A 70,588-nucleotide genomic window follows, 5' to 3' on the forward strand; every position below is an offset into this window, starting at 1 on the left:
GTGTATTTATTAGCCTATAGTATGAATCAATGCAATGAAGGAAGGCAGTGTCTGGTAAAAAAAAATATATCAAAATGCTTGGAATTAGCTGACCTAGATTTAAATCTCAATTTCCATATTGAGACCTTTCACTTTAATTATATATATATATATATATATATATATATATATATATATATATTATATATGACTTTGATTGGATCTTTGAAAATAGACTCTGAGACAGATATTTGTATTTAGGAAATTTATTGGAGAGTGTTCCCAGGAACAATACTGATAAAGAAGTAAGGGAAATAGGATTGGGTAGAAGAAACTAAGTTGTGATGAAATTGCAACAGAGTATTCAGCCAGTTCCACTTGGAGATCTGGAGTTGAGATTATCCTTCTCAGAGATGTTTCAAATTTGAACAGGTATTTATACCTCCATAATAACCTGCTTTAGATATGGGTCACCCACTGGAAGCGGTCTAATTTTCAGAATGACAGTGCAGCAGGGATATTCCAAGAGTAGAGCTCAACTATGAGGTGTGAGCTGTCGATGCCCTAGGAAGGAAGTAAATACTTCAATACTGAAAGTCCAATCTGGGTAGTATATCACAGCATCTATTATAAATAGTAACACTCTTCCATTCACATGGATGTCAAGAGTACCAAATACTACAGAAGGAAGTCTTAGCTGTTTAATAATAAGGGTGCCATAGCAATAATGGGGGTATAGTTTAGTGACTTTGTGAATTAACTGAGATATTTGGAGTGTAGTAATCTCAAAGTGTTTTATCTGTAGCCCAGCCGAAGTTTCACATAATTTTCAATAAACATTTATCAAACACAATTATCTATTTATTGCTCATTGTAGTGGGGTTGGGGCTGTCAATGTTGGAACAACAGGAAAAAACTGTCTTTCATGAGGTGATATGTTGAATAAGGACAAAGTAATGATTTGGAATCAGCTAAATGTCTGTTTCCTATGTCTTTCCATCCCACTCTCCTCTACAGACCAGAAAGTGGAATATCAATGTTCCAAATGAGACCACTTCATCCCCAAATGGTTTGTTAGAGACCACAAAGGAGGAGATAACTCATCCTATCCCCTGGAACAGCCCTCCTAACTCCTGTCAATTCCACTTTTAATTATTAACCAACGTTTCTCTCAAAGACATTGGTGGAAAATGCATTCAGCAGGTAATGCATGCTGAAGATATTCCATGTGAGAAAACAAAATTGTTGATTTCATTAAACTTGTTTTGGAGTGAAGAAAACTTTATTGTCAACAGCAAAGTGTGTATGCATGCGTGCACAGGCATTTGTTCCTGTTTGTGTGGGATGCATGTGTGTGACATGGATAAGAGTTGTGCTTTAAAGAAATTAAAGTGAGAGGAAAGGGTTGTATGGAGTAGAGCAACCTGTGAAAATAACAGTTGAGCAAGTCCTACGTAGGAATAACATTGCATGAATATCTGTGGTGAATACAAAGGCCCTGAGGTGAGATCCTTCTTGGTTTGTTAAAAGAATAGTAAGGGAACAAGTATACGTGGAACAGAGTGAGCAAATAAAAAGAGAAAACTGCAATCAGGAAGGTGTTTGGGGAGTGATGGATCAATTGGAGTAGGTTATGGTAACTCATTCCAGTATTCTTGCCTATTAAAATAGATATGAGTATGGATTATATTTTCAGTGGAATTGTGAAAATTTGAGGCAAGACCTAATAAATTTTATATCATTTAATTTAATTCAGTGTTATTCACAATGGAGTCTTAAGACCATAAAAGAGATTTTGTACTTCAAATGCCTAACTTATTCACAAAGGTATAAGTGACTCCTGGGAGAAAATAGTTCAATTATCTCAGTGAAAAATAAGTGGATGTCTTAATTTCGGGTTAGTATATTTCAGGCTTTCATTTTTAGTGTTTTGCAAAGATGATAAATCTCAAGAGCATCATCACAATCTTAATAATCTGACCCTCAGCCTCAAATTCAGAAGTAGCATCTTATACTCTTTGTTGAATTAATTAACCATATCTTAAATCTGTCACAGCTGAGTTCCTTATGCCACTTCCATTTTCATCAAAGCTAGAAATTTCACTGCTGGGGAAAACAAATTGTATTCCTCCAAAGCCAATAAATAAAATTAAACTTATAAACACCACTACTTTCAGTGAGTATGTCTTAAGGACAGCAGATGTTTTAATTTATCTCTAAGTGGTTAGATATAGAAAGCTTCAAAGAGGATTCAAAAAGCATTCAAGGAATTAAGACAAAAACCTCTCAGTGCTCTGTGACAACCAGGAGGGACAGGGTTGACAGAGGGAGGCTCAGCATGGAGGGGACGCACGTGCCTATGCCGATTCATACCGATGTAGGCAAAAACCATCACAATATTGTAAAGTACTTATCCTCCAATTAAGATAAATAAATAAAAATTTAAAAACACTGTACCTCTAAATTGAAATATGTCTGAAACACTGAATTTATGGTTAGCAACTAAACTAACAATTTTTTTAGAAGAAAGGGTTTAGGATAACTAATAAGAGATGAGGATTTTATAGAATATTCCCCCATGCATACATACACATACACACACACATGTACATGCATCTCTGTGTATATCTGTGTGTTTTTGTGGTGCAAGCTGCTGCTGCTAAGTCGCTTCAGTCATGTTCCACTCTGTGCGGCTCCATAGATGGCAGCCTACCAGGCTCCCCATCCCTGGGATTCTCCAGGCAAGAACAGTGGGTTGCCATTTCCTCCTCCAATGCATGAAATTGAAAAGTGAATGAAGCGCAGTGGTGTCTGACTCTTCGCGACCCCATGGACTGCAGCCTACCAGGCTCTTTCATCCATGGGATTTTCCAGGCAAGAGCACTGGAGTGGGGTGCCATTGCCTTCTCATGTATGAAGCAGGAAATTTCATTAATTTTGTGCAGAAAGACAAAGTACTTGGCATATTTAATACACTGTGTAGTACATTAAATAAAATCATTTTCTGCTCTATATACACTTTGAGAAACTACTTCAGTTGTCAGCCTTTATCTATCTATATATACATGAACATATGTAAATACTTACACACAAGATCATATATGTCATATAGAATATAATTCCATTTATATCATATATATATAGATAATGTGTATATATATGTATATATATAAAGTGGGGATCTACAAAATGGCTGTGAATTTTTAAGTGTGTATTTTACAGGGTGGAATTAAACTGATTTTAGAGAAAGAACGGTCAGTTAAAGGACTATTCTAGTAATCAAGTGAAAGATGATGTTGGCTTGAGCCTTAATGGTAGAAATAAAGATGGAAGGAGGTAGTTGTTTTGTTGATTGAGATATTTTGAAAATAGAGATAACATAATTATCTGATAGACTAGTTACATAGTGTGTGAGAAAGCAAAGAGATAAATTTCTTCAATATTTATTTGCTTGTATTTATTTTTATTTGAACACATGGAAGTAGAGAGTTGTCATTGACTTCAGAATGTTATGTTTGGGAAAATTAAAGGAAGACATGAGCAAATTAGCTTTGAGTCAGGTTGAGCCAGTATTTGATACTAATGTGAAAATGTGAGTAACTGATTGCATTATAAGTCTGGGATTTGGGAAAGAGGTCAGGGCTGAAATAATTTCAGGAGCTGTAAATATATAGATAGTATTTATAGTCATGAGACTGAATAAAATCATGAAGGTAGAGTGTAAATAGAAAAAATAGAAGATCACAAAATAATGAGTTCTGAGCTACTCCAATCTTAACAGTCAGAGAAAAGAGGAATAAACAAAGAAGCCTGAGAAGGAGCAACCATATGGTAACAGAAAACTCAGAATGTCGTGTCCTGGAAGACAAGAGATGGTAGTTTTCAAGTGGTAGTCAGCAATTAACTCTGCCAAATATTACTTATAGATCAGGAAGATGAAGACTGAGAACTGGCCACTGAATCCGGCAGCATAAAGGACCTGACAACCTCCACAAGAACAGTTTCTGTGGAGTGATGGGGGAAAGTTTGATTAGAGTGGGCTTAAAAGAAAACAGGGAAAAACTGAACTGAATTCAGGAAGTATTATATATCTATGTCTTGTATTATATATGGAGAAGGCGATGACACCCCACTCCAGGACTCTTGGCTGGAAACTCCCATGGAGGGAGGAACCTGGTAGGCTGCAGTCCACGGGGTCAGAGAGAGTCAGACCCGACTGAACGACTTCACTTTCACTTTTCACTTTCATGCGTTGGAGAAGGAAATGGCAACCCACTCCAGTGTTCTTGCCTGAGAATCCCAGGGACGGGGAGCCTGGTGGGCTGTCCGTCTATGGGTCGGACACGACTGAAGCGACTTAGTAGTAGTAGTGTGTGTCTTTATACACAAAATTGCAAAACTCATCCAAACACATTTTTGTCCTTTCATAGTATTAAAAGTGATGGTGAACTTCTATTTTTGCCAACGATTTCAGCCACATAGTATAAAGCGGGGTACAAAGATGTTGCATAGAGATTTTGGTCTTAAAATTAAAGATCTCAAAGCATGAAATTAAGGTTATGCCCTTGAGGGAACAAAATCTATCTTAATTGGATTATAAGAATTTAAAAATACCCTAGGAATATTCCTAAGAAACACTATAAATCTTCCCACCTTGTTTTTAGAAAATATAGTAAATCAGTTTTACAGGTAAGTCATTTCTACATTTGTTCACTAAAAATATGTTTTTTATTTTGTGTGAAAATTAATATTCTCATTGATATTGAAAAATTATTTCATCATTTATACTTGTTTTTTCTATTCAAATGTTAACATTTCATAGCATCTCTGAAAATCAAGTATTATATACAGGCTCTTCTGATGTATATGTGAAAACTAAATTAAAAAGCCTTAAGGTGAAATTCTTGAGGCATAATGTTTCCAGTCATATCTTACTTTCAAAAAAAAAAAAAACACAGAAATATAATTCCAGCTGGGAGCTAAGTCCACATTTAAGTATTATCCTAATGTGCTTTCCTAAACAAATATATTCAGAGGTGTGCCAGTTTTAAAAAATACAATATTGTAAAGTAATTAACTCTAATTAAAATAAATAAAATATAGAAAAAAATAAAAAGGAGTGGAAACAAATTCCTCTTCAGATATTTAAATTCTTTTTTAAGTTTTATTTTTACTTTATTTTACTTTACAATACTATATTGGTTTTGCCATACATTTACATGGATTCTTTATTTACCATTCAAATTCTACCTTCTCAGGTTTTCTTTGAATGACCATCTAAAAGCATTCCGCCTTTAATTTTCTTCATAGTGTTTTCTTCTAATTGACATACTGCTGTAAACATTTGCCTATGTGCTAATATCTATTACCTCTTTACAATATATGGTTCACCAGGATAGGTAATTTGCTCACTCATGTAACCCCAGAAGCTAGAACAGAAAAAAAAAGCCTCTGTAAATAAGGAGTGGCGAATTTAAAAGCAGAAAGAACAATTCTTCATTCTGTACCTTCTTAGTCATATGTCAAGAAATGCATCTACTAATTAAATGTCTTCTGAATTAATTTAAGCTAGACAAATATGGGTTTCAGGAGAAAATGCTGGACTGAACATGTCTCCTAATGTGTTGAAAACAATAGTGTATCAGAGGTTCGGGACCATAGGAACTGCATCCTTCATTTGTCCATTTGAATGATACTACGGACCTGCTGCTTCCAGACCTGGTTTTCATTCTTTTCACTTTCTTTTCAGATTTAAAAAAAAAAACAACAAACAAATATGGAGTTTTCCAAGAAAACAGGTTTAATTATATACGTCTATACACGATTTACAAATAAGGAGAAAGAATGTGAGTTTGTGAATGTGTGTTTCAGTATATATATATATATTGCAAAGAGATAAGGTGCAAATATTTACACAGACGCTCTGATGCATTGGTTGAGAAGAGTAATTTCCTTATAGAGACATAGATTAAAAGTAAATGACGAAAGAATGGATTAAATGCAGAATCAGGATCAGATAGAATTCTTCACTTTACCACTTTCAGTTTTTAAAGGATGAGACTATGTCTTCCCTAACCACACTGCAGTGACTGAGTTCATCCTCCTGGGACTCACAGATGACCCAGTGCTGCAGAAGGCCCTGTTTGGGGTGTTCCTGGTGATCTACCTAAGCACACTGGCAGGGAATCTGGGCATGATCGTGCTGATCAGGACCAATCCCCACCTGCAGACTCCCATGTACTTCTTCCTCAGCCATCTCTCCTTTGTAGACCTTTGCTATTCCTCCAATGTCACTCCAAATATGCTGCACAATTTCTCTCAGACGGAAGACCATCTCCTACGCGGGATGCTTCACACAGTGTCTCGTCTTCATCGCCCTGGTGATCACGGAGTTTTATCTCCTTGCTTCAATGGCCTTGGACCGCTACGTAGCCATCTGCAGCCCTCTGCTGTACAGCACCAGGATGTCCAAGGACGTTTGCATCTTTCTAGTCACAGTCCCTTATACTTGTGGATTCTTCAATGGTCTCTCAGGCGCTGCTGACTTTCCGCTTGTCCTTTTGTGACTTGCGAAATCAACCATTTCTACTGTGCTGATCCTCCTCTGATAATAATGCTGGCCTGCTCTGACACCTATGTCAAAAAGATGGCGATGTTGCTGGTTTCACGCTGTCAAGCTCCTTGTTCATCATTCTCCTGTCTTATGTTTTCATTGTTGCCTCTATCTTGGCGATCCGTTTGTGGAAGGCAGGCACAAGGCCTTTTCTACCTGGTTCCCACCTGACAATAGTCACTCTATTTTATGGAACCCTCTTCTGTATGTACCTGAGGCCTCCAACTGAGAAGTCTGTAAAGGAGTCCAAAATATTTGCAGTCTTTTATAGTTTTTTGAGCCCGATGTTGAACCCACTGATCTACAGTATGAGGAAAAGGATGTGATCCAAGCCATGCAGCAAATGATAAAGAGAAACCTTTCATAAAATTTCACTTTAAGCATCTGTTCATTTGATATGACTAAGTGTCCATAACAGCCTTGTGTTTTACTTTTATTTTTTTTAAATTTTTATTTTTACTTCATTTTTTTACAATACTGTATTGGTTTTGCCATATATTGACATGAATCCACCACGGGTGTACATGAGTTCTCAAACATGAACCCCTCTCCCCTCCCACCCCATATCATCTCTCTGGATCATCCCGTGCACCAGCCTTGTGTTTCAGAGATTAGAAATGAGTAACACAGAACTCTAACTGTGATAGAATTCCAGGTTCTATTTTTATTTTATTTATTTATTTATTTTTGAGGATCAGGATCGTTTAGTCATTGGGACATGATATATAGCAATCTCTTCTTTTTGTTAAGCAAAGAGATGTGTTTCACTCTTAGCCAACAGAATATTCTGATGTCAAGATTTATATCCAGTTAGAAAAATGTGTTTTAAAATCATTGTAAAGTACTTAACATTTTGCCTAATTTTTATAGTCTTGAAAACCACTGTGGCTTTTAGGAACCAAATTTAAACTCAGTCTTTGCAATTCTTAATCCAATGGTTTTTTTTTAATTTATTTATTTTAATTAGAAGTTAATTACTTTACAATATTGTATTGGTTCTGCCACACATCAACATGAATCCACCATGGGTGTACACGTGTTCCCATCTTGAACCCTCCCACCTCCCTCCCCACCATCCCTCCAGGTCATCCCAGTGCACCAGCCCTAAGCCTATTTGGAGTCTCTCATTTTTCAATATTCAACTTATTGACCTCTATTTGTGATTTATGTTTTTGTACTTTGGGTGAAACTCACCTCAGAAATTCTTGAGAGTATAAATCAACATGTATGAAAATAATCATAAGTAACATAATTACAGTTGAATTCTCACTTCTATGTTATATTATGCGGAAGTGAAGGGAAGTCGCTCAGTTGTGTCTGACTCTTTGAGACCCCATTGACTCTAGCCTACCAGGCTCCTCTGTCCATGGATTTTCCAGGCAATAGTCCTGGAGTGGATTGCCATTTCCTTCTCCAGGGATCTTCCCAACCCAGGGGATCGAACCGGGTCTCCCACATTGTAGACAGACACTTTACTGTCTGAGCCACCAAGGAAGTCTATTATGCATTAAATCCTAACAAATGAACTAGTGCAAAAATGGTCATCTCCATTTATAAGTTTTACTTTGTTAGGCACAGAGAGACTAAATGACTACCCAAAGTCATTCAGCCACTTAGTAGCAGAAAGGCAATTTGATTCAAAATCTCTCTTTTCATATTGAATTGGATAAACTTTGTGTGCATGATAAGTTACTTCAGTTGTGTCTGACTCTTTGTGAGCTTATGGACTATAGCCCACCAGGCTCTTCTGTCCATGGGATTCTCAAGGCAAGAATACTGGAGTGGGTTGCCATGCCCTCCTCCAGAGGACCTTCCTAACCCAGGAATCAGAGCCTCATCTCTTGCCTCTCCTGCTTTGGCAGGTGGGTTCTTTAGCGCTAGCACCACCTGAGAAGCTCAGCTAAACCTCTTATTATACAACAAATACTGGATGGGATGTTGGGGGTAATGAGTTGACCAGGTCATTGCTATAAATGATCATGGTGATTGTAATGAGAGCAAGATAACTAATAACAGCTAATGTGAATTTCTCTACATGTGCTTAGGATAATTTGTGGGTAATATAGTCTTGTTGTTCCATGTAAAGCAGGCAGTTTTGATATGTGGATTTATTTTGACTGTATTTTATGAATATATTTTTCAGATTATAAAACACACATGTTCATTATAAATGACTAGAAAATAAAACCAGATGTGAAGAAATAACTTTTATGAGTTATGTGCTCTAAACCAAGGAATGAATTCTCTTGTGCTTTTAAATATCTCTTCTCAATAATTTTATGTACATATATTATTATAATTGATAAAGCAAAATTGAGTCATGTGCTATATATAAACCTTGAGTTTCATTTGATAGTATAAGGTTTACATTTCAAAGATATTATTTTTGATGAACACCACTTTTAATGCAGTTAATATTAACAATTAAATCACACTAACTTAGTTACAAAAATAATTGAACATATTAATTGTAGAAAACAAATACTGAAAATATATAAAACATGTTTTCCCTGTATATTTTAAAATTTATTTATTTACTTTAATTGGAGGCTAATTAATTTATAATATTGTAGTGGGTTTTGCCATACATTGACATGAATCAGCCATGAGTGTACATGCGTTCCCATCCTGAACTCACCTCCCACCTCCTCCGTCTCATCTCATCCCCTCTGGGTCATCCCAGTTCACCAGCCCCGAGCACCCTGTCTCATGCATTGAACCTGGACTGGCGATCTCTTTCACATATCATAATATACATGTTTCAAAGCTATTCTCTCAGATCATCCCACCTTGTCTTCTCCCACAGAGTTCAAAAGTCTGTTCTTTACATTTGTCTCTGTCTCGCATATAGGGTCATAATTACCATCATTTCTAAATTCCATATATATATATATATGTGTGTGTGTGTGTGTGTGTGTGTGTGTGTGTGTGTGTGCATTAATATACTGTATTGGTGTTTTTTTCTGACTTACTTCACTCTGTATAATAGGCTCCAGTTCATCCAGCTCATTAGAACTGATTCAAATGCATTCTTTTAATAGCTGAGTAATAGTCCATTGTGTATATGTACCACAGCTTTCTTATCCATTCATTTGCCAATGGACATCTAGGTTGCTTCCATGTCCTGGCTATTGTAAACACTGCTGCGATGAACACTGGGGTACACGTGCCTCTTTCAATTCTGGTTTCCTCAGTGTGTATGCCTAGCATTGGGATTGCTGGGTCATATGGCAGTTCTATTTCCAGTTTTTTAAGAAATCTCCACACTGTTCTCCATAGTGGCTGTACTAGTTTGCATTCCCATGAACAGTGTAAGAGGGTTCCATTCACCCTCTCCAGCATTTATTGCTTGTAGACTTTTTGACAGCAGCCATTCTGACCAGCGTGCAGTGGTACCTCATTGGCTTCAGTTTCTTGTTGGTCCCTGAAAGTGTCCATACCCAGTTCATTGTCACAAAGGTATCTTTCTAAGGAAACTCGCTATATAGCAGCTTACCTCAAATCCAGAGAAAGAGATATTACTGGCAAGACAAAAGTCACAGTTTTATATAGCCTAATTATGGAAGTGACATCCATCATCTTTGCCACGTTCTGTGTACCCTCTCCAGCATTTATTGTTTGTAGACTTTTGATAGCAGCCATTCTGACTGGCATGAGATGGTACCTCATAGTGGTTTTGATTTACATTTCTCTGATAATGACTAATGTTGAGCATCTTTTCATGTGTTTATTAGCCATCTGTGTCTTCTTTGAGAAATGTCTGTTTAGTTCTTTGGCCCATTTTTTGACTGGGTCATTTATTTTTCTGGAATTGAGCTGCAGGAGTTGCTTATATATTTTTGAGATTAATGCTTTCTCAGTTGCTTCCTTTGCTATTATTTTCTCTCATTCTGAAGGCTGTCTTTTCACCTTACTTATTGTTTCTTTCTTTGTAACATTTTAAATTTAATTAGGTACAATTTGTTCATTTTTGCTTTTATTTCCACTACTCTGGGAGGTGGGTCATAGAGGATCCTGCTGCGGTTTATGTCAGAGAGTTTTCTGCCTATGTTTTCCTCTAGGAGTTTTATAGTTTCTGGCCTTATATTTAGATCTTTAATCCATTTTAAGTTTATTTTTGTGTATGGTGTTAGAAAGTGTTCTAGTTTGATTCTTTTATGAGTAGTTGACCAGTTTTCCCAGCACCACTTGTTAAATAGATTGTCTTTTCTCCATTGTATACTCTTGCCTCCTTTCTCAAAGATAAAGTGTGGGTTTATCTCTGGGCTTTCTATTTTGTTCCATTGATCTATATTTCTATCTTTGTGCCAGTACTATACAGTCTTGATGACCGTAGCTTGTAATATGATGAATAAGCTTGGTATGTCTTGCTCTGAAACTTGTTGGCTCTTTGGGTGACTTGTTTCAGTGTAATGGAGGCTTTTGGATGAGCTCTTCTCAATTAATGTTCCCTGGAGTCAGGAGTTTTCTAGTTTTCTCAAGTTTTGGATTTAAGCTTCCTGCCTCTGGTTTTCAGTCTTATTCTTACAGTAGGCTCAAGACTTCTTCATCCATACCGCACTGATGATAAAACATCTCCTTTCAAACAGAATAGACTGCCTTTCTGGCTGGTGCCTCCTCTATTCATTGAAGTTGTTTTGTGGAATTTGCTCAGCATTTGAATGATCCTTCAATGAATTTGTTGGGGAGAAAGTGATCCTATTCCTCTGCCATCTTAGGACCTTCATCCTTGTTTAGTGAGAGATTTTTTTTGTAATTCTGCAATGCTTTCAAATTTTCAAGAGATTCACACATGATTTTACATATTCTTATAATAACTCAATTTTCTCCTAACTATATTGCCTTTCCCCACTTCCTCTCCCCACTGGTATCCATAGTTTGGTTTCTATATTTGTGAGTTTGTTTCTTTTGTTTATTAATCAAGTTTGTTTTGTTTTTTATATTCCCCATACATGTCATATCATACAACATTTGTGTGTTTCTCTTTCTGCATTATTCATCAGTTTAATGCCCTCCAAGTGAATCTATGTTCTCACAAACAGCAAAACTGTATTCATATAAAATAATTCCTTTTGAACCTTAATGCTCTGAATTTTCAACGATGTGAACATGTTGTTCACATGTGGAATCACATAAGTTAGTTCTCATGACTGGTGTACATTATGTGTGCAAATCCTCTACAAGTGACTGTGCTTTTGTGTATTCTACTGTACAGTAGTGTACAGTATCTTTATTTCAAAGATATCCAGTTCAGTTCAGTTCAGTTCAGTTGCTCAGCAGTGTCTGACTCTTTGCAACCCCATGAATGCCAGCACGCCAGGCCTCCCTGTCCATCACCAGCTCCTGGAGCTCACTCAGACTCACGTCCATTGAGTCCGTGATACCATCCAGCCATCTCACCTCTGTCGTCCCCTTCTCTTCCTGCCCCCAGCCCCTCCCAGCATCAGTCTTTTCCAATGAGTCAACTTTGCATGAGGTGGCCAGTACTGGAGTTTCAGCTTCAGCATCATTCCCTCCAAAGAAATCCCAGGGTTGATCTCCAGAATGGACTGGTTGGATCTCCTTGCAGTCCAAGGGACTCTCAAGAGTCTTCTCCAATACCACAGTTCAAAAGCATCAATTCTGCAGCGCTCAGCTTTCTTCACAGTCCAACTCTCACATCCATACATGACCACAGGAAAACCATAGCCTTGACCAGATGGACCTTAGTTGGCAAAGTAATGTCTCTGCTTTTCAATATGCTATCTAGGTTGGTCATAACTTTTCTTCCAAGGAGTAAGCGTCTTTTAATTTCATGGCTATAGTCACCATCCAGAGGCAAGTGTAAAAGCAGTGTTGATTTTGAAGGACACTTCAGATCCTCTCTATAGATTCCCACTTAACTACACTGGTTTGATGAAGGGAATATATGACATGATGAAAAAGATCACTACAGGTGCCTCATCATCAATAGAAATGTCATTTTATGCTCTGTGTAGCTGATACCCATGTCCCTCCCAGTCAGAGATGCTGCTCGGTCATGTCAAAGGAAAAGAAAGCAAGAATTATCTCACTATTCTGCTTGCCCAGGTGACTCTAATTCTCAAGAAAGGGGTGGAGAAGTATGTCTAAGCCATATTCTCATATCCAGTTTTATATGCAATAATGCTGTATTTTAGCTGGTAAAGAATCCACCTGCAATGAAGGAGACCCTGGTTCAATTCCTGGGTCAGGAATTTCTGCAGAAGGAGTAGGCTACCCAGTCCAGTGTTCTTGGGCCTCTGGTGACTCAGGCAGTAAAGAATCTGCCCGCAATGCAAAGACCTGGGTACAACCCCTGTACTGTAAAGATCTGCTGAGAAGGCCATGGCAACCCACTCTAGCATTCTTGCCTGGAGAATCCCCATGGACAGAAGTGCCTGGTAGGTGACAATCCATGAAGTCACAAAGAGTCAGACTAGTTGAGTGAATAAGTATAGCACAATGCTAGTAATTTTAATCTCTGACTCCTGTGTGTAGTCTGCAAGTGATCCATGACCCAGAAGGATGATGATTCAATGGCCCTTTCAGTATCCAGCCATGGTGAAGCCAGAAATATCACTTCAATCACAACATTTATTGAGTAATTATTGTGTAACCCTCTGGTCTGAGTCAGGGATGAGACAAACCAAAATCCTACTCAGATGTTTTAACTGAAGAGAATTTAATGGAAAGAATTTAATTTAGTAAGGAGAATACTGGCAGTGTTAAGTAAATCAGTCCAAGAACTTGAAGTGCCTGGAGGCTAAGGTCGTAAGAGAGTTTTCATACCAGTCCTGAAGCAGTCAACACAACGGCCACTGTCAGGATTCTAGTTTCACGAGATCCCGGAAGAGCATGCCAGGCCACCTTTTCAATACACACCTTAGCAGGGATTTTCCTTGAAAAGATGCGTAGCCACTTTAACATTTTCATTGTGAAACTTGGAGAAAATGAAATTTGAATACTTTTCTCTTCCTCTCATTTCTGTTATGCTCCTGGTTTCTCCATTGGCCTAACTCAGATGGAAACTAGACACTCAAGGAGCCTATTGATGGAATTTAAGGTTAAGCTCCAGGTAGACGAAAAAAAAAAAAAGATAAACTGTATAGATGGTCTAGACTGACAAAGGAAGCGTCATTAGAACATTTATTGTATCTGTTTATCCATGGTGTTCTTTGCTAGGTATTTATTATTATAACAATTTAAAATATAAAGAGCAAGGTTCAGAATCAGTAAATAAGTAGTTCAAATGCAGCAAAAGTTGTCTGACTGTCTGATGGTTTGCCTATACCCTTCAGTCTCTATCTGCATGAGAACTTAATAACTCTCCCAAGTCAAGTCTCAAAATATCCAGACATTTAGCCATAAGTTAAAAAAATGAGTCCCATTAGTATATCATTTCAGAAGATTTGATTTATACTGGGGAGAAGCAAGAGTCATGTCCTCAATGGACTTAAGATTTTAAAAGGGTAAATCACTCATAGTGGTTTATATTCTAAATGCTTTTCTGTGAAAATTAATTGAACCCTAGGTGCTGATCCCTCTGTGACAATTCTGGTATAAATTCCTCAGCTTCTTCATATCCAGCTGTCACTGGAAAAAATCTTCTTTCACAGGTTGGACTAGGTATTGAACAGTTTCCTGTGCTGTGTGCTTAGTCACTCAATTGTGTTTGACTCTTTGTGACCCCATGAACTGTAGCCCACCAGACTTCTCTGTCCATGAGGATTCTCCAGGCAGGAATACTGGAGTGTGTTGCAATGGCCTCCTCCATGGGATTTTCCCAATCCAGGGATAAAACCAAGTCTTCTGCATTGCAGGCAGATTCTTTACCATCTGAGCCACCAGGAAGCTCAAGAATACTGGAGTGGGTAGCCTATCTCCTCTCCAGGTGATCTTCTGGACCCTGCAATCAAACGGGGTCTTCCTGCATTGCATATTCTTTACCAGCTAAGCAAAATCCTATTATTTTTCTTTCTTTCTTTCTTTGCATCGTGCACCGTTCAGAAAAATGCTTGAAGAAACATGTGTCAGAGCTACAGTTTTTTTAATAGTATAAATGTTTATAAATGTATCATGGAGTGGTATCACAATGGAAAAAGAATAGATCAAAGGCCACGAGACAGGGCCTCAGGTCAAGAGTGTCTGTCAAGAATACAAAGCTTCATAGTGCCCAGAGCCATTTCTGTCCACTTCTCTAACATTTTTGCCAAGTCAGTTCTTTTGTATCAGGTGGCCAAAGTGGAGCTTCAGCTTCAGCATCAGTCCTTCCAATGAATGTTCAGGACTGATCTCTTTAGGATGGACTGGTTGGATCTCCTTGCAGTCCAAGGGACTCTCAAGAGTCTTCTCCAACACCAGTTCAAAAACACAGTTCTTAGGTGCTCAGCTTTCTTAATGGTCCAACTCTTACATCATATCTGACTACTGGAAAAATCTTACTTTGACTAGACAGACCTTTGTCAGCAAAGTAATGTCTCTGTTTTTAATATGCTGTCTAGGATCATCATAGAGTTTCTTCCAAGGAGATGGTCTCCTTTATCATGTACAAAAGTTGAGAAATGCATTATGATTTCTTACATACTGTCTCAGCTTCATAGATAATATGATTATTATCAGTGCGACCTTTACAGAACTCAAATTGCATCCCTATCATACAGTTTATTCTTACATTCTGAAAGAGTTAAATAATAAAGTTACAACAAAATATTACAATTTGGGGATGGGTGTGTCAATCACTTTTAAAAATTGTCTTCTCCTCAAGGGGACATTTTAATACATAATTTTACCCCAATTATTCCTCCTTTAATATTTAATACCACTGAAAATATGGTATATAAAAATAATCACATATTGTTTATGTACTTTATTTTTACCTGTATTTATACAAAATACCAATTTAATTTTGTGTCCCATGAGCCAATTACTATTGCTGCCAAGTCAATTATTGTCCTAAATAATTGGCTGAAATATACAGAGGTAAGGATAGCCTGGGAGAAGTAAGATTTGGCCATGTGAGGGCAATCTGAGTTAGGCAAGGTGGATAAAATGAACATGCATCGCAGGGTGAGGGACTACCTAGAAAATAACCTTGAGGTTAGAGTGGCAGGTAGACAGACACTGATTCTATAAAGATGTATTTATTCCATTTCCTAAATCATTCACCTGTGGGGAAAAACAATGAATTTCAATTACTGACACTTTAGACACTACATCAAAATTATTCTGAAAACAAATCATAGTTTTAAAGAAAAGCAATATTTAAAGGAATTGTAAGTGATCAATTCATGATAATGATTTGTAGAGAATATCTAAGCCTCTCAACTATGAAAAGATTTGCTGAAAAGCTTTTGAAACTATGTAACTATGTTCTGTATTAAGGTAGATATTGAGGCATCTAATGCATAATTACTAGGTTACATCTGGATATTTAAAGAAAATTTGATGAGGAACCTTTTAAAGACTACTGAATTTCTCATAACATTGCTTCTGTTTTATGTTTTGTGTTTTTGGACATGAGGCCTGTGGGATCATAGCTCCTAAAAGGGTATCAAATCTTTGTTCCTTGCATTGCAAAATGAAGTTTTAACCACTGGATCACCTGAAAGTACCCTATGTAACTTCTTTATGCCACATGTGTTTAGAAGTTTGAAAGAAATAGGCATTGATGAAATGATGTTAATAATGGAAAATGATTTAAAAATGCATTTTTATTTCATTTACTTTAGACATCAAGCTGAGCAAACACAGTGTTAAAGGAAAACTACACAGAAGTGACTGAGTTTATCCTCCTGGGACTGACAGATCGAGTTGAGTTGCAGCCTGTCCTTTTGCGGTCTTCCTAGGCATCTACCTGATCACAGTCTTCGCAACGCGAGCATGATTTTGTTAATCAGAACTGACTCAAAGCTTCAGACTCAATGTACTTCTTCCTCAGCCACCTCTCCTTTGTAGATCTCTGTTATGCCACCAATGTCACGCCTCAGATGCTGGTCAATCTCTCATCTGAGAGAAAACTATCTTTCCTTGGTTGCTTTATACAGTTTGATTTATTCACTTGGGGCTCACAGATAGCTATATGCTCACAGCAATGGCCTATGACGCACATGGCCATCTGCAAACCCTTGTTATATGGCAGCAAGATGTCCCAGGTGTCTGCTCTCTCGTTGCTACATCTTATATTTATGGCTTTGCAAACGGTCTTGCACAGACCATCCTGATGCTCCGCCTTCTGTGGACCCAATGAAATCAACCACTTTTACTGTGCGGACCCACCTCTCCTGGTCCTGGCCTGCTCAGACACTTATGTCAATGAGACTGCTTATGTTCGTGGTGGCTGGTCCAACCTCATGTGCTCTCTCACCATCATCCTCATTTCTTACATTGCCATCTTTACAGCCATTCTGCAAATGCATTCTCCAGAAGGGAGGCGCAAGGCATTCTCCACCTGTGGGTCTCATCTGACAGTTGTCACTATGTTTTATGGGACACTGTTCTGGATGTATCTGAGGCCGCCTTCTGAGGCATCCGTAGAACAGACCAAAATTGCAGCTGTTTTTATGTCTTTCTGAGTCCTATGCTTAACCTTTGATCTACAGCCTTCGAACAAAGATGTTAAAAAGCAATAAGGAGAGTAATTCAAGAGATTTTTTTGCCAAATTGGGTACACATTTGGCCAGAGGTATGTAATATATTTGTATTTTCTGACCGATTAAAGAGGATTTTAAATTAATAAGTCACTTTTTGTCATTGACTTATTTTTCCTTTTGCAATTCACCTATGAAATGTGGAAGAATCTGTCAGATCATTAGCTTGTGTCATTTCAGTATATTTAAAATGAATACCACATGGAAATTCAATGACAAGACCAGATAGCATATTTTTGTATTAGGACAGATAATTCTGTGTACAGTATTCATAAAGGTAGAAATTATAAAAGACAGAATTACCAGTGATGCTAAGACCATGCCAATTTGTTTGATTTGAGGGGTTAATAATTTCCAATTATTTTCCAAAACTTGTCAACATATAAGGATGAAAGTTTTTGTTTGTTGGTTGGTTTTTCCTTTGTTCATGTTACATATCCAAGATCTTTGGGTATCTTAAATTATTACTTAAGAACTATATTTAGATATTAGTATTGGTCTAACGGAATCCTCATTGATTAAACATTTGACCGAAATGCCAAATTTTCTTTAGATTTTTTTATTAATTCTTTTAATTTTTTTAACGAATATGCTCTAGCATTAACTTATATTGGGCTTTCACTTTTTTTTTTATGCACTGTTAACATCTCACAAACAAAAATAGTGAATGATATAAAGAGCACTTTTCAAAGCATAACTAATCATCATTAATTTTTCACAATGACACTTGTTTCAAATTTGCACAAATCTCCATTTCATGGACCTGACTGCTCACCTTGGCGTCTCCCCCTGGGACATACAAGTTGGGGAAGTTTATAAGCTGGAAAACTCAGAAGAGATGAGTAGAGATGAACTTGGTTCTGTTAGGTCAATCGAGTTGATTTTTAAAAACTGACTTATAACTGATTTGTAATTTTAGGTTTCAGGTATACAACATTTGAAAGTTGCTCAGTCGTGTCCGACTTTGTGATCCCATGGACTGTAGCCTGCAAGGCTACATACATTCTCCGGACAAGAGTACTCAAGTGGTTGACATGCCCTCTTAGGGTATCTTCCCAACTCAGGGATCGCACCCAGGTCTCCCACATTGCGGGCAGATTCACCGTCTGAACCACCAGGAAGCCTGGTGTTCAGCATAGTGATTTTCAATTTTGGAACTGTTAAAGAGGCTTTCCCAGTGGCTCAGTGGTGAAGGACCTGCTTGTAGCGCAGGGACTCAGAAAATGCAGGTTTCAGAGCTGGGTTGGGAAGACCCACTGGTGGAGGAAATGTTTAAAAGCAGTAAGAGCGATTCAAGAGAAGTTATTTGCCAAATCGTGAGACATTTTGGTCACGTATGTAACATATCTCTGATCAATCAGTGAGCATTTTAAATTGACAAATCATTTTGCCTATTGACTATTCTTTCCTTTTACAATTCACCTATGAGACTTGGAAGAATGTTATCAAATTGTTAGTTCTGACTCAGTATTTTAAAACAATACCACAAATATATTAAGACACAAGACAAAACAGCATTGTCATTGCTTTATAAAATTAGCAAATGTAGTGACTACATTACCCATAGCCACCAAATATGTGAACTTGCTTGTTGGATTGTTTCTTTTGTATTTTTTATTCAAATTATATAGAAATGAAGATCTTTAGGAATCTCAGATTATTACTCCAAGATATATCTTTAGCTAATAGTACTGGTCCAATAGAATCCTCATTCATAAGATTGTTGATGTAAATCCTAAATATCCTACAAATTATCTTCATTATATATTTTAAGTGTTTTAATCTATATATATCCCTATCACAAAACTAGTTTTGAGGTTTCATTTGTTTTGTTTTGTTATGAATAATTTCAGCATACATCCAAATATAAAGCAAATAGACGACCAATGTCAGGATAACTAGCAATTAATATATCACACAATGCCAAATTTTTTATTTAAAAATTTTTATTTCATCTTGGAGCATAGTTGATTGACAATGTTGTGTTAGTTTCAGATGTACAGCAAAGTGAGTCAGTTATACATCTACATGTATCTATATTTTTCATATTGTTTACCCATTTAGATCATTGTAGAATATTGAATGGTCCTCCCTGTGCTCTAACAGCAGGTCCTTTTATTGCATTGTTTTAGAAACTCAGACCCATGGCCTCTCCATGTCATGGACACTAGTGCTTATCTTTGGATCTCCTCCTGAAGCATATCTGGGGAAGACCAGGACCTGCAACATGTTTAGAAGGCATGGAAGAGTAGAGCAGGGTCCTATAAAGTCTATCCAGTGAATTTTCTTTATCAGATCTTCAGTGTCCTTAGATGTTTGAATTTAGACATGAAAATGGAGAAAGATGACGTGGTTTGCCTATTTTCTTTGTAGTTTTAAAACTATTGAGACTATATTATTAGGTCTTATCAAGTACTGAACTGGTATTATTCCTTTTATCATTTATACTTTCCTTCTACGATGTATAAAGTCTAAAAGTCTGATTTGTCTGATATTCACATATATTTGGCTGTTTATTTTGTTTGTTTCTAGTTGGTTATGTCCAGTATGTTTATTTTGACTTTTTAATTTTCAGGCCCAGAGTCTTTTGATCACTATTTCTTATTTTATTGTAGATATTGACACTTTTGAATATTTCTGACAACTTAGTTTGTGCTTTTCACAAACTACTTTATGCTTTTTCTCCTTTACCTACTGTGAATTAAATCATATTTTGCAACTTTCTTTCCTTTTCAATCCTTGTTTGACTGACACATTCTATTTTCATTAGTAAGTTCCCTTAAATTGTGTATGACTTGTCTTAACTTAGTCTTCATTAATCAGTGTACCTACTTTGCTATTAAATAAAAGGAACATACAATATTTTAATTATGAATTCATCCTGCTTCCAACTTATAAACTGTCATTTGCAGGTATAGAATAAATCATCAGTAGTAAGTTATTTATTAATGAACTTTAAAATGATCTTTATTGTATATGATTATAGTTATAATTATATTAAATGGTGGTTCAGTGTGTTCTTTAACTTTCGTGACATTACCAATTCTTCTCTCACTATTATTTGGTGCCCACTCTTCATTTATGGTTTAGTTTTCTGCTGTGATATATATCCTTAATCAGTTCTTTCAGTGAGAGTCCCTCTCTATCCACTTATCTGAGAATATCACTTGTCCTTTCTCAAAGGAGAATTTATTTGGGTATGAATGTAGAAAGACAGATACTCACTTTCAGTATTTAAAATATCTTATATTCTGGCATATTTTTGTTTGGCTATGCAGATTGGTGTATTACCAGATTATTTGTTATTTCTCTGTAAGACACTATCTTTTCATTTTCTAATATTCAGTTTCAGTGTTTGTTGGGATTTAGTTATATTTATGCTTTGTATTTTCAGTGCCTCTTGGCTGATCTCTTGAAGTCCTATCCTCTTAGGATACATTCTCACAATGCCATATAACTCTAATTCATAGAAATGTTTAAACTGCATGTTTAATATTATCATTGCAATTGACTCATGATTATATTATCCCCAGTTTCTCAGTGTCACGAGGGCCAGGTCTAAGGTCCTTGTCTAGCTTTGCTCACTAATTTAAAATCAGAATTTATCACAAAACCTAGAATAGAAATATTCTGAATAAATATCACTTGAGTTAATAAACTATCACTATGATCTTTGCATTACAGTTCTTTGAGTAGTGAAAGATCTACTCCTTCCACTTTTCAACATAATTTTATTAAATTTTTTAAATTTTACTTTACAATACTGTATTGGTTTTGCCATACATCAACATGGATCCGCCACGGGTGTACACGTGTTCCCAATCCTGAACCCCTCTCCCACCTCTTTCCCCATACCATCTCTGGGTCATCCTGCACCAGCCCCAAGCATCCTGTATCCTGCATCGAACCACAGTTTCTATGCCTCATGCCTCCACCATGAAACAGAAACATTTGAAGGACAAAAGCCATCTTTGTCTTTTCTTACACTTTCTCCATTGACCGCACAGTGGCAAACAGAAGATTTTTTCTGAATATTTGACAACTGTGTGGATGGATGAATGAACGGATTAATGGGTAGGTGAAAGCCTTTATACCCAGAGAACGTGCAGCACTGTGTGAATTTGCCACATTTCTACTCTAAGCGATTCCTTATCATTGACTAATAATCTGTTTGATCCCAGCCTCACAATGTATTAACTGTAGGTTCCAGGGAAAGGTAATTAACCTCTGCTTGTTTCAGTCTCCTATCTGTAAAATGAAGGTACTAATACAAAGAACCTACACCATTTGTAAGTTTAACTGAGCTAATACGTGTGTAGCTGTTAGGCCTAAGGCTGGCACGTATTAATTACTCAATGCCTGTAACCTATAACTAATTACTCCCATTGTGTTTTCTTCCTGTGACTTTGAAACAGTTTGTCATGATCCCAGATCCTCTCTGTAGACTTTCAGTTTGAGGGCTGAGATGATGCATTCAGTGAAATGCAGATTAACCTGAGAGCAGGAAACTTAGAGCTGTTTTACAGTCCTCCATAAATACACACACTTGAACAACTTGGGACATATTGGCTCATAGCTTATCTCCACTGTGCAGCTAGAAACGGCACCTCTGCTCAGAGTCAGATTCTAGCAGTGACACTGGAAATATAAGAAAGCAATGAAAGCAGAGTGTGTTAGTCAAGGAGGGCAGAGAGGTAGACAGCATGGTGAACGGAGGTCAGACTCTGAGGCAAAACGAAATTATACTCATTAACAGAAGATAATTTAATGGAAAGAATTTATTTAATAATGAGAACACAGGCAATGTTAAAGAAATCAGTCCAAGTAGTTGAAGCATCTCGAGGCTAAGTTCAGAAGGTAAATAAATCCCAGTCCTGAATCACCCAACACAACGGCCACTGTCAGGAGTCCAGTGAAACTACATCCAGGCAGAACATCCCAGGCCTCATCTCAACACACACCCCAGAAGAAATTTTCCTTGGAAGAATGCAGCCACCTTAGCACTTCATTGTGAAACTGGGGGAAATGAGAAAAATTTGATACTTTTCTTCTATGCTCTCGCCTCTGTTAGGCTCCTGGTTTCTCCCACTGGCCAAACTCAGAAATCCAAAACCAAAGGAACTCTAGTGATGGAATCTAAGGATTAAATTTGTAGGCAAAAAAAAAAAAAAAGTAGAGAAAAAGACCCTAGGTCTAGATGTGCTAGGCTGACAAAGGAAGAATCACCAGCGCATTTACGCTATCTGTATATCCACCATATTCTCTTTGCTAAATATGTATTATTATAACTGTTTAAAATATAAAGAACAAGGTTTAGAATCAGGATACGAGTAGTCCAGCCAACTAAATTTGCCTGATTGTCCAGCAGTTTTCCTATATCATGCACTCCTCTATCTCGCATGCTGAAATTTTAAACACAATAAAATGAACTGCTGAAGGTCTGTGAATATCAGAAACAACTTTTAGATTTTAAGTATTAGAGATGGGATAGAAACTATAAATAAGGCTAGGAATAAAACTAGTTTACTTGACATAATCTAATAATATAAAGTCAATATTTAGATAACTACAAAAAAAAGAAAAATCCACAAACATCTCTCTCATCTCTCCTCATGTTCTACATATGAAATAATAAAACATGTGGGGATACTGATGATCTGAATAAAGCAGAGCAATCAACTAGATTTATGTAACAGAACCATATTCTCCTCAACTCCCATATCTTCTGAGAGCTTTCCAACACTGTCACCTTCCCAGCCTCAGGAGGAGGTGCCAGAGTTGAGCAATGGGGGCCATGACAGGAGATATGTGCAAATCTGAGACAAAAGTGTCATTATGAGAAAACGTAAAGATGACTTGTTATGTTGAGACAAGAGCTTTTAAAATTATTTTCTATTTCTGGCTGTGAGATGTTAACAGTTCATGGTAAGTAACAAGTGAAAGCAAAATATCAGTTTTAAAGTGGGATGCGATTGGTAACAAAACCAAAAGTATGTGCATATCTCGTTTGGTATAACTAACAGAAGCAGAAGATACTAAGAAGAGGTGGCAAGAATACGGAAGAACTGTACGAAATAGAGCTTCAAGACCAAGATAATCACGATGGTGTGATCACTCACCTGGAGCCAGACATCCTGGAATGTGAAATCAAGTGGGCCTTAGAAAGCATCACTATGAACAAAGCTGCTGGAGGTGATGGAATTCCAGTGGAGCTATTTCAAATCCTGAAAGATGATGCTGTGAAAGTGCTGCACTCAATATGCCAGCAAACCTGGAAAACTCAGCAATGGCCACAGGACTGGAAAAAGTCAGTTTTCATTCCAATCCCAAAGAAAGGCAATGCCAAAGAATGTGCAAATTACTGCACAATTGCACTCATCTCACATGCTAGTAAAGTAATGCTCAGAATTCTCCAAGCCAGGCTTCAGCAGTACCTGAACTGTGAACTTCCAGATGTTCAAGCTGGTTTTAGAAAAGGCAGAGGAACCAGAGATCAAATTGCCAACATCTGCTGGATCATCGAAAAGCAAGAGAGTTCCAGAAAAACATCTACTTGTGCTTTATTGACTATGCCAAAGCCTTTGCCTGTGTGGATCACAACAAACTGAGGGAAATTTAAGAGATGGGAATACCAGACCACCTGACCTGCCTCTTGAGAAACCTACATGCAGGTCAGGAAGCAACAGTTAGAACTGGACATGGAATAACAGACTTGTTCCAAATAGGAAAACATCAAGGCTGCATATTGTCACCCTGCTTATTTAACTTCTATGCAGAGTGCATCACAAGAAACTGGGCTGGAAGAAGCACAAGCTGTAATCAAACTTGCTGGGAGAAATATCAACAACCTCAGATATGCAGATGACATCATGCATGACAGAAAGTGAAGAGGAACCAAAAAGCTTCTTGATGAAAGTGAAAGAGGAGAGTGAAAAAGTTGGCTTACAGCTCAACATTCAGAAAACTAAGGTCATGGCATCTGATCCCATCACTTCATGGGAAATGGATGGGGAAACAGTGGAAACAGTGGAAACAGTGTTAGACTTTACTTTTGGAGGCTCCAAAATCACTGCAGATGGAGATTACAGCCATGAAATTAAAAGACACTCCTTGGAGGAAAAGTTATGACCCACCTAGATAGCATATTGAGAAGCAGAGACATTACTTTGCCAATAAAGTTTCGTCTAGTCAAGGCTATGGTTTTTCCAGTGGTCATGTATGAATGTGAGAGTTGAACTGTGAAGAAAGCTGAGTGCTGTAGAATTGATGCTTTTGAACTGTGGTGTTGGAGAAGACTCTTGAGAGTCCCTTGGACTGCAAAGAGATCCAACCAGTCCATTCTAAAGGAGACCAGTCCTGGGTGTTAATTGGAAAGATTGATGCTGACGCTGAAACTCCAATACTTTGGCCACCTCATGCAAAAAGTTAACTCATTGGAAAAGACCCTGATGCTGGTAGCGATTGGGGCAGGACGAGAAGGGGACGACAGAGGATGAGATGGCTGGAACTAATTGAAAGGGGAAATTGAAAATTTTAGAAGATTCATTCTCTGCTTCCTCCAAGTTTGACCTCCATTCACCATGCTGCCTGCCTCTGCCCTATTCATGGCTGACACACGGTTTTCGTTACTTACTAAATTTCCATTGTACCACCAGATTTCAGTTTCCCCCTTTCAGTTAGTCCTGAAAATGAAGAGTGCAGTGACTCAGGGAAAGCTAAAGGAATGTTTAAAAAAATAGTGAGGGAAGAAAGGACAAACTGTGTCTTTTAGATTGAGGAATGGAAACTCTCTATGACTGAAAAATAGTCAACAGTGTTTGTGAAGGCAGGAACTCAAGTCCTATCCCGAGACATACTAGTCATGTGGCGCAGGTGAGTTAGTGATTCACTGTTCCTTTAGAGGAAACTCTATCTCTTTAGCTGAAGCTTCAAGAGTAAATCACTGCCTCTTTGTTTAGAGGAATCAATTAAATTACCTACATAAATGGTGTTTGCCAATCACCTTGTAACTTTCAGAATCCTGTTCAGCCTGATCTGCCCAAGACATACATGTTCATCAGGAGGACATTGGTTAGAGCTCTGGATTTTGAAGAGGAGGCAGTTTCAGTATTAAAGAAAAGGAAAACATATAAAATTGAATGCTCATTAAATTTCAAATTGACATATTTTGTGTGCCTGCATAGAGCCCTTAGGGCAATTTGATATTTTAAATTATTTAAAATAAGACTAAGGCATATGATTGACTTTCTGAACCCAGATGTTCCAGTGAATTTCATGTGGGTTATTCCCAATATCACATTCATGTCTACTGCTCCTAAGTCCTTCTGAGATTTGCTTTAAGAGCAGGCCTTTACCTCTCATATTCTGGTAGAAATATGGTTGCATTTCTCACTTTAGAGCAGATCAGTGAGCTTTCTTAATCATAGGTAGAGAAAATAGGTTCATACCCAAACCAATATTAAGCCTCTGTGTTTCTACTTTCTATTTTTGTTGAAAGTACATTTTATTAACATCTTAATCTTATGCCTACAATTTGCACTTTATTTTCTCAAGATATGTACATGCAATCCTTTCTGTTTTCAGTGTCAGTTTCATATTGAACTAATTTCCTGGACAGAAGAGTTATTGAAATATCTATTGATCTTTATGAACAATAGTTTACAGAGCTGTCACTGTTGCAGAATCAAAATAGGCAAGCCTTCTGCTCCCCACAAACATGTCCTCAGACGTAGAATGGGACTGATTCTAGTACAAGATATCTTATCATTAGAAATTTAAGAACCACTTAAATGTGGATTTGTTTATTTCTTTGGAAGACTTTGTGTCAGTCACTCAGTCAGCTCAGTTATGTCCGACTCTTTGCTACCCTATGGACTCCAGCACAGCAGGCTTCCCTGTCCATCACCAACTTCCAGAGCTTACTTAAATACATGTCCATCAAGTCGGTGATGCCATCCAATCCTCTTGCCCTCTGTCATCCTCTTCTCCACCTGTCATCAATCTTTCTGAGCATGAGGGAAATCAGTCCTGAATATTCATTGGAAGGACTGATGCTGAAGCTGAAGCTCCAATACTTTGGACATCTGATGCAAAAAACTGACTAATTGGAAAAGATTTTGTGTGGGTGCATTGTTTTTATTGAGGATCCATGATTTTAACAGCCTGTCATCATTTTCTCATGAGATTTAAAACAAAACAAAGCACAGGGGAAACTTGAGAAATATTCTTACAGTGAATTTTTGCAGAGTATTTTTGCTGATTTTTTCTGGAAAAAAAATAGTTTCCCTTTCACTTTTAATAGTATGTCCCATGAAATTCATCTAGACAGGTAGATTCTCTTTTTGAACAGTCTCACAAACATTTAATTGGAGGAAGAAATGGCTGTCCATGTCAGTATTCTTGCCAGTGAAATTCCCATGGACAGAGAAGCCCACTGGCTACATCCATGGGGTTGCAAAGAGTAAGAATCAGCTTAGTGGCTGAGCACACACACTACACAAGCATTTAACACTTGATTTGGGGCTCAATTTTCCTTTCTTTTCTCCATTTTACAAGTATTTCTGTGGGTTTTAGGATACTTTCCTTTTTCCCTCCATACTCCATTGGCAGCTCTTCTTACACACTGTGTCCCAGAGAAGGCAAGCTTCATGCAGATCCAACTTGTGCAGTTAGCACGCTTCTGTTTTCAGAAGCCCGTTAATTACGTTTCATGTTCTGCTCTCATTGTCTTGAAATGCTTGATAGTTTCTGAACAGCGATTGAGAACATTTTCCTTTGTACTAGATCTTGTCTACAGTATACAATACTCTAGTTCTAAGCTTAACAATTTGTAGATTTTTAATTATACAGTGAAAGTGACAAATAGATTCAAGGGACAAGATCTGATAGGCAGAGTGTTTGAAGAATTATGGACAGAGGTTCCATAGTACAGGAGGCAGTTAATTTTTCTTTTTCCCCAAGAAAAAGAAATGCAACAAGTCAAAAGTTTTAGGAGGCTTTACAAATAGGTCAGAAGAGAAATGAAAGAGAAAGGAGAAAAGGAAAGATTTACCCATGTGAATGTAGAGTTCCAAAGAATAACAAGGAAAGATAAGAAATTTTTTTCTAAGTGAACAATGCAAAGGAATAGAGGCAACCAATAGATTGGGAAAGGCTAGAGATATCTTCATGGAGAAGGCAATGGCGTCCCACTCCAGTACTCTTGCCTGGAAAATCCTATGGAAGGAAGAGCCTGGTAGGCTACAGTCCATGGGGTCACTAAGAGTCAGACACGACTGAGCAGCTTCACTTTCACTTTTCACTTTCATGCATTGGAGAAGGAAATGGCAACCCACTCCAGTGTTCTTGCCTGAGAATCCCAGGGACAGAGGAGCCTGGTAGGAGGCCGCCTATGGGGTCACACAGAGTCAGACATGACTGAAGCGACTTAGCAGCAGCAATAGAGATATCTTCAAGAAATTAGAGATACCAAGGAACACTTTATGCAAAGATGGGCACAATAAAGGACAGAAATGGTAAGGACCTAATAGAATCAGAAGATATTAAGAACTGTACAGAAAGGTGATGTACCAAACAAATTATGATGCAAAAGGCATCATAATTGAGTAACTCAAACTCTACTCTCTTCAACTACGGAACATGATTTTCACTTTCAGTGAAAGAAGGTTACACAGTCATGTTCTACCTTTGTGATCCCATGGATTGTATCCTACTGGACTTCTCTGTCCATGGAGTTCTCCAGGCAAGAATACTGGAGTGGGTTGCTGCTTTCCTTCTCGAGAGGATCTTCTCTACTCAGGGACTGAATGCAGGTCTCCTGCAATGAAGGCAGATTCTTTACCAACTGAGCCACTAAGGAAGTCCTCTAATTTTTAATAATTTAAAACCAGATCTTACAGCTGTAAAGTTTCATCCCTCCCACCATAATGAAAACATGCTTTAAGGACATAAAATATCTTTTGACTTTCTCTTAGACACAATTCATTAAGCATATGGTGATAAATAGAATGCCATGCCTGGATATTTGTTAGTTATGTGGATGAATGAATTGATGGATAAATGAATGCCACAATATCCAATTAAGTTCAGTTTAGTCACTTAGTCATGTCTGACTCTTTGTGACCCCATGAACTGCAGCACCCGAGGCCTCCCTATCGATCACCAATTGCTAGAGTCTACCCAAACTCCTGTCCATCGAGTCGGTGATGCCATCCAACCATCTCATCCTCTGTCATCCCCTTCTCCTCCTGCCCCAATCCCTCCCAGCATCAGGGTCTTTTCAAATGAGTCAGCTCTTCACATCCGGTGGCCAAGGTATTGAAGTTTCAGCTTCAAAATCAGTCCTTCCAATGATTACGCAGGACTGATCTCTTTAGAATGGACTGGTTGGAACTCCTTGCAGTCCACGGGACTCTAAAGAGTCTTCTCCAACACCACAATTCAACACTCTCAGACATAAATCACAGCAGGATCCTCTATGATCCACCTCCCAGAATTCTGGAAATAAAAGCAAAAATAAACAAATGGGATCTAATTAAAATTAAAAGCTTCTGCACAACAAAGGAAAATATAAGCAAGGTGAAAAGACAGCCTTCTGAATGAGAAAATAATAGCAAATGAAGCAACTGACAAACAACTAATCTCAAAAATATACAAGCAACTTATGCAGCTCAATTCCAGAAAATAAACGACCAATCAAAAATGGGCCAAAGAACTAAATAGACGTTTCTCCAAAGAAGACATATGGATGGCTAACAAACATGAAAAGATGCTCAACATCACTCATTATTAGAGAAATGCAAATCAAAACCACAATGAGGTACCACTTCACACCAGTCAGAATGGCTGCGATCCAAAATCTGCAAGCAATAAATGCTGGAGAGGGTGTGCAGAAAGGGAACCCTCCTACACTGTTGGTGGGAATGCAAACTAGTACAGCCACTATGGAGAACGGTGTGGAGATTCCTTAAAAATTGCAAATAGAACTACCTTATGACCCAGCAATCCCACTTCTGGGCATACACACTGAGGAAACCAGAATTGAAAGAGACACATGTACCCCAATGTTCATCTCAGCACTGTTTATAATAGCCAGGACATGAAAACAACCTAGATGTCCATTAGCAGATGAATGGATAAGAAAGCAGTGGTACATATACACAATGGAGTATTACTCAGCCGTTAAAAGAATTCATTTGAATCAGTTCTGATGAGATGGATGAAACTGGAGCCTATTATACAGAGTGAAGTAAGCCAGAAAGTAAAACACCAATACAGTATACTAACACATATATATGGAATTTAGGAAGATGGTAATGACGACCCTGTATGCAAGACAGGAAAAAGACACAGCTGTGTATAACGGACTTTTGGACTCAGAGGGAGAGGGAGAGGGTGGGATGATTTGGGAGAATGGGAATTCTAACATGTATACTATCATGTAAGAATTGAATCGCCAGTCCATGTCTGATGTAGGGTGCAGCATGCTTGGGGCTGGTGCATGGGGATGACCCAGAGAGATGTTGTGGGAGGGAGGTGGGAGGGGGTTCATGTTTGGGAACGCATGTAAGAATTAAAGATTTTAAAATTAAAAAAATTAATAAATAAAAAAACACAGTAAAGTTATTAAACATAAAAAAAACAAAAGCATCAATTCTTCAGGCCTCAGGTTTCTTTATAGTCCAACTCTCACATCCATACATGACTACTGGAAAACCACAGCCTTGACTAGATGGACCTATGTTGACAAAGTAATGTCTCTGCTTTTGAATATGCTGTCTAGGTTGGTCATAACTTTCCTTCCAAAGAGTAAGCGCCTTTTAATTTCATGGCTGCAGTCACCATCTGCAGTGATTTTCAGTTCAGTTCAGTCACTCAGTCATGTCTGACTCCTTGCGACCCCATGAACTGCAGCACACCAGGCCTTCCTGTATATCACCAACTCCTGGAGTTCACCCAAACTCATCTCCATCGAGTCGGTGATGCCATCCAGCCATCTCATCCTCTGTTGTCCCTTCTCCTCTGCCCCTAATCCCAAGATCAGAGTCTTTTCCAATGAGTCAACACTTCACATGAGATGGCCAAAGTATTGGAGTTTCAGCTTCAGCATCAGTCCATCCAAAGAAAACCCAGAACTGATCTCCTTTAGAATGGACTGGTTGGATCTCCTTGCAGTCCAAGGGACTCTCAAGAGTCTTCTCAACACCACAGTTCAAAAGCATCAATTCTTCAACACTCAGCTTTCTTCACAGTCCAACTTTCCCATCCATACATGACAAACTGGAAAACCATAGCCTTGCTTAGACGGACCTTTGTTGGCAAAGTAATGTCTCTGCTTTTCAATATGCTATCTTAGGCTGGTCATAACTTTTCTTCCAAGGAGTAAGCGTCTTTTAATTTCATGGCTACAATCACCATCTGCAGTGATTTTGGAGGCCACAAAAATAGTCTGGAACTGTTTCCACTGTTTCCCATCTATTTCCCATGAACTGATGGGACCAGATGCCATGATCTAGTTTTCTGAATGTTGAGCTTTAAGCCAACTTTTCACTCTCCTCTTTCACTTTCATCAAGAGGCTTTTAGTTCCTCTTCACTTTCTGCCATAAGGGTGGTGTCATCTGCATATCTGAGGTGATTGATATTTCTCCGGCAATCTTGATTCCAGCTTGTGCTTCTTCCAGCCCAGCATTTCTCATGATGTACTCTGCATAGAAGTCCAATAAGCAGGGTAACAATATACAGCCTTGACGTACTCCTTTTCCTCTTTGGAACCAGTCTGTTGTTTCATGTCCAGTTCTAAACAGTTGTTTCCTGACCTGCATATAGGTTTCTCAAGAGGCAGGTCAAGTGGTCTGGTATTCCCATCTCTTGACGAATTTTCCACAGTTTATTGTTATCCACACAGTCAAAGGCTCTAGCATAGTCAATAAAGCAGAAATAGATATTTTTCTGGAACTCTCTTGGTTTTTCGATGATCCAGTGGATGTTGGCAATTTTATCTCTGGCTTCTCTGCCTTTTCTAAAGCCAACTTGAACATATGGAAGTTCATGGTTCACCTATTGCTGAAGGCTGGCTTGGAGGATTTTTAGCATTACTTTACTAGTGTGTGAGATGAGTGCAATTGTGTGGTAGTTAGAGCATTTTTTGGCATTGTTTTCTTTGGGATTGGAATGAAAACTGACCTTTTCCAGTCCTGTGGCCACTGCTGAGTTTTCCAAATTTGATGACATACTGAGTTCATAACTTTCACAGCATCATCTTTTAGGATTTGAAATAGGTCAACAGGAATTCCATCACCTCCACCAGCTTTGTTCATAGTGATGCTTTCTAAGGCCCACTTGACTTCACATTCCAGGATGTCTGGCTCTAGGTGAGTGATCACACCATTGTGATTATCTTGGTCGGGAAGATCTTTTTTGTACAGTTCTTCTATGTATTCTTGCCACCTCTTCTTAATATCTTCTGCTTCTGTTAGGTCCATACTGTTTCTGTCCTTTATCAAGCCTATCTTTGCATGAAATTTTCCCTTGGTATCTCTAATTTTTTTAAGAGATCTCTAGTCTTTCCCATTCTCTTGTTTTCCTCAATTTCTTTGCATTGATCACTGAGGAAAGCTTTCTCATCTCTCCTTGCTATTCTTTGGAACTCTGCCTTCAGATGCTCATATCTTTCCTTTTCTCATTTGCTTTTCACTTCACTTCTTTTCACAGCTATTTGTAAGGCCTCCCCTGACAGCCATTTTGCTTTTTAGCATTTCTTTTCCATGGGGATGGTCTTGATCCCTGTCTCCTGTACAATGTCACGAACCTCCGTCCATAGTTCACCAGGCACTCTATCTATCAGATCTAGTCACTTAAATCTATTTCACACTTCCATTATATAATCATAAGGAATTTGATTTAGGTCATACCTGAATGGTCTAGTGGTTTTCTCCACTTTCTTCAATTTAAGTCTGAATTGGATAATAAGGAGTTCATGATCCAAGCCACAGTCAGCTCTCAGTCTGGTTTTTGCTGACTGTATAAAGATTCTCCATCTTTGGCTACAAAGAATATAATCAATCTGACTTCAGTGTTGACCATCTGGAGATGTCCATGCCTAGAGTTTTCTCTTGTGTTGTTGGAAGAGAGTGTTTGCTATGACCAGTGCATTCTCTTGGCAAAACTCTATTAACCTCTACCATGTTTCATTCTGTATTCCAAGGTCAAATTTGCCTGTTACCCCAGGCATTTCTTGAGTTTCTACTTTGCATTCCAGTCCCCTATAATGAGAATGACATCTGTTAGTTCTAATAACTCTTGGAGTCTTCACAGAACTGTTCAACTTCAGCTTCTTTAGCATTACTGGTTGGGGCATAGACTTGGATTACTGTGATATTGAATGGTTTGCCTTGGAAATGAACAGAGACCATTCTGTCGTTTTGAGATTGCATCCAAGTACTGCATTTAGGACTCTTTTGTTGACCACAATGGCTACTCCATTTCTTCTAAGGGATTCCTGCCTGCAGTAGTAGATATAATGGTCATCAGAGTTAAATTCACCCATTCCAGTCCATTTTAGTTCACTGATTCCTAGAATGTCGATGTTCACTCTTGCCATCTCCTGTTTGACTACTTCCAATTTGCCTTGATTCATAGACCTAACATTCCAGGTTCCTATGCAATATTGCTCTTTACAGAATCGGACCTTTCTTCTATTACCAGACACATCCACAACTGGTCATTGTTTTTGCTTTGGCTCCATCCCTTCATTCTTTCTGGAGTTATTTCTCCACTGATTGGGCACCTACTGACCTGGGGAGTTCCTCTTTCCATATCCTATCATTTTGCCTTTTCATACTGTTCATGGGGTTCTCAAGGCAAGAATATTGCATTGATTTTGAGCCCCCAAAATAAATTCAGCCACTGTTTCCACTATTTCCCCATCTATTTGCCATGAAATGATGGGACCAGATGCCATGATCTTCGTTTTCTGAATGTTGAGCTTTAAGCCAACTTTTTCACTCTCCTATTTCATTTTCATCATGAGGCTCTTCAGTTCTTCTTCACTTTCTGCCATAAGGGTGGTGTCATCTGCATATCTGAGGTTATTGATATTTCTCCCAGCAATCTTGATTATAGCTTATGCTTCCTCCAGCCCAGTGTTTCTCATGATGTACTCTGCATGTAAGTTAAATGAGCAGGGTGACAATATACAGCCTTACATACTCCTTTTCCTATTTGGAACCAGTCTGTTGTTCCATGTCCAGTTCTAACTGTTGCTTCCTGATCTTCAAAGAAGTTTCTCAAGAGGCAAGTCAGGTGGTCTGGTATTCCCATCTCTTTCAGAATTTTCCACAATTTATTGTCATGGTCAAAGGCTTTGTCATAGTTCATAAAGCAGAAATTGATGTTTTCTGAAACTCTCTTGCTTTTTCAATGATCCAGCAGATGTTCACAATTTGATTTCTAGCTCCTCTGCCTTTTCTAAAACCAACTTGAACATCTGGAAGTTCATGGTTCACCTATTGCTGAAGCCTGGCTTGGAGAATTTTGAGCATTACTTTATGTGTGAGATGAGTGGAATTGTGTGGTAGTTTGAGCATTCTTTGGCATTGCCTTTCTTTGGGTTTGGAATGAAAACTGACCTTTTCCAGTCCTGTGGCCACTGATGAGTTTTCCAAATTTGATGACATATTGAGTTCATAACTATCACAGCATCATATTTTAGGATTTAAAGCAGCTCAACTGGAATTCCATCAGCTCCACTAGCTTTGTTCGTTATGCTTCTAAGGTCCACTTGACTTCACGTTCCAGGAGGTCTGGCTCTAGGTGAGTGTGAGTGATCACACCATCATGATTATCTTGGGCTTAGCATTTTTGTACAGTTCTTCTGTGTATTCTTGCTACCTCTTCTTAATATCTCCTGCTTCTGTTAGGTCCATACCATTTGTGTCCTTTATTGAGTCCATCTTTGCATGAAATATTCCCTTGATATCTCTAATTGTCTTGAAGAGATCTCTAGTCTTTCCCATTCTCTTGTTTTCCTCTGTTTCTTTGCATTGATTGCTGAAGAAGGCTTTGTTATCTCTCCTTGCTCTTCTTTGGAACTCTGCATTCAGATGCTTATATCTTTCCTTTTCCCTTTGCTTTTCACTTAACTTCTTTTCACAGCTATTTGTAAGGCCTCCTCAGACAATCACTTTGCTTTTTCTATTTCTTTTCTTGGGGATGGTCTTGATTTCTGTTTCCTGTACAATGTCACAATCCTCCAGAGGCTATGTAATATTATGTAAACTTGTCACATATCTTTCCTAAACTGTTTGATATTAAAAAAAACTATCCATTATTCTGTTTGAATCCTTACCTCACAATTCATTAGTTATCTCTCCTGAGACATTAATTAACCTCACTAACCTCAGTTTCCAATCTAAAAAGTGAAGACAATAGTACTAATGGTCCATGGTTTTGTGACGATTAATTAAGCTAATATGTGTAAAGTGATAATCCTAATGCTGGCATATACTAAGTATTCAGTGCCTATGATCTATATAAAACTACTCCAATTCTGTTTTCTTTCCTGTATTTTTAAAACAAGAGAGTCCCTTATCCCATATCATCTCCCTACAGAGTTTCAGTTTCTAGTGATAAAGATATGTCTTCAATGAATGTAAAATTACCTGAGAGAGAAATGCCAAGATTTTTGTACAGTCACTGAATTAAATGCACACTGCACTCTCCTTAAATTATTCAGCACATATTTGTTCTTCAGTTTTATCTCCAGAAACCTTAATAGCTGTGGGTATCATATCCTTCAAAAATGTTTGCAGTGTAGTAGAGGCAACAGAAATATTAGTAGGTAATGAAAGCAGTATGTTAGCCAAGGATAGGGCAGAGTGGTAATATAGCATGCAGTGGAGGTTAATAGATTCAAGGGAATAGATCGATAGATAGAGTGCCTGGAGAACTACGGATGAGGATGCATAACATTATACTGGAGGCAATGATCAAAACCATCCCCAGAAGAAACACAAAGGGAAAAATGGTTGTCTGAGGAGACCTTACAAACAGCTGAGAAAAGAAGAGAAGTGAAAGGCAAAGGAGAAAAGGAAAGATATATCCATCTGAATACAGAGTTCTGAAGAATATCAAGAAAGATAAGAAAGCAACCTCAAGTGATCAGTGCAAAGAAATAGAGGAAAAAATAGAATAGGAAAGACTAGAGAACTCTTTAAGCAAATTGGAGATACCAAGGAGCAGTTCCTGCAAAGTTGGGCTAAATAAAGGACAAAATGGTAGGACCTAACAAAGCAGACGATATTAAGAAGAGGTGGTAAGAATACACAGAAGAACTATACAAAAAGATCTTAATGCCCCGGATAATCACGAAGGTATCATCAATCATCTAGAGTCAAACAACCTGTAATGTGAAGTCAAGTGGGCCTTAGGAGGTATCGCTATCATCATTATGCACAAAGCTAGTGGAGGTGATAGATTCAGCTGAGCTACTTCAAATTCTACAAGATGATGCTGCAAAAATGATGCACTCAATATGTCAGCAAAATTTGGAAAACATAGCAATGGCCACAGGCCTGGAAAATGTCAGTTTTCATTCCAGTCCCAAAGAGCAATGCCAGAGTGTTCAAACTGTCACAATTGCACACATTTCACACACGAGCAAAGTAATGCTCAAAATTCTCCAAGCCAGGCATCAGCAATCATGAACCATGAACTTTCAGATTTTCAAACTGGTTTTAGAAAACGCAGAAGAACCAGAGATCAAATTGCCGACATCTGCTGGATCATGGAAAAAGTAAGCAAGTTCCAGAAAAACATCTATTTCTGCTTTATTGACTATGCCAAAGCCTTTGACTGGGTGGATCACAATAAACTGTGGAAAACTCTGAAGGAGATGGGAATACCAGACCACCTGTCTTGCCTCTTGAGAAACCTGTATGCAGCTCAGGAAGCAACAGTTAGAACTGGAAATGGAACAACAGACTGGTTCCAAAGAGGAAAAGGATTATATCAAGGCTGTATATTGTCACCCTGATTATTTAACTTATGTGCAGACTATATCATTAAAAATCCTGGGCTGGATGAAGCACAAGCTGGAACCAGGTTTGCTGGGAGAAATATCAATAATCTCAGAAATGCAATGGCACCACCCTTGTGGCAGAAAGTGAAGAACTAAAGAGTTACTTGGTGAAAGTGAAAGAGGAGACTGAAAAGTTGGCTTAAAGCTCAACATTCAGAAAACTAAGATTATGGCATCCAGTCCCATCTCTTCATGGCAAATCGATGGGAAACTGTGGAAACAGTGATTATTTGGGGGGTTCCAAAATCACTGCAGATGGTGACTTCTGCCATGAAATTAAAAGACGCTTGCTCCTTGGAAGGAAAGTTATGACCAACCTAGATAGCATATTCAAAAGCAGAGATGTTGGAGATTTGCGAGTGAAATGACACAGAGACAAGACATGCAAGAGACAGACACAACTCTGGCTGGAGGAAAAGAACTGCGCAAGCAAGCAAGCTTGCGGTTTACTATATAGCCCCTGGGCAGAATTCCAGACTGTATGACTAAGCCTTTTTAGTACAGCATATGTGTATAAATGTTATCATATAGCAAAAGGGAGTGAAATTTCTGCTTACTGCAGAGTCTGTCTAGAGCCCTTTTTTCTCCTTATCACATGTGTTTTTGTTTGCAAGGGACCATTAAACTCAAGGCTGTGTCCAGTCTCCTTGGCAGAACATCTTGTTTGCAAGCACATTCAGCCAAGGCAGAGAGTCCTGTTTGCAGGCACATCTCCGCTTTCCCTATTGCGGCAGCATTAACCCTTCATCTCCCCCTTTTTAATTTTTTTAAGATATTTATGCAAGGTACGATTAACTCTTTTAATGATAGTTGCCCTTGACTATTATAAGGAATACCAAAAGTATGAGTTATATGATATTGGGATAAAAAGTGAGCTAATTTTGCCGATTGATAGGCAGGTGTATTATCAGTTTTAATTTAATTGGTAATCTCATAACTGCAAAACAAGATAACAAATGAGTAATAACAGAGTCAGACTTTTAGAATGTAATGCAGCCCATTGAAAATATGTGCACGTATCTATAGTATGATGAACATATTTTTGTTGTCTGAAAGAAGAAATGTAAATTACATCCATTTGCCATATCTGATTTGTTTGTTGTCTTTTTACGTTGACACCTGGCGAGGTAAATGGTAAATCAAAGGGTGTACATATGGAACAAGAATGAACAATATTTTGAGCTTGTTTTTGAGTAATAGCATGAGATTTTTGTAGCCCTTTGGAACTGGTATGCTGTAAGAGATGTTTTTGTTTTGCTGCTTTTATAGGATAAAGTAAGGCATCCATTGTAGCATTTTTGAATGATAAGGGTCCAGGAAGGGTGGAATGTGTATGAATGTAAGTAAAGAAAATTAATTTTGAATGCTGCAAGAGCAATTGTTGTATTTGGTAAAACAATTTATCAATAGCTGTTTTAAGGGTCAGTGGAAGGGAGACATGGGGAAGCTGTAGGCAAGAGAGAACAGCATATTGAGAATCTGAAACAATGTTAATAGGAATTTGGGGAAAATCTTGCAAAACTAAGTAGATAGTCCACAGCTCAGCGGACAGTACAGAAGAAAATGAGCGGGGGAGAACTTTAGAACTTTTTGGGGTCTAATATCTAGCAGTATTTTTATTTGCATCTGTAAAAATAGTGGGTCCCTTAACTGGAACATCTGAAATTGGGGATTGAGATATCATAGAGTTAGTCTGGAGAAAATCAATCAATTTAGATGATGGATAGTGATTAGAAAATGAACTAGAAAATGAGGCAAGAGAAATTTGCCAGCTTTTATTAAATTGTAAACATTGAGATATTTGAGCAGTTGTTGAATAACAATCTGGTGTGATTTATATCTTGACAATTGTAAAATACGATGGCAACCTTTTGTATAAGGAAGGCTAATTTATCTATTTATATAGTCAATTTTTTGGAAAAGCTGTTAGGTAAGAAAACCCATTTTATTAATCTTTTTTTTTTTTTGAGCAATTACACCAGATGGAGAATAAGGGGTATGAAATATTATAAACGAAATAGGTTGAGACACATGTAAGTCAGTCAAAAAGCCGTCATTTAGTCGTTGCTCAACAAATTGAAGTTTTATAAAGCCAATGGGGTTAAAGTTTGGGGGTTATCTTGAGCCGTATCTTCCTCTAAAGTAGAAAATAAATGTCATAATTGATAAGTAGGAATTTTAAATACCGGGCATAGCCAGTTGATATCTCCCAATAACTTTTGAAAATCATTTAAGGTTTTGAGGTGGTCTCTTTTGATTTGTAACTTTTGGGGCCTTATTTTATGTTGTTTTAATACTGTCTCTAAATATGAAATAGGAAAGTCTTTTGAAATTTTTGGGGGCTATTTGCAAATTGTATAGTCTTAAAGCCTCTTGTATTTTTAGAAAGAATTTATCACATTTAGCAATATTAGGAGCTGCTAATAGGATATCATCCATATAATGATATAGAATATAATTTGGGTATTTTTGATGGAGGGACTGTAAAGAGCGAGCTATGAATTTTGACATAAAGTAGGACTATTTGTCATTTCTTGTGATAAGACTGTCTAATGATAACATTTAACAGGCTGAGCATGATTAAGAACAGGAACTGTAAAAGCAAATTTATCTCTATCTTGCAATTGTAGGGAATGGCAAAAAACAGTCTTTAAGATCTAGCACCATTAAGGACCAATTTTGAGGAATAAGAGCTGGAGAGGGAGTCCCAATTGTAATGTTCCCATAGGTTTGATACATTTATTAACTTCTAGTAAGTCAGTTAACATTTTTATTTTTTAGATTTTTTAAAATAACAAAAACAGGAAAATTTCAGGGGAGGTAGAGGGCTCTATATGACCAAGTTGGAGTTGTTTTTGTATTAATTGTTTTAATGCCTCGAGCTTTATTTGTGGTAATGGCCACTGCTCAACCCATTTTGGAGTATTAGTTAACCATTTTAATGGGAGTGTTCGAGGAATTTGAGCAGTGGCTATTAGTTTTTCGGTGGAATGGTTACAAAAGCCCCAAAGGAGAGAGAAGATCTCTTCCCACATATTAATAGGCATGCTTACAATATAAAAGGTAACAGACACTGATCTTCCATTATGGAATTGGCATTGCAAGGAATGGGTACTCTTTTAGACATCTGCAATGGAGCCCAGTCTCGTCAGCCTTAGAGGGCTTTTTTTTTTTTTTTTTTTAATCTTGGGGCCATTGTTGAGAAGAAATGACTGAAACATCCAGCCCTGTGTCTACTAGTCCGTCAAAGTTTTTTCCTTGTATAATCAAGGAGAGAACAGGCGAGAATCTTTGATAAGCATTTTTCAAAATATGTCGCCCTGTACTTCCAAATCTTTTGTTCATTCATTAGGAAGAGCCAAAAGGGATGATAAGGTAGGAGAAGTATTTGAGCAATAGGTTTCCCAGCTAACTTCCCCCAACATAGTCGGAGTCTATTACCCCAGGAATTATGGTTAGACCTCTCAAAGCTGCATTGCTATGGCCTAATATCAAGCCAAAGGTGTCTTTAGGCAGTGGTCGGAATAGATTTGTTTTTAATTTGTAAATGCCTCCTCCTGGTGACAAAATAACATTTTCAGCTAGTGACAAATTAGCAGTAGCACTCTCTGAAGTAGCAGGCAGTAAGTCTGAAATCATCATTTGAGGTCTTTTTAATGAGGCATTGACTGGTAACTGTTGTTGGGAGGGAACAGGGTTGGGGTAGGTGGGACGGCGGGAGGACAGGGAGGAGAAGTCCCCGGTATTGTTTCTGGGCCCCAAGGACTCAGGCCCGCAGGATAGTTTCCGGTATCGGGTTGCCCATTTTGTCTGTTTTAGATTTGCACTCATTAGTCCAATGAAGCCCCTTCCTGCATTGATGGCAAGGTCTAGAGGAGTCTTATTCCTCCCAGCAAAAGATCTGTCTTTAGGAATTGCACCTTGATCAGCTTTTAATGTTCGACATTTTCTTTTATATGATCAGGTTTTTCACAATGGAAGCGTTACCTTCCTTTTGTGGTTTTATAGCTTTAGCCAAGGCTGTAGCGAAGACATTAGCCTGATGCTCTGTTTCTCCTATTTCTGAGCAGGCTCTGAATTATTGAGCTATAGATGCACCCTGTCCTTTTAATGGTCCCAGTATACGTTTGCATTCAGTATTTGCATTTTTAAATGCTAAAGTTTGTAATAATATCTCTGAAATTTCATCCCTCCCTACAGCTCGTTCCACAGCTGCCCTCAATCTTGCTAGAAAATCAGTATATGGCTCATTGGGGCCTTGCATTGTTTTAACAAAGGAGGGCTGGGTGTGGCCAGTAGGCGCCACACTGCGCCATGCTCGTAAAAAGACCTGGCAGACTTGTTGTAAGTCCTGATCAGAATATTGAGCCTGTTCTCTTAAAGCCCGATAACCGCCCTCTCCCATTAACTTGTCCTCAAGAGGAGCAGGGGGATTTTGTCTTTCATTAATCCGAGCCTGTTTTCTAGCTTTTTTTTTTTTTTTTTTTTTTTTCCGCAGCTACGAAGTTGCAACCATTGAGAACCCTCCAGGACAGCTTGGGCAATAGATTCCCAATCTAACGGAATGATTAGTTTGCCTTTTCCCAATGGTTCCAACATAGCCAAAACAAAGGGAGACTGAGGACCGTACTGCACTACTGCAGCTTTAAGATCTTTAAAAAATTTGTATTCCAAAGGCGTGTATTGAATATTTGTCACGTTGTCATCTTGCTGTCTCTGGATGGGAAATAATTGTGGAGGATTGATAAAACCACCAGGGGGAGCAGGTAAGTCATCATCATGAAGCATAGACAAAGGACAGGAGAATGGACAATGTTCCCTGCCCACATCGGGCAATCAACCGCAGTGGGGAAAAGAGAAGTCCAAGGAGGAGCAGAAGGCGCAGATTTCTTCTCCTCCTATGGGATCTCCACCATTCCTGGAATAGATGGGTCATTTCTTTAATCTCTTTGCCCTCATCTGACGAAACTGAAGAAGCCTCCGAATCTGATTCTGAACTAACAGATGTTTCACCACTTTCAGAAGGAGGCTTACTTGTATCCTTACCTTCAGGAAATGCAGAAACCCCACCAACGTTTGGCACATCCTCATAAATTGCCTCTCCTTTGATTGGAAGCATTAGATTTAGTTTCATTATCAGTAGATAGCAAAGTCAAATCCTGTGTTATAGCATTACATCAAGTCCATAACTTCAAAGGATCACATTACCCTTCTGATGGTGCTTTTTCAATTTTTTTAAATTATTTTCCATTCCTTCAAGTTTAAATGTAACTTAGTTTGATATTGAAACCAATGACAATATTGCTCCACCAAGCGAAAGAGCTCACTCAATCGACGAGTCGAGACCTTAACGCCTATGGAGTGGAGAAGTCCTTTGACTAACTCCATGTATTGTGTAAGGATGATGAGGAATTCCCCATGATTTTCTGAAAGTTCCCCTGCTAGGGTGAGGAATTCCCATGATTTTTCCGAAAGTTCCCCTGCTATGGATTTAAAATCCCCGGGTTACTCACCCTTTCGGTTTCACTCAAGCCCCACGTTGGGTGCCAGATGTCGGAGATTGCGATTGAAAAGACACAAAGACAAGACACAGAAGAGGCTGACACCACTCCGGCCGGAGGAAAAAGAACTGTGCAAGCAAGCAAGCTTGCGGTTCACTTTATATAGCCCCCTGGGCAGAATCCCAGACTGTATGACTAAGCCTTCTGTATAGCGCATGTGCATAAATGTTATCGTACAGCAAAAGGGAGTGAAATTCCTGCTTACTGCAGAGTCTGTCCAGAGCCCTTTTTTCCTCCTTATCACAGGAAGGGAATGTTCCCTTGTTTGCAAGGGACCATTAAACTCAAGGCTGTGTTCAGTCTCCTTGGCAGAACATCTTGTTTGCAAGCACGTTCAGCCCAGACAGAGAGTCCCGTTTGCAGGCACATCTCCGCTTTCCCTATTGTGGCCACATTAACCCTTCACAGAGACATTACTTTTTCAACAAAGGTCCATCTAGTCAAGGCTATGTTTTTTTCCAGTAGTCGTGTATGGATGTGAGTGTCGGACTATAAAAGAAAGCTGAGTGGTGAAGAATTGATGTTTTGAACTGTGGTGTTGGAGAAGACTCTTGAGAATCCCTTGGACTGCAAGGATGTCAAACCAGTCCATCCTAAAGGAGACCAGTCCTGGGTGTTCATTTTAAGGACTGATGTTGAAGCTGAAACTCCAATCCTTTGGACACCTGATGAAGAACTGACTCATTTGAAAAGACCCTGATACTGGGAAGGATTGAGGGCAGGAGGAGAAGCGGATGGTAGAGGATGAGATGGTTGGACGGCTTCGCCGACTCAGACATGAGTTTGGGTGGACTCCGGAAGTTGACAATGGACAGTGAGGCCTGGCATGCTGCAATTCATGGGGTCACAACGATTCAGACACAACTGAGCCACTGAACTGAACTGAACTGGAGAACTAACATGAGTAGAAAGTGGATCTTCTTTGGTGATGTAATCTGCTGAAAAATAAATTAAAGTTTATAGGGTATTTGGGAAGCATATAGCAGAAAGGGATTAATTCAATCTCAGGTATAATGACAAAAGAGTGAGAAGTGCATCGCAAGGACTAGCCTTGAAGTTGACTTTATATGATAAGTAGAGTTACAGAATTAAAAATAGTGCAGGAGATTACAATGATGCAGCTCACTTGCGACCATGAACGTAGCTATGGTTAGCAGCATAGTTATCTATAGATACAGCCATAGATACAAGAATAGGTAAAAGATGGAAATAAAATAATAGTTCAGTACTAAAGAAACTGAAACAATGGCTTAATAGAAGTAAAGCCGAAGGAAACAATATTCCTTTTGAATAACATCTGGAGGTTTAGAAAAGTCATTTTAATTGTAATAAAATATGTACCTTCTTATCTCCCTTGGTTGCATCTGTTTCAAGTGCAGAGAATGCCCCTCACCGATGACACCACGCTAAGAGAGTTCATTCTCCTGGGCCTCACAGATCGCCCAGAGCTCCAGCCTCTCCTCTTTGTGCTGTTGCTGGTCATTTACCTTGTCACCGTCTTAGGCAACCTGGGCATGATGGTGTTAATCAGACTGGACTCTCGCCTTCACATGCCCATGTACTTCTTCCTCACTCATTTATCCTTGGTAGACTTGTGCTATACCTCTACAGCAGCCCCACAGATGCTGACTAATCTGCTATCGCAGAAGAAGACCATCAGCTTTGCTGGTTGTTTTGCACAGTGTTACCTTCTCAGAGCACTTCTCCTTGCTGAGTTTTACATGCTGGCAGCAATGGCCTATGACCGCTACGTGGCCATATGCAACCCTCTGCACTACAGTGTAAAGATGTCCAGGTACATCTGCATACACATAACTCTTCCAGGCCATCCTGACTTTTTGTTTGAACTTTTGTAGATCAAATGTTGTCAGCCATTTCTACTGTGCTGACCCGCCATTCATTATGCTTGCTTGGTCTCAAATTCAGGTCAAAGAGCTTTCTTTGCTCATATCAGCAGGCTTCAACCTCTGCAACTCCCTCATCATCATCCTGTGTCTTATGCCTTCATTCTTGCTGCCACCCTCAGAATCAAATCAGCAGAAGGAAGGCACAAGGCATTCTCCACCTGTTGTTCCCATGTGATGAGTGTAGCCCTATATCATGGGCAATCTTCTGCACTTATTTAAGATCACCAACAGATAAGAATGCTGAGGGATCCAAGATAATAGCTGTTTCTACACCTTTGTACGTCCAGTACTTAATCCATTGATTGACAGCCTGCGGAACAACAATGTAAAACTAGCATTGAAGAGAGTCCCCAGAAGAAATATGGTCACTAGTAATGCAACGCCTCCAATTTCCAATAAACGGTAACTGTTAACCTTTGACTCAAAGGCTTTGCATTATCGTGATGGGTTTTCAGGTTCTTTATGGCTATGTCTTTATGGAAGAACATTTCACCAAAACGTACTCAGGTCTGGAACAATGAACTAACTTAGTAGTCTAGGCTGTTGCCCTTCAGGATGCTGTCCATGAACCAGAAGAAACAGCGTAACTTTGGAGGACTCCAGCTCCTATGGGGGCAAGGTTCATGTGTGGTTTTGCTCACTGTTTGAAGTGAACATTTATCACAAAACCTGTAAATAAGATGATTCTCAATAAATATGTCTTGAACTATTATTATAGCCTTTTCTCATTATGGAAAATTAAGTGCAACCTCTACACACTACTACTTTCCAGATGGTCTTCAAGAAGAATTTTTAACAGTCTAAAATCCTATTGTGTGGCTTTAAATATGCATGTCTCACCTTTCCCACTGAGAAAAGGAAACAAATCATCATTTACATGTCTATTCTACTTTCTACATTCACAGCAAAGTGCAAACAGTAGTTTTTTCTTGAAAATGTAGTAAGTCTATGGATTAATGAATAAATGAATGAATGAATGATTGCCGCTACCCAGAATGTAGCACCGTGAGCTTGCCACATTTCTTTCCTAAACAACATGACATCAAAGACTATCTATTAATCTGTTTAAACCCAATCTCACAATTTATTAATAGCAATAAAAAGAATAGCAATATAAAGAGAAAGTTAGCAATTTATTAATATCCTCTACTGTCCTCAGTGTCCCTTTTGTAAAGTAAATATAATAATACCAATGACCCAAAGAGTTTGTGAGGATTGACTGAACCAACCCATGTAAAGTGGTGAGGTCAATACCTCGCACATATTAAGGATTTGATGTCTATTACCCATAATCAATTATTTCCATTCATTTTTTTCTGCAGTTTTTAAACAAGAGAATCACTCATCCCATATGATCTCCCTACAGAATTTCAAGTGTGAGGGATGAGGTTGTGTATTCAATAAATGCAAATGTACCTGGGAAGCAATATACAAGAAGACAAGAAGTGCAGTATATTTGCTGAATTATACACTGCACGCACTCCTTAAATTATTCCTCAATATTTGTTAACTTTTTTCTTTTTGCCTCATCATGAGACGCATGGCATGTGGGATCTTGATTCTCCCCATCAGTGCTTGTTGATCAAGTATTAATCTCCAGGGCACAAGCTAAGCTGTGGAGATTACAGTTCTTACAGACAAGAGATTGCGGTCTAGTGGTGGCAACAGAAATATTAGTAGGTGATGAAAACTGAGTGTGTCAGCCAAGGATGGGGCAAAGTGGTAAGACAGAGTGGAGGATGGAGGTCAAATCCAGGAGGCAAGAAAGCATTCTTGGAGAATACTTCCATCAGCAGCAGCAGTAAGCATTTCCCAGTTTCAAGATTAACGTGAACCAGAGGAAAACAATGAAAGCACCAACTGAAAAGAAGCTGAAACAAGAATTTTTTAAAAAGGTGAGAGAAGGAAAGAGGACAAACTGTGACTTCAGGTTGAGGAAAGGCAGCTTCCTGAAAAAGTGGTTTTAAAAGTATCTTTGATATTAATTTCTCATTTAAATGCTTTCTTCTCTGCAATCAACTATTTTCTATTTTTTTTCCAGTTTTCAATTTTATTGAAGCTTTCAATCTTTAAGTCAAAGATCTCTCTTGGCAAATGTCACGTTGCACTTGAAAATATGTGGGTTATTTTAAAATATATTTTGATATCAATTTCTAACATAATTCTTCAGTGATAAGAGAACAGACTCTGTATGGTTTCAATACCTTCAGACTCTGAACATTTTGCACCTTCTTTTGTGTCCCTGGATATGTTCCAGTGTCTCTTAGTTTATAGTCTGGGAACTTGAATAGAATTTGTATCTTACTATTGTGTGAAAATTGTATAAAGCTTAATTATGTTGAATTGGTTCATGGTGTTTTCAGGTCTACTATATACTTCTATGTTCCTACATATTCATTTTATTAATTTTTGAGAGTTTGATATTAAAACTCCAACTAAAAATCTTATTTTTCACACTTAAAAATAATTGTAAAATATAGTGGAACTATGTCACTTCATTCTGTATTTCCCAAGTCTCCTGCATATGTGTTATCACACTTTCATAATTTAAAAAATAAGAAAAGAAAGAAAATGAAAACTCATCAGTTGGGTACAGGAAGGCATAAATTCAAAACCTACACCAGTCCAGGTTCAATGCATGAGATAGGGTGCTCAGGGCTGGTGCACATGGATGACCCTGAGGGATGGGATGGGGAGGTAGGTGGGAGGGGGTTCAGAATGGGGAACACATGTATACTCATGGTGGATTCAAGTCAATGTGTGGCAAAACCAATACAATATTGTAAAGTCAAATAAATTAATTAATTAATTTAAAAATCCTACTCTGCCACTGTCTAGACAGGGTTTACTGTTCCTTTACTGGAGGGTCTGATTCTTTAGCTGAAATGACAGGAAGGAGTCCCTACCTCCAAGTGTCATTTTGAGGAATCAATTAAATTGCCTATGGGAAAGTGCTCCACACATAAGAAGTGCTCAATAAGGTGATTGCCAAATATCTCGTCTATTTCATAGTCCTGCTCATGCCTAATCTTGCCCAAGACATGGATGTCCATTAGGAAGGATATTGATAAGAGCTCTGGATTTTAGGAGAAGAGGAAGTTATAAATGTAGATAATGGCAATGCTCTTTAAGACTCTTTCAAAGTCTAGTGGGAATAAAAAGGGTAGAAAGTCACTTTAAAAATAATAAAATGGCTTCCAAACACACACACACACACACACACACACACACACAGATAAAGAAAACATAAAATAAGGCCATCTTCAAACTGTGAAAATGAAATCATTGTTTCCCTTCCACATAACTCTCAGGGAAAATAATAAATTAGAAAATATGAAAAATATTTCTGAAACATATGATTAGCTCTTTGATCCCACAGTGTTACAGTGAATCCCCAAGGGCTGATTCCTAATGACATACTTGTTTCTGCTGTTGCTAAGTACTTCTGAGATTTGCTTTTAAGTACAGGCTCCTACCTCCCAAATACTGCTAGAAATACATCAATGGTATTCAGCTTAGAGCAGCATCAATGAACTTTCCTAAGCAGACCTTGAGAAAATGGTTTCATATCCACACCAGAAGTAAGCCTTTGTATGTCTTATTTTTAAGTCAAGAGGAGATTGTCATAAAATCTCAAGCAGGTCCACCAACTTTTACACTGTTTGCTCAAAATGTACACATGCAAATCTTTGTTTCAGTTGCTGTTGTCTTGCCTGGAAAATCCCATTGACAGAGGAGCCTGGTAAGCTGCAGTCCATGGGGTCGTGAAGAGTCAGACACGAGTGAGCGACTTCACCTTCACTTTTCACTTCCAGTGTTCTTGCCTGGAGAATCCAAGGGCCGGGGAGCCTGGTGGGCTGCCATCTATGGGGTCACAGAGTCAGACACGACTGAAGTGACTTAGCAGCAGCAGCTGTTGTTCAGGCACCTAGTCAGGTCCGACTTTTTGCTCTCCATGGATTGCAGTGCACTAGGCTTCACTGTCCTTCACTGTCTCCTGGAGTTTGCTCACACTCATGTTCTTTGAGTCTGTGATGCTATCCAACCATCTCTTCTGTTGCCTCCTTCTCCTGTTCTCAATCTCGAGCTCTAGCCCACTGAGCTGGGTTCCTCTCTAGTGTGATCTCATCAGGGCTGAACTCTTGCTTTCTGGGCTCTGTCTCCTTCCTTTCTTTCTTCCTTCCGTTTCTTTTTTTGCAGAAGAGAGGATACTCTCCTGCTCCATATACCCTATTGTCAGGTCTGCTGGCCTGAGTGCTGCAGGAATGGCTGGTTTCATGTACATGTAACTGATGCAGTTGACAGGGCTCTGTTTTCAGAAACTTTACAGATTAAATATAATGTTCTTCCTCACTGTCTTGAAATCCTCAATTATTTTTGAACAAGGATGTTGTTTATTTTCTCTGTTACTGGATTGTGTCTATCGTGTAGATTGTCCTAGTTACCCAGGTTTAACAATTTGTGGGTTTCTACTGTCCTTGACAGAGAAGGCAATGGCACCCCACTCCAGTACTCTTGCCTGGAAAATCCCATGGACGAAGGAGCCTGGTGGGGGGAAGTCCATGGGGTGGCTAAGAATCGGACATGACTGAGTGACTTCTCTTTCAACTTTCACTTTCATGCGTTGGAGAAGGAAATGGAAACCCACTCCAATGTTCTTGCCTGGAGAATCCCAGGGACGGTGGAGCCTGGTGGGCTGCCATCTGTGGGGTCTCACAGAGTCAGACACGACTGAAGCGACTTAGCAGCTGCAGCAGCAACTGTCCTTGAATTGCTCCTTTGCTGTCTCTTCTCCATCAGAGAGAGGCTCTCCTTGGCTGTGAGGGAGTAAACCCACAAGGGCCCTGTTAAGAAGATGCTCACCTGTCATTCCACACTAACAAAGCAGCCAGGTCAGCTGTGATTTTCTTTCTTACTCTCCATGGATGTTTTGGTATCTCTCCACCTATCAGTACTCCTGCTGCCCTGCAGTCTGGTTATGCCTGGATTCACAATGGTCAGTGAGACTGTGAATCAAGACCTTTCAGATCCCAGAAGCAATCATTATGTGACATGTAAGAAACAAGCCCTTCTGCAATTGGACTTCCTGGTAGGTCCAGACAGTAAAGCGTCTGTCTACAATGAGGGGAGACCTGGGTTTGATCCCTGGGTCGGGAAGATCTGCTGGAGAAGGAAATGGCAATTCACTCCAGTACTCTTGCCTAGAAAATCCCATGGACAGAGGAGCCTGATAGGTTACAGTCCATGGGGTCGCAAAGAGTCAGACACGACTGAGAGACTTCACTTTCACTTTCACTTCCTTTCTGCAATAGTGGAGTGGTCCTTCAGTCTAATTTCCTGCCATGTCTTAATAAACCTGAAATTTCTACATCCTGATCTTTTTCTTTCTAGCATTTTCTCTTCCAGTAACTACTACCTCTTCTCTCTCTGGGATTCTTGGGTGCTGAAGAACATGAAAAATCTACAAAGCTACCTTGTTGCTGACATAAAAGCAGACAACTTGATTCAAGCTTATTTATTGCTAGACACTTCTTATAGGAAAGCTGAAATAAACTGCCAATTAACTTCTTTTCTCCAGTGAATGTTGTGATATCTTGATAAAATCTCTTAGGCAGAGATAAATCAGTCCCTCAATGAAGTGAAACATTTGTGCTTTAGTGGAGGTATCAGCTCTGACTTTCTGCATTCCTCTGTATGAATTCTGTACATGCACGTATAGGCCTCATTTCAGTTCAGTTCAGTTGTTCAGTCATTTCTGACTTTGTGATGCCATGAACCACAGCAGCCAGGCTTCCTGTCCATCACCAACTCCCAGGGTTTACTCAAACTCATGTCCATTGAGTCGGTGATGCCATACAACCATCTCAGCCTTTGCAGTCCCCTTCTCCTCCCACTTCCATGTTTCCCAGAATCAGAATCTTTTGCAATGAACCAGTTCTTTTGCATCAGGAGGCCAAAGTATTGGAGTTTCAGCTTCAGCATCAGTCCTTCCAGTGAATATTCAGGTCTGATTTCCTTTAGGATGGACTGGTTAGATGTCCTTGTTACCAAAGGACTCTGAAGAGTCTTCTCCAACACCACGGTTCAAAAGCATCAATTCTTCATGACTCAGCTTTCTTTAGAGTCCTACTCTCACATCCATACATGACTGCTGGAAAACCACAGCTTTGACTAGATGGACCTTTGTTGGCAATGAAATATCTCTGCTTTTTAATATGCTGTCTAGGTTGGTCATAACTTTTCTTCCAAGGAGCAAGCATCTTTTAATTTCATGGCTGCAGTCACCATCTGCAGTGATTTTGGAACCCCTCAAAATAGTCTGCCACTGTTTCCATTATTTCCCCATCTATTAGCTATGAAGTGATGGGACCAGATACTATGATCTTAGTTTTCTGAACGTTGAGTTTAAAGGCAACTTTTCACTCTCCTCTTTCACTTTCATCAAGAGGCTGTTTAGTTTTTCTTCACTTTCTGCCATAAGGATAGTGTCATCTGAATATCTGACGTTATTGATATTTCTCCCAGCAATCTTGATTCCACCTTGTGCTTCACCCAGCCCAGCATTTCTCATGATGTACTCTGCATGTAAGTTAAATAAGCAGGGTGACAATATACAGCCTTAGTATACTCCTTTCCCAATTTGGATCCAGTGTGTTGTTCCATGTCCAGTTCACATAGACCTACAGGTTTCCAAATGTATCATACATGGTATCTTTGCCCCTGGTCCTTATCCTTCCTAGAATATTCTCTTTTGAATTGCTTGATTGATTTTTCTTTCTCTTTCAGCTTGTTATTTAAAAAGTCACTTTTAAATGAGTTCCTTGTTAATGTTGCTGTTTAAAATTTAAACAACCTTTCCTTCATTTTCTTTCTTTTCCTCCATGCCAGAGTCATTTGAAACAGTAATGATTTATTGTGGCATTATCCCTCTGTGTCCGCTAGAACGTGAATGCCAGAAAGTCAGGGATTTTGAAGTTTTGGTTTATTTTTCCATCCACAATGCATAAATACATAATGCATTAATTATCAGTAAATACTTTTTGGACTACTTTGTGATGTCCATAAAGATTTTAGAGTGAAACAAAACAGATATTATCATTCCACTTACAGTAAGGACATGAAGTGCTTTCTGCATAATAAGAATCACTATATACTATCAGTAACTACTATTAGCATATACCATAGATGTATATTAAATTCTTAATATAAAATGGAAGGGAGGCATAGGTACAAAAGCGCTTTTTTAAAAAAAATAAGAATTTATTTATTTTAATTGGAGGTTAATTACTTTACAGTATTATATTGGTTTTGCCATACATCAACATGAATCCGCCACAGGCATACATGTGTTCCCATCCTAAACCCCCTTCCTCCTCCCTCCCTGTACCATCCTCTGGGTCATCTCAATGGACCAGCCTCAAGCATCCAGTATCAGGCATCGAACCTGGACTGGTGATTCATTTCATAAATGATATTATACATGTTTCAATGCCATTCTCCCAAATCATCCCACCCTCGCCCTCTCCCACAGAGTCCAAAAGACTGTTCTATGCATCTGTGTCTCTTTTGCTCTCTCTCATGCAGGGTTATCATTACCATCTTTCTAAATTCCATACATATGTGTTAGTATACTGTATTAGTGTTTTTCTTTCTGGCTTACTTGACTCTGTATAATAGGCTCGAATTTCATCCACCTCATTAGAACTGATTCAAATGAATTCTTTTTAATGGCTGAGTAATACTCCATTGTGTATATGTACCTCAGCTTTCTTATCCATTCATCTGCTGATGGACATCTAGGTTGCTTCCATGTCTTGGCTATTATAAAGTGCTGTGATGAACACTGGGGTACACGTTTTTCTTTCATTTCTTGTTTCCTTGGTGTATGCCCAGAAGTAGGATTGCTGGGTCATAAGGTAGTTCTATTGCCAGTTTTTAAGGAATCTCCACACTATTTCCATAGTGGCTGTACTACCTTGCATTCCTCCCAACAGTGTAAGAGGGTTCCCTTTTCTCCACACCCTCTCCAGCATTTACTGCTTGTAGACTTTTGGATCGCAGCCATTCTGACTGGCATGAAATGGTACCTCATTGTGGTTTTGATTTGCATTTCTCTGATGATGAGTGATGTTGAGCATCTTTTCATGTGTTTGTAAGCCATCTGTATGTGTTCTTTGGAGAAATGTCTATTTAGTTCTTTGGCTCATTTTTTGATTGGGTCATTTATTTTTCTGGAATTGAGCTGCATAAGTTGCTTGTATATTTTTGAGATTAGTTGTTTGTCAGTTGCTTCATTTGCTAGTATTTTCTCCCATTCAGAAGGCTGTCTTTTCACCTTGCTTATAGTTTCCTTTGTTGTGCAGAAGCTTTTAAGTTTAATTAGATCCCATTTGTTTATTTTTCCTTTTATTTCCAGTATTCTGGGAGGTGGGTCATAGAGGATCCTGCTGTGATGTTTGTTGGAGAGTGTTTTGCCTATGTTCTCTGAGCAGTTTTATAGTTTCTGGTCTTATGTTGAGATCTTTAATCTGTTTTGATTTTTTTGTGTGTATGGTGTTAGAAAGTGTTCTAGTTTCATTCTTTTACAAGTGGTTGACCAGTTTTCCCAGCACCACTTGTTAGAGATTGTCTTTAATACATTGTATATTCTTGTCTCCTTTGTCAAAGATAAGGCATCCATTGGTGCATGGATTTATCTCTGGACTTTCTGTTTTGTTCCATTGATCTATATTTCTGTCTTTGTGCCAGTACCATACTGTCTTGATGACTGTGGACCAAAAGCACCTTTTAACCGTATTTCAAATCATAACTACAGTAAGTTTTAGTGACTCATTTGGAAATGAGACAAGAATTGGGCAAGTTTTAAAAAATGAAGTGTGAGAGAAATAAAAACATAAAAGCACGTGTGGAGTACAAAAGAAGGGATTAGCACTTATTTAGAAGCGACAATGAACTAGTGAGCTACAAATTGTCATATGTCTGGATAGATTTGGAGTCATATTTAAGTAAATACTTTTTATGCCAAGTTTGTTTCTTTTCTATATGAAAACACTCTGTCATTGCTGTAGACCATCCTCAAAATACTATGTGAGAACTCATTTCATCTAAAAATTCTTTGTTCATCGATTCGTCATGTGTTTATAGGACTCTGGTGACTGTGCCTTTGTGTTTTGGTTTGTAATTATATTTTTAAAGTGTGATTCTGGGAACATCTGTGTTAGGATCATCGGGATAAATGTTAAGTGTGAGATTCCACTGTCCCATGTGACTTTCTGACACAGATGTTCTGTAGATTATCTTGATTAACAAGCTTTTTGGAGCAATTGTTTTGTCAAACAGTTTATAAGCCCCGTTTTTCCTATGAAAGATATAACATTGTGAATCATTCTGTGGGGAATCAGAGATAAGTAAAAGATTGCAAGTAGTTTGGTATTCCATGCTCATGCTATTTTTTCTTTTCTATTTTAAAGTAGTATATAAATATGCCCTTAGAAATCACAGAACAGTAATGAAGAATCATTTACTCTGCCCTTGAAGAACTAACATATAAGTAGCAAGTGGATGCATTTTAGTGATATGATGTGCTAAAGAATAAATGAGAGGATATAGGGTGTGTGAGAAGTCAAAAGCAGAAAGGGATTAATTCAGTTTTATGTATGATGGGAGAGGAGTGAAAGTACTTCATAAAGGACAGCTGGGGACATAAAGGTATGTAAAATGCAGAAGCATAAAAAGTGTAGGGAGATAGGGAATATGCAGTTCACTTTTACATATGGACATAGCTATAAGCATAGTTATCTTTAGGTTCAGAGGTAGGTGCAAGGTAGGTAAGAGGTGGAAATAGAATAATAGTTCTGTGTTAAAGAAGCTGAAACAATGGCTTAGTAGAAGCAAAACCTCATCTCACAATAGTATTCATTGTGAACGATCTGGAGGTGCAGATAAAAATCGTTTCAACAGTCAGTAATGAAAAGCGCACCTTCCTATCTCTGGTTCCATCTGTTTCAAGTGCAGAGAATGCCCAGCACCAATGACACCACGCTAAGAGAGTTCATTCTCCTGGGCCTCACAGATCGCCCAGAGCTCCAGCCTCTCCTCTTTGTGCTGTTTCTGGTCGTTTACCTTGCCACCCTCTTAGGCAACCTGGGCATGATGGTGTTAATCAGACTGGACTCTCGCCTTCACACGCCCATGTACTTCTTCCTCACTCATTTATCCTTGGTAGATTTGTGCTATACCTCTACAGCAGCCCCACAGATGCTGACTAATCTGGTTTCACAGAAGAAGACCATCAGCTTTGCTGGCTGCTTTGTACAGTGTTACCTTTTCATAGCACTTCTCCTCACTGAGTTTTACATGCTGGCAGCAATGGCCTATGACCGCTACGTGGCCATATGCAACCCTCTGCACTACAGTGTAAAGATGTCCAGGTGCGTCTGCATAAGCTTCGCCACATTCCCTTATGTCTATGGCTTCTCGGATGGACTCTTCCAGGCCATCATGACCTTCCGCTTGACCTTCTGTAGATCCAACATCATCAACCATTTCTACTGTGCTGACCCGCCACTCATCAAGCTTTCTTGCTCTGATACTTATGTCAAAGAGCATGCCATGTTGATATCAGCAGGCTTCAACCTCTCCAGCTCCCTCATCATCATCCTGATTTCTTACGCCTTAATTCTCACAGCAATCCTCAGGATCAAATCAGCAGAAGGAAGGCGCAAGGCATTCTCCACCTGTGGTTCCCACATGATGGCTGTAACGCTGTTTTATGGGACACTCTTCTGCATGTATGTGAGACCACCAACAGACACGACGGTGGAAGAATCCAAGATAATAGCTGTTTTCTACACCTTTGTAAGTCCAGCACTTAATCCGTTGATCTACAGTCTGAGGAACAAAGATGTAAAACAAGCACTGAAGAGAGTCCTCAGAAGAAATATAGTCACTAAGATGGCCATGCCTCCGTTTCCAATAAACTGTAACTCTTAATCTTTGGCTCAAATATCTCTACATTTATAAGATCAGTTTTCATATTCTTTGTGTCTGTGTTTCAATTGTTCTTCAGACTGAGAATAAATAAGCTGGACTTAGTCTAGAGTGCTGTCCTTTACTATGTTTACCTGGGTGGAGAGTAGTAACATTTCCTTGCATATTATTAGAAATGAAGCATAGAGTTCTGTACCTCAGATCAACTGTTTCAAAACTGCTTTTATTTCTGTGTATGGTGTTAGAAGATTCATGTTGATATATGGAAAAACCAATACAATATTGTAAAGTAATTAGCCTCCAATTAAAATAAATAAATTTAAATTTAAAAAAAACCCTGCTTTTAGAACCAAATTTTAGGTTCTTTGAAATCATTTCATTTTGAGGAGCCCCTCTCTAAGTGAAAATTCCTACTAGGTATTCCCTGGAGCATTGGTATGTTCTTACTGTTTACAATAGTAAACAGTATGCATATGCTGTGAGCTCAGTTCTTTGAATTTATTCTCTCTTTATTACCATCTATTTTGAGGGGCTAAGAATCTTTAAGAAGACCAACCTTCTGAACTCTTCCCCTAACTTACTAAGTAAAACTGTGAACTATGGGTCTCGATAGTTTTTCTGGTTCTTATGAATGCACTTGTTTGATGGTCAGTCTGGAATGAGAAGAGAGAAGAATATAATCATCATTCTTTTCCCAGAGAGCTGTTTGTGGATCTGGTTTGAGGCCTCTGATCTGTAGGGACTTACTTTCTCCCTCAGATCTGCAAGTGCGAATACATATACTCAGATCTAGGGAAAGAAAAAAGTTTTTTCTGTCATTGATCTGAAAAATTCAGATTATTTAGGATTACCTTTTGCTTTCTTTTCTAGATTTTTTAAATGAAAATTTGAAATATTGATTTGAGTCTTGTTTCTTTTCTTACACACAAAAACTTTATATATTTCACATATGTATTGCTTGAGCTGAAAGGCATTCACTTTGCTATATTTTATCCCTGAGTTTGTAATATTATTTTTCTGTATCTTTTTTAACCTGTGCACTATTTAGATGACAGTGCTTAATTAACATATATTTAGGATATAAAGAAATATTTTTATCAAGTGTTTTTAATTTATCTCTGTTGTCAAAGATGATATATCTCATGAGTTTAACTTTGAAAATTTATTAGGACTATGTTTATCCAGCTTTATTGTATGCATTTGACATAAATTATTGTGTAAGCTTAAGATGTGATATTGTATATATTTTTATATATTGTATTACAAAATGATTCTCATAATAATAATAGTTGTCACATCTATCATCTCACACAAGTACAATTTTTTGTTGTTATTCTTTGGTGGTGAAAACCTTTAACATCTACTGTCTTAGCACTTTCACATATACATCATATAGTTAAGTATTGTCACTATGCTGTATATCAGATTCCCAGAATTTGTCTTATAGCTGGAAGTTTGTTCCTTTGGCCAACTTCTTCCCATTTCCCTAACCTCCAGGTCCTGATAATCATAGTTTCATTCTATACTTCTGTGAGTCTGATGGTGTAGATTCCACAAAAAGACCAAAGTATTTAATACCTTTCGTTCTGTTCATTTGACTTGTTACCCTTAATGAATATCCTCAAGGGTCATTTATGTTGTAGCAAATGGCATTTACCCTCTTGTATTTTGACTGAATAATATTCCATGGTATAAGTCTTTATATATATATATAATATAACCCATAGTAAGAGCTTTGATTTCAATATATCCTTTGAATGATATGTTCTACTGAAAGATTCACCTGTCTGCAGATTTTCCAGTTAGACTAAGAACTACTTAAGCACATGGGTTTATACCATTTTTATCTTTGTATCTCTTGAAGAAGATAATAATTGAATACTTGGTAAATTGGAAGAAAATGCAGTAATGCTATCTTCAACTTTATCCTGTATATTTTCATTTGTGGTCAAATAAATAACATTGCTAAATTACATGCTCACCAGGTTTCCATAAAATATTACTTTCCAACACCTGGACCTCACACTTTGCACTGACTTTACTACAACTCATTATGATATCTTGTCCAAGTGATTTTTCTCCCTGTGTCTTATAATTTAATCACTTTATTCTGGATATGAAAGTCTTTTTAACAATAAAGCTGGATAAACATAGTCCATTCACTCAGTAGTAATTTTGGGAAAAGCACTTACAAAAACACCATTTGGACAGAAATGATAACACAGAAACATCATGGTGCATGAATTATAACCATCTTATATCTTTATTATTGTTCTGTTGACCCAATTGAAAAAAGTGATGATCTATAATGCAAAAATCTCTTGATAATCCAAAGCCATCAGGTTCAAAATAACTACAAAATGCTTCAATATCATGGTGAAAATGCCAAGACTCTAATGAGTATAAATCCATATAAATTAATATTTCTCAGGAGATTTCTCTTGCAATAACATTGCAATTATTTTTTCAGAGTGTGCTGAAAAATGCTTTATGGATAAAAGTTCCAAATTAGAAGGGGAGTATAGATCATCCTTAGCAAACTCATCATTTGGGCTACTAATATCTCTGAGAGAATCTTTCCTTGGGTCAGGTGGGGATGAAAATTCTGACCTCTGTAGCTGCACTTTCTCTTACTCTTTCAGTTTTGGATCTTCACCCAGTGGGAGTCAGATGACAACAAAAGCAGTTTTGAAAGCTATCTTAAGGTCATAGCTAGTTAAAATGAGTCACTGCATATATTTCTTATTTAGATTGGTCTGTGTTTACACTCATCATTCTACAAATAACATTATTTTCACTCATTCAGTATTTAACAGACGCTGAGTAAACCATATTACAGTGAGCACTTGACAATCATATAAACCTTTTTAGAATAATATCTGTTGAATGAATATCCCATTACACCCCCCAAAAAAAACTGTATGAAATAATTTAAAAGAGAGACAGATTCAACAGGAATTATACTCGTTCTAGCAAAAAATAAAACTCCTTTAAAATTATTTAGACAAAGTCTGATATTGATCAGATGAGAACTCTGAAGTCCATGGGAGAAAGTCATCAATAGCAAGATAAAAAGATTGTTTTATAAAGGAAGACTCAAGAGAGGTTTACTGATATAGCATTGGGTAGTACAAAAACCACTGTGTGTGCTGAAATCAGATAATGCACCTTGTCCTTACATTTGTGAGATATTGGACTGGAACGACATAGGAGGGAGAAGAGCCGGGGTTTATTATGGCACAGCAGACAAGGGCGGCTCTCCTTGGGAAATTAATATTCACTTGAGATGCCTTAATCCATCAACTACATGACTTATCTGTCTTCTTCACTTACTATCTTAAAATATCATCAGTTGCCAATCTATTCTTAGAGACTTATCTATGTCTTTATGACTATGGAGATAGTTTCTAGACTGAAACTGAATTTATGTAACTCACTTCCATTTCATCTTAAATGGCCCCCAAATTCAGACATAGACCTTCAACATAAAATTTTTGGTAAATGTGACAACAGTTCAAAATTAGTCTGTTATATTATTTTAAATGGACCTGGAGGGGCAAACTTTTCTCTATAAACATTTCAATGAATAGTATTCCAGGTAACAGTGTCACTTGAAGAGGTGAGCTTTGTACTTTCGCTCATTGATATTTTTGTTGTTGTGGTTTGTTTTTCTTGGTGAGGGAGAAAAGGAAATTCTTGGAATTCCAAGATTCTACCAAATATTTACTACGTTTATCAATTTACCATAAATGGCACCTCTGGTTTTTGGATCAATAATTCCTACTAAATTGCAAGTAAAACTTTTTTCTTACATCTGTGCGTAGCAAAGTATAAACATATATGGATATCAATATCCTTGTGAATCAAATTAATTAGGATAAACAAATCTATATTTTCTGTTACCTAACTTACTCTGGTTTGTTCCGATCTAGAGTAAAGCAGTTTCACATTATTGAGCCACTGAACCCTAAAGTGGAGTTTTATTTCAGTTATATTTCTTGAGAAAAGAAAAGTGACCTAGACTCTCAAAATATGGTTACTACCTACTTTGGCCACTAATGACCCAGACTTTCAAACTGGACATTAAAAAAAAATGGATATCAATATCCCATGAGAAAACCGTTTTTAGAAGGATGTCTAGTTCCTTGCTTTACTGAAGTTTACTTAAAGTTTGTGTGTGATATTTCTCCAACAGAGAGCAAAATATTCATGGTTATTTTAAAAACTAGTTCAGCAATGTCTCCAATAATTATTTCCCAAACTTTAAACTTTTTATTCCGTATTGAGGTATAGCTGATACAATAATTTAATACAAATTACTTAGTATTCCATATCAGAAAAGGAGTCAAAATGAAAGAGTTGTGGAAGATAAATTTAGTTACCACTTTGATAAGTATCAAATAAATAATATTTCTAACCACAGGAAATACTGGGTGCAGTAAAAATTGAATGGAAAGCTGTCAAAGGTTATTTTCATGGCCATTGGACATGAGTCTTTGACATATCTCAAGCTCTATAAGATTTGCTTATGAAAACAGAACTAATCTTCAATTGAATTTCTATAAAAAGTTCAGATATTTTCAGTGGAAAAAAAGGCTTTAGCTCTAAAGCAATGACTGAATTTATCAAAAATCTTTAATGCCATTTTTATTTGTATGATGCACATTTAAGTTTTCAAAGAATTTTTAATGGAGATGTTGAAATTATGTTTTCCAGTTACCACAGGCCATTAAATTGTGAGTTAGACAAAAAAATGTAATCAGAGCACTCTTGATAATGTGTGTGTCATGGATGGCAAAATAGAGGTGAAAAAGAGAGAGGAGGAGAAACTCAGATATGGTCTTAAAAGAGCTTAATGTTACTAATTTCAACGCAGACAATTTAAAATGTGTGAAAATTTCAAATATTTGAAAGTACTTAAAATATTTGCTTTCACAGTAGTTGCAGTGCACAGGCTTAGCTGTCCCCCAGCATGTGGGATCGTCGTACCAGGGATCAAACTCATCTCCGCTGCATTGACAGGCAGATTCTTTACCACTGAGCCACCAGAGAAGCCCTGCTGAATGGTTTTGAAAATAGTAATATAAAAACTCAGGTTATAGGAATATTTATCTCTGCCCCATTATCCTCATTATTAATACATCTTCTTTATATTACTTGCAGGATTTTTATAAAGGTAAAATAAAATAGAAGAGCATAATTGCTTCATAAAATTGAAGCAACCATGTGCATGGGAGGAAGTACTCCTATTAAAATATAGTTTTGTCCCCCCACCCCTAAATTGTGGAGTGTGGCCATTGAACCTATTTAAAGGAAAGAGTAGGAAGTAGTCTTATTAAATTCTCTCTTTTATTTGTTGATTATATCTGTTTTTGTCTTTTTTTGTTCACTTGCTAAGTCGTGTACGACTCTTTGCGATACCACAAAGTGAAGCATGCCAGTATTCTCTGCCCATCACGAGCTCTGAGCTTGCTCAAACGCTTGTCCATTGAGTCATGATGTCATTCAGCCATTTCATCCTCTGTTGCCTACTTCTCCTTTTGTCTTCAATTTTTCCCAGTATATGGATCTTTTCCATTGTGTCAGCTCTTTGCATCAGGTGACCAAAGTATTGGAGCTTCAGCTTCAGCATCAATCCTTCAAATGAATATTCAGGGCTCATTTCCTTTAGGATGGACTGATTTGATCTCCTTTGTGTCTAAGGGGCTCTCAAGAGTTTCCAGCACAGTAGTTCAAAAGTGTCAATTCTTCAGCACTCAACCTTCCTAATGGTCCAACTCTCACATCCCTGCATGATTACTGGAAAAACCATAGCTTTGTCTACAGGAACCTTTGTTGTATTTTTGTCTTCATTAATTGTTAAATGTAATACAGTGACCAAACAGGTGCTAGTATTTGGGGCATAAGTGTAGAGATGTAAAGACTAGATAAGTATCTTTATGCCATTGAGATGGAAGCTTCGTATATTCTAAATGAATATTTTCCAAAGGGACTCATCATTCTGCTGAGTGAAAGAATCAGTTGCTCAGTCATGCCTGACTCTTTGTGCCCCATTGATTGCATCATCCATGGGATTTCCAGGCAAGAATACTGGAGTGGGCTGCCATTTCATACTCCAGGAGATCTTCCCACCCAGGGACTGAACCCGGGTCTACCTATATTGTAAGTGGATTCTGTACCAATAAGTCAGAGAAACCCAAGTGCTCTGGAAAGAGTACTCCTGTTATTTACATAAATTCTGATTCTCCAATTATTGTATTTTCCTCCCAAAGATAGAAGGTACAGATTTAAGCCCTGCAAATTATTTCTTTGAGAAATTAACAGAAAATGTTGGATCTATTCCATCTCCATAATTTGGGTGTAATACATACATTCCAGAAAAATTCAGAGATTTGCTACCTTGTAGGTTTCAAGGGTATTCATGCTTCTTAGCCTGTTATGGGGACTTTCAGTGTATTTGACTATTTGCCAATAAAATTAAAAAAAAATTAATGTTTTCTTTTGTACTATAAAAATTCAACCTTGTAGAAAATTCATCCTTGAAAATATACCTATGGGTTTATTTGATTTCTCTTGAAAGCCTTTTGTCTCTGCATGTTCACTCTATCTGAAAGCACTCTTTTACCCTTGTCCTTGTAGAAAATACTGTTTTCCTTCAAGCTCTTGTTAAATGTTATTATTCTTTGATCCATATACTGATTCTAGAACACAATGAATTACTCCATTCAAATCTTTATTATTGAACTAATCACTTCTAATGTTATTTTTCTCTTCATTTATCTCCTTTACCATGAAGACACCAAACAGCTCTTTTGAGGCAAGCACTGTTACCATTTACCTTTATTTCTCTGGCAAAGTGACTTGTATACATGTAGAATTGACTGCTCTTTGTGTACAAAGATTACCTTATTATAGTGATTAACTCATATGCCATCTTGGAAGTATCACAAAATTAAAGTAGCTAACTTCTGAGGGTACTTCATTCAACCTCTAGGAATAACTTAGATACTTGGAAATATAGTCAATATATTGTTTTCTGCATTTCAATAGATCAAGCACACAGATTTCTTTTGTTATGCTCTGGTTAAGAATAGATTTAAAATTCAGATTATTTGCCAATACAGTATTTTGTAAGTTTACATTAAAAATAAATTCTAATATCTCTTTAAATTTGGAAGCTCTTGAGATCTTCACTCTTAAAGACTTCCCTGGTGGCTCAGAGAGTAAAGCGTCTGCCTACAATGTGGGAGACCTGGGTTCAATCCCTGGGTCGGGAAGATCCTCTGGAGAAGAAATGGCAACCCACTCCAGTACTTGCCAGGAGAATCCCATGGATGGAGGAGCCTGGTGGGCTACAGTCCATGGTGTTGCAAAGAGTCGGACATGACTGAGCGACTTCACTCACTCACCCACTCACTCCCTCAAACTCTACATTATGGAAGATTCTATCTCTGTTGATTCTTTTTGTTGTTGTTGTTGTTGTTGTTGTTTTATAACTTCTGGACATTGTAAGTCTGTAAGGAAGATAATTGAACTATTTATTATATAAAATGACCTATATTGAATTACTTGAACTATATGTGGCTAGGAAGGTTAGAGTCAAATTTCTGTTCCACTAGCAGTACAAAGTTACCAAATTTTGTTATATGCTATAAACTCCTTAAATGCTATTTTGGATAAATGGAAAATGAATAAATAGATGGGTAAGCAAACAAAACTAGGGCCTAAGTTTTTGCCACATCTCTTCTCCCCATCCAAGTCTCTCTTGTTTTATTCACATAAACTCTTCTAAATGAAAACTATTCCTCTAATTCATATAGGACTTTGTTATTTCCAAGTTTGGAGTCTTTGCCTTTGGTCTGTTCACATAGGAATGCTACATCCTCCTGTATTCAGGGGATATAGTAGTAAAATCGGATGGCCCCGGTGGCTGAGACTGTAGGGACTCTGGCTGCAATGTGGAAGACTCAGGTTTGATTCCTGGGTTTGGGAGATCCCCTGGAGAAGAGAATGACTACACAGACTAGTATGCTTGCCTGGAGAATTCCATGAATAGAGGAGGGTGGCAGACTCTAGTTCATGGGTTAGCAAAGAGTTAAAGATGAGTGATCAGTAAAATAGGCCTCAGTAATTTTTCTTCAAATTCCTATAATGCAGGACTTTCTAATACTTAGTGGTAAAGAATCCACCTGCCAATGCAGCAGTGGCAGTTTCAATCCCTGGGACAGAAAGATCCTCTTAAGAAGGAATGGCAACCCACTGCAGTATTCTTGCCTGGGAAATCCTATGGACAGAGAAGCCTGGTAGGCTATAGCCCATGGGATCTCAAAAGAGTTGAGCATAACTTAGCGACTAAGCAACAACAACAGTACTGTAAGTGGGAAGTACAGTTCTCAATATTTCAATTTCTGAGCATGCACATACTGGGAAGCTTCCATGGTGGTCCCGTGCTTAAGACTCTGCTTCCACTGCAGGGGGCACAGGCCAGGTCCCTAATCCCTGGTCAGGTAACTAAGATCCTGCATGTGGCATGACTAAGAGACGAATAAATATGCACATACTGTTAAAGACTGTAAAAGTGTTTCCAAACATGCTCACCATTTTGTCCAGAACCATCCCTAGGACCAATGATGAATCCACAATTTTATAGCAATCTGTAAGTAACAGTTGGTGGTTGAAGCCATTTTAAGATAAACTTTGGGTCATAATTCCTTCGTTCCAAAATAAGGTGGAGACACAGGAGCCATTCTGTTTGGGAATCATCTGCACATTTTATGCCAAGCTATTAGGGGTTCAGTTCAGTTCAGTCTCTCTATCGCGTCCGACTCTTTGAGACCCCATGAATCGCAGCACGCCAGGCCTCCCTGTCCATCACCAACTCCTGGAGTTCACTCAGACTCACGTCCATCGAGTCCGTGATGGCATCCAGCCATCTCATCCTGGGTCGTCCCTTTCTCCTCCTACCCCCAATCCCTCCCAGCATCAGAGTCTTTGCCAATAAGTCAACTCTTCGCATGAGGTGGCCAAAGTACTGGAGTTTCAGCTTTAGCATCATTCCTTCCAAAGAAATACCAGGGCTGATCTCCTTCAGAATGGACAGGTTGGATCTCCTTGCAGTCCAAGGGACTCTCAAGAGTCTTCTCCAACACCACAGTTCAAAAGCATCAATTCTTCAGCGCTCAGCCTTCTTCACAGTCCAACTCTCACATCCACACATGACCACTGGAAAAACCATAGCCTTGACTAGACAGACCTTAGTCGGCAAAGTAATGTCTCTGCTTTTGAATATGCTATCTAGTTGGTCATAACTTTTCTTCCAAGGAGTAAGCGTCTTTTAATTTCATGGCTGCAGTCACCATCTGCAGTGACTTTGGAGCCCAAAAAAATAAAGTCTGACACTGTTTCCACTGCTTCCCCATCTATTTCCCATGAAGTGATGGGACCGGATGCCATGATCTTCGTTTTCTGAACGTTGAGCTTTAAGCCAGTTTTTTGACTCTCCTCTTTCACTTTCATCAAGAGGCTTTTTAGTTCCTCTTCACTTTCTGCCATAAGGGTGGTGTCATCTGCATATCTGAGGTTATTGATATTTCTCCTGGCAATCTTGTTTCCACCTTGTGTTTCTTCCAGTCCAAGGTTTCTGATGATGTACTCTGCATATAATTAAATAAGCAGGGTGACAATATTATGGGTTATGACCTATTAAAAGTCTTACCTCCTACAGTCTTAGACCATGTCTGATAATAGCTATGTGTGAAGGTAACTGAGGGTAGAAGAAAGAGAGAAAAGGAATAAAAGAAAGAGAGAGAAGACATGTATGATGGGCTTCTCATTTACTTCTTATTTTAATTTATCTAAATGAACAATGCTTGCATCTAAGACAATGGGCAGAGGAAATTCCACCTTGGTGACTGACTTTGTTCTCTTAGGATTAACAGATCGTCCAGATCTTCAGCCCATTCCCTTTGTGCTGTTCCTGGGGAACTATCTGATCACCATGGGAGGGAACGTTGGGATGTTGCTATTGATCAGGATAGATTTATGCCTCCACACCCCTATGTACTCCTTTCTTGCCAGTTTTCCCTGCTTGGATTTGTGCTGTTGGTGAACTTCTTATCAGAGAAAAAAAAAAGTTCCTACACTGCTTGTTTAATCCAGTGTTATTTTTTCATTGCCATGGTGATTACTGAATACTACATGCTAGCTGTGATGGCTTATGATAGGTACATGGCCATCTGTAATCCTTCGATTTATAGCAGCAAGATGTCCAAGGGGGTCTGCATTCACCTGATTGCTGGTCCATATACCTACGGGCTCTTAGTGGCCTGATGGAAAGCATGTGGACACACCACTTGACCTTCTGTGGCTCCAATGTCATTAATCACTTCTATTTCTCTGACCCACCCCTCATTCGACTCTCCTGCTCTGACACTTACATTAGGAGACATCCATGTTTCTGGTGGCCGGATTTAACCTCTCCAACTCTCTTCTCATAACCCTCATCTCCTACATCTTCATTCTCACTGCCATCCTGAGGATGCGCTCTGCTGAAGGCAGGCACAAAACTTTTCCACCTGTGGGTCCCATCTGGAGGCAGTGACTGCGTTTCATGGGAGCCTGCTCTGTATGTACGTTAGACCTCCCACAGACCAGTCAGTGGAACGGTCTAAAATCATTGCTCTTTTCTACCTTTCTGTAAGCCCTATGTTGAACCCCATCATTTATAGTTTGAGGAACAAGGATGTGAAACAAGCTTTTCAGAAACATATCAGAAGAAATGACCTAAAATTGCAGTGTCTTTTTCTCTACATATTAAATAAAAGCTGTATTTATGGAAACTGGACCCAAGTTTAACTTGATTACTGAAATGTTAATTTTAAATCCATGATTAAAAGCTATAAGCTATGACAGAATAGTTAAAGACTCAATTTGCAATTTCACATGTGACACGTGTCCATTGTGTGTAAAGTGAGTGAAGTCGCTCGTTCATGTCCGACTGTTTGTGACCCTATGGACTGTAGCCCACCAGTTTCCTCCATCCATGCGATTTTTCAGGAAAATTACTGGAATGGGTTGCCATTTCCTGCTCCAGGGAATTTTCTTGACCCAGGAATTAAACCTGGGTCTCCCACATTGCAGGCAGACTCTCTACAATCTGAGAAACCAGGGAATCGTGTAGAAGGTTGGGCATTATATTTGTAGGTATTTCATGTTTATGTTTATATCTGTATATATACATTAATTTTATAATAAAAGGCACACATTCTCATAGTAAAACAGTTAATCTCTAAAAGAATATAAAGTAAAAGACTTCCTTTTCTTTGTCCCACTCTGATCTTCCATTCTCAATTCTCAAATTTACCACTATAAACAAATCTTTATAATTCCAGAATATCCACAAATCAATGTATGCTATGGCTATATATATATATATATATATACACACACAAAACTGTTAATAACACATATTGTCTATGGTGAGCTAAATTTTAGTAGTTTATAATTTTTGGTACTTACCATGCAGGCGCTTTGAACACATGGTTTAGAAGAATGTGATCACAACTTCTGATAAGACACTTGAGGAGACAATGTATGATGGTACCCTCATGTCCATGACTGACATCTATTTATTTTTCTCCACCTGTGACAGTCATTTTCAAAAGACATTTTCCTCCTTAGGCCATAATGGGAAGTAAAACTTTCCAAACAATTTATTTTTACATATTAACTGCTGAAACAAAGAATCAGTTCAGTTCACTTCAGTTCAGTCTCTCAGTCGTGTCCGACTCTTTGCGAGCCCATGAATCGCAGTACGCCAGGCCTCCCTGTCCATCACCAACTCCCGGGGTTCACCCAAACTCATGTCCATCGAGTTAGTGATGACATCCAGCCATCTTATCCTCTGTCATCCCCTTCTCCTCCTGCTCCCAATCCCTCCCAGCATCAGAGTCTTTTGCAACGAGTCAGCTCTTCGCATCAGGTGGCCAAAGTACTGGATTTTCAGCTTTAGTATCATTCCTTCCAAAGAAATCCCAGGGCTGATCTCCTTCAGAATGGACTGGTTGGATCTCCTTGCAGTCCAAGGGACTCTCAAGAGTCTTCTCCAACACCACAGTTCAAAAGCATCAGTTCTTTGGCACTCAGCTTTCTTCACAGTCCAACTCTCACATCCATACATGACCACTGGAAAAACCATAACTTGACTAGACAGACCTTTGTTGGCAAAGTAATGTCTCTGTTTTTTCTTTCTTTTTTTAAAATATAAATTTATTTATTTTAATTGGAGGTTAATTACTTTCCAATATTGTATTGGTTTTGCAGTTCTAATGTCTGCTTTTGAATCTAGGTTGGTCATAACTTTCATTCCAAGGAGAAAGCCTCTTTTAATTTCATGGCTGCAGTCACCATCTGCAGTGATTTTGGAGGCCCCCAAAATAAAGTCTGACACTGTTTCCACTGCTTCCCCATCTATTTTCCATGAAGTGATGGGACCAGATGCCATGATCTTCGTTATCTGAATGTTGAGCTTTAAGCCAACTTTTTCACTCTCTTTTTCACTTTCATCAAGAGGCTTTTAGTTCCTCTTCACTTTCTGCCATAAGAATAGTTCATACAAAGATTTAGGGTTTACCTCTGGAGGAATTGTATCATCTCTAGAGTTCATCAACGTCATTCCAGCGTCCTAGAGTTTTCACGCTTTCTCTCCTCTCTAGTAATCTATTTCTTCAGGATGTGGCAGATATTTTCTGTCAATACCATAGTTCAAGTTTTACTCACAATTGTACTTTGTCACAATCAATTGTACATGTCCAATTTGTTGATTAATTATGGTGACTTACCTGTAAGTATTTTAATGTTAAAGATGCAAATATTAATACTAGTTGGTTTGAAGTTCCGTAGCTCAGGCAAAGCTGAGGAATGTTTAGTGGATATCTACAATGAGCCAAGAACAGCTTCGTGTACCAGTGAAACTGCAAGGAGCACTAGTGTTGCACAGTTTTATGACACTGTAAAGATACAAGTCAACAGATTTTGTTAAGTGCTATAATAAAGAGAATGAAAGGGCTGATGCTATAGAGGAAAGAATCCATTTACTCTGAGTAAATTGCAGTGAGTCTTATAACTGCACAAAACAAGAGCTTGTTCATCTTGTTGCACCTATCAAAATATACCCATAAGTCCCAGTTCAATATTATGTCAGACCAGGCAGGGTCTGAACAAAATCAGTGTTGGACGTTACTTTCAAAAAAAGTAGGATGACAAATATTATTACCCCTCAACTGACACCTTTTTTTCTCATTTGTATTTCAAAGCATCCTTTTCACCTTAGACCTTATTTTTGCTCAATATTTCTTGCAGAGTAATGTTTTTATAGTTATTAATTCTATGCTATCCCATACCACTTCAATCTTTTCATTACTAGATATTGTTTTGAAATAACTTTAATTTGAAAGTTAGATTGCCTATAAATTCTGTTAAAACATGCATACAAATAGCTAATCTTTTAACTTTTAACATCCAATTTATAACTTGTTGAATTCTACCTAAATATCTAGAGATCTGTTGTTTTAAGCATACAAACATATTCAGTTGTGTAAAACTAGCCCTTTTATTATTTCAAATGTTGTGACAGAAAGGTCCATGTCTCTATCTTTACAATCTAGCCAGATTTGATGCTAAATAGAGATTCAGTAATCATTGTAGCATTTAAAAATGCCCATTTTGAACATGAACAAAGTATGTGTCTCCATTTTTACATATATAATAAAGTTTTTGAAAGGACCAAGTGACTCTGAGGAAGCATTATTTTTAAGCCAACAGTACTGTTCAGAAATTCAGGTGACCCACGTTGTCATTGATATTTATGACTGACACTAGCAATATGGTTCTCATATTTATGCACTCATGCACACAAGTTTAAGGCTTAAGAGGATTTCACCCACTACTTTCATAAGTTGTTGTCGCACTATCTAATCATCTCATCCTCTGCCAAGCTCTTCTCCTGCTGCCCCAGGTACTGCAGCACACCAGGCTTCCCTGTCCTTCACCATCTCCCAGAGCTTGCTCAAACTCATGTCATCCAACCATCTTATCCTCTGCTGGCACATTCTCCTGCTGCCTTCAATCTTTTCCAGCATCAGAGTCTTTTCCAAAGAGTCTGCTCTTTGCATCAGATGGCCAAATTTAGGAGCTTCAGTTTCAGCATCAGTCCATCCAATGAATATTCAGGACTGATTTCCTTTAGGATGGACTGGTTTGATCTCCTTGTTGTCCAGTGAACTCTCAAGAATCTCCTCCAGCACCACAATTCAAAAGCATCAATTCTTTGACATGCAGCCTTCTCTATGATCCAACTCTCACATCCATACATGACTACTTGAAAAGCCATAGCCTTGACTATATGGACCTTTGTCAGAAAAGTGATGTCTTTGCTTTTAATATGCTGTTAAGATTGGTCATAGCTGTCCTTCCAAGGAGCAAGTGTCTTTTAATTTCATGGATGCAGTCACCATCAACATGGATTTTGGATCCCCAAAATATAAAGTCTGTCACTTATTTTCAAATTCTATTTGCCATAAAGTGATGGGACTGGATGCTGTGATCTTAGTTCTTTGAATGTTGAGTTTCATGCCAGCTTTTTTTTTTTAATTGGAGGCTAATTGCTTTACAATATTATGGTGGTTTTTGCCATACATTGACATGAATCAGCCATGGGTGTATATGTGTTCCCCATTCTGAATCCCCTCCCACCCCCCTCCACATCCCATCCCATCCAGCTGGGTCATCCCAGTGCACCAGCCCTGAGCACCCTGTCTCAAGCATCGAACCTGGAGTGCCGATTTGTTTCACATATGATAATATGCATGTTTCAGTGCTATTCTCTCAAATCAAGCAAGCTTTTTCACTCTTCTCTTTAACCCTCATCCAGAGGCTCTTTAATTCCTCTTCACTTTCTGCCATTAGAGCGGTATTATCTGCCTATCTGAGGCACTTTCCTAAGGAGCAATAACTGTGGTAAAATAGTTACATTTTCATTCCCACCTATCAGAAAGATCAGTGGCTCTAACTGACAGTTTTCTTTAATGAAAACCAGTCCTGGTGTATTTAAACAAATAGTTGCATATTCCAGGGAACAGTAATGCTATAAGTCTAATATTTTTATTCCTACATATTTTCTTTGGAGTAGTGGATACTTGAAGAATATTTCAACTTTCACACTCACACATGTACACATGGAGGAGAGAGAAAGAAATAATCATACTTTTCAAAGATTAGGCACTGTTTTAATATTGGTTTGGCCAAAATGTTCGTTCGAGTTCTTCCATAAGATGTTGCAGAAAACCAGAACGAATCTTTGTGGCCAACTTAATATCTGTTGTTTCACTTAATGTTATCACCAATATTATTATTTCAGTATTATAGTCCCTAATTTAGAGATGAGCATACAGAGACTACAGATTACTAACATAAAATCACATAACTTAGAAGAGAATTTCAAATATATTTTATTTCCAAGTTTATTGCTTTTTTTTTTTAATCTACTAAACCATCCTTTAGTTTAGTATCCTTTATCGTGGGCGGCTCTGACGGCACACAAGTGTGGCCGAGAGAAGCTACCCCACGTCCGAGGTCAGGGGCAGAAGCTGGGAGGACACCATGCCCAAGGGGCGGCAGCCAAGAGGAGCTACCCCATGCCCTAAGTCAGGGGCAGCAGCCAAGAGTGCCAGGCTGTGATAGTGCAGGAATGGCCGAGAGGAGCACCCAACGTCCAAGGTCGGGGCGGTGGCCGAGAGTGCCAGGCTGTGACCATGCAGGA

General features: G+C 38.3%; 1 protein-coding gene and 3 pseudogenes across 1 annotated transcript; all 4 read left to right on the forward strand.

Annotated features, from left to right (window-relative positions):
* Positions 1–5,755: 5,755 nt before the first annotated feature.
* On the forward strand, positions 5,756–6,959 carry LOC101103754 (olfactory receptor 5M10-like; annotated as a pseudogene).
* A 3,959-nt stretch (positions 6,960–10,918) lies between these two features.
* Positions 10,919–44,188, forward strand: LOC101115310 (olfactory receptor 5M11-like; annotated as a pseudogene).
* A 9,611-nt stretch (positions 44,189–53,799) lies between these two features.
* LOC101115065 (olfactory receptor 5M11) lies at positions 53,800–54,774 on the forward strand. Its single transcript, XM_004016792.3, has one exon. The coding sequence runs from the start codon at positions 53,800–53,802 to the stop codon at positions 54,772–54,774; it is 975 nt and encodes a 324-aa protein (XP_004016841.3).
* A 9,880-nt stretch (positions 54,775–64,654) lies between these two features.
* LOC101114810 (olfactory receptor 5M5-like) lies at positions 64,655–65,625 on the forward strand (annotated as a pseudogene).
* Positions 65,626–70,588: the final 4,963 nt, after the last annotated feature.

The sequence above is a fragment of the Ovis aries genome, chromosome 15, assembly GCF_016772045.2.
Source record: "Ovis aries strain OAR_USU_Benz2616 breed Rambouillet chromosome 15, ARS-UI_Ramb_v3.0, whole genome shotgun sequence".
In the NCBI taxonomy this organism is placed as follows: domain Eukaryota; kingdom Metazoa; phylum Chordata; class Mammalia; order Artiodactyla; family Bovidae; genus Ovis; species Ovis aries.

What these genes read in the sequence shown, in the direction of transcription:
- LOC101115065 (XM_004016792.3), top strand. Translation starts at nt 53,800, where the DNA reads ATGCCCAGCACCAATGACACCACGCTAAGAGAGTTCATTCTCCTGGGC.